Source organism: Protomyctophum bolini (assembly GCF_963924005.1).
Source record: "Protomyctophum bolini genome assembly, chromosome: 8".
Taxonomy (NCBI): domain Eukaryota; kingdom Metazoa; phylum Chordata; class Actinopteri; order Myctophiformes; family Myctophidae; genus Protomyctophum; species Protomyctophum bolini.
Genome location: NC_137869.1, coordinates 33,195,814 through 33,267,902, shown reverse-complemented (window position 1 = coordinate 33,267,902; position 72,089 = coordinate 33,195,814). Strand labels below are relative to the sequence as shown.

At 42.3% G+C, this 72,089-nt stretch overlaps 4 protein-coding genes across 12 annotated transcripts in view; 3 read left to right on the top strand and 1 right to left on the bottom strand.

Moving 5' to 3' along the window:
- dspb (desmoplakin b) overlaps nt 1-10,384 on the top strand; it is a 58,762-nt gene extending 48,378 nt beyond the window's left edge. The window contains exon 25 of the mRNA XM_080770525.1: nt 1-10,384. This exon is cut by the window's left edge and continues 5,642 nt beyond it. Coding sequence (XP_080626651.1) covers nt 1-9,638 — 9,638 coding nt within the window. The 3' untranslated portion in view covers nt 9,639-10,384.
- Nucleotides 10,385-13,148: 2,764 nt separating this feature from the next.
- On the top strand, nt 13,149-21,594 carry tbc1d7 (TBC1 domain family, member 7). The gene is made up of 8 exons (XM_080770258.1): nt 13,149-13,506; nt 15,832-15,951; nt 16,678-16,758; nt 17,698-17,888; nt 18,765-18,902; nt 19,408-19,553; nt 20,002-20,131; nt 21,060-21,594. Exons 2-8 carry the CDS (start codon nt 15,840-15,842, stop codon nt 21,144-21,146), a joined length of 885 nt encoding a protein of 294 aa, XP_080626384.1. The 5' UTR covers nt 13,149-13,506; nt 15,832-15,839; the 3' UTR covers nt 21,147-21,594.
- Nucleotides 21,595-21,778: 184 nt separating this feature from the next.
- On the bottom strand, nt 21,779-63,407 carry phactr1 (phosphatase and actin regulator 1). Of its 8 annotated transcripts, none has more exons than XM_080770254.1 (13): nt 63,216-63,407; nt 51,239-51,403; nt 37,234-37,314; nt 36,419-36,532; nt 36,112-36,309; nt 35,346-35,604; nt 31,179-31,378; nt 29,576-29,732; nt 27,866-27,921; nt 27,339-27,400; nt 24,884-25,024; nt 23,967-24,043; nt 21,779-23,849 (listed from the first exon to the last, which is right to left on the bottom strand). In XM_080770254.1, the coding sequence occupies exons 1-13, from the start codon at nt 63,325-63,327 to the stop codon at nt 23,834-23,836; spliced, it is 1,638 nt and encodes a 545-aa protein (XP_080626380.1). In that variant the 5' UTR covers nt 63,328-63,407; the 3' UTR covers nt 21,779-23,833. The 8 variants fall into 8 exon arrangements, with proteins under 8 accessions (XP_080626380.1, XP_080626382.1, XP_080626375.1 ...); XM_080770256.1 differs by having other exon boundaries at nt 31,179-31,375; XM_080770249.1 differs by lacking the exon at nt 63,216-63,407 and adding an exon at nt 53,784-54,153.
- Nucleotides 63,408-64,084: 677 nt separating this feature from the next.
- Nucleotides 64,085-70,934, top strand: sirt5 (sirtuin 5). 2 transcript variants are annotated; one of them, XM_080769312.1, is made up of 9 exons: nt 64,085-64,210; nt 65,268-65,377; nt 65,813-65,946; nt 67,067-67,292; nt 67,645-67,732; nt 68,239-68,292; nt 68,671-68,794; nt 69,067-69,182; nt 69,987-70,934. In XM_080769312.1, exons 2-9 carry the CDS (start codon nt 65,275-65,277, stop codon nt 70,057-70,059), a joined length of 918 nt encoding a protein of 305 aa, XP_080625438.1. In that variant the 5' UTR covers nt 64,085-64,210; nt 65,268-65,274; the 3' UTR covers nt 70,060-70,934. The 2 variants fall into 2 exon arrangements, with proteins under 2 accessions (XP_080625438.1, XP_080625439.1); XM_080769313.1 differs by having other exon boundaries at nt 64,125-64,198.
- The last annotated feature ends 1,155 nt before the right edge of the window (nt 70,935-72,089 follow it).

Here is a 72,089-nt window from a genome sequence, read left to right as displayed (position 1 = left end):
TTGTGGATAAAACAGATAAGGATAGGCTGCTAGCAGCTGAAGCTGCTGCTGTGGGCTTCAAGGATCCAAGGACAGCCAAGCCCCTCTCAGTGCTTGAGGCCATGAAAAAAGGAATGATTGATAGGAACACTGCAATACGTCTACTACAAGCACAGGATTCTGTGGGGGGAATTTTGGATCCCATCATCAGTGTGTTCCTCCCCAAAGACACAGCCATGAAGCGCAACCTTCTAGATGAAGACATTAGTCGTGCTCTCAAGCAGAGCCCTAAGTGCTACCTAGATCCAGACAAGGATCTCAAGTCTGATTATGCTTCTTTGAAGAAGAAATGCAAGGCAGAGCCTCAGAGTGACCTGCTGCTACTGCCCACCAAAGACGAGAAAGATCCCTCCAAAATTATCTTTGAAGGTGTACGAAAACCAGTAACAGCACAAGAACTGCTTGATTGTGGAGTACTGGATAAACCCACCTTTGATCAACTGCTAGAGGGTAAGAAGTCTATCTCAGAGATTGCTGAGGACAAGAAGGCCAATTTAAAGGGCACAGGATCAGTGGGTGGAGTAGAAGCTGGACCTCTCGGGATTATGTCCTTTACAGAGGCCAAGAAAGAGAAAATCTTGTCCACTGAATGTGCTGATCTGCTACTGGATGCTCAGGCTGCCACAGGCCACATCCTCGATCCCAAGACAAATGAAAAACTGACAGTAGAGGAGGCCTATGCTAAAGGAGTGGTGGGTAAAACGGATAAGGATCGGCTGTTAGAAGCAGAAGCAGCTGCTGCAGGCTTCAAGGATCCAAGGACAGGCCAGCTTCTCTCTGTGTTTGAGGCCATGAAAAAAGGATTCATTGACAAGAACACCACAATACGTCTACTCCAAGCACAGGATTCTGTGGGGGGAATTTTGGATCCTATTGTCAGTGTTTTTCTCCCCAAAGACACAGCTTTGAAGCGCAACCTTCTAGATGAAGAAATCAGCCGTGCTCTAAAGCAGAGCCCTAAGTGCTACGTGGATCCAGAGACTGATCTTAAGTCTGATTACGCCTCATTGAAGAAGAAATGTAGGGCAAAGCCTCAGAGTGACCTGCTGCTACTGCCCACCAAAGACGAGAAAGATCCCTCTAAATTTATCTTTGAAGGTGTAAGAAAGCCAGTAACAGCACAGCAACTACTTGATTGTGGTGTATTGGATAAACTTACCGTTGACCAACTGCTTAAGAGATATAAGTCTTTTTCAGAGGTTTCTGAGGACAAGAAGGCCAATTTAAAGGGCACAGGATCAATTGCTGGAGTAGAAGCTGGACCTCTAGGGAAAATATCATTTAAAGAGGCCAAGAAACAAGGTATCCTGTCCATTGACTCTGCCGACCTGCTACTGGATGCTCAGGCTGCTACAGGTCACATCATTGACCCAAAGACCAATCAAAAACTGACAGTAGAGGAGGCCTATGCCAAAGGAGTGGTGGATAAAACTGATATGGATCGGCTGTTAGAAGCAGAAGCTGCCGCTGTAGGCTTCCAGGATCCAAGGACAGGCAAGCCTCTCTCTGTGTTTGAGGCCATGAAAAAAGGAATCATTGACAAGAACACTACAATACGTCTACTCCAAGCCCAGATGTCTGTTGGGGGGATTTTGGACCCCACTGTCAGTGTGTTCTTCCCCAAAGACACAGCTATGAAGCGTAACCTTCTAGATGAGGAAACCGCTCTTGCTCTAAACCAGAGTCCTAAGTGTTACCTTGATCCAGAGACTAATCTTGATGTTGATTATACTTCTTTGAGGAAGAAATGCAAGACAGAGCCCTATACAGGACAATTGATTCTTTCCATCAATGACAATTCAGCGGAGGAGTGGGAAGAGATGACCGTCACTGCCCCAGATGGAACGTCACGCTTAGTCATCTTTGACAGGAAAACTGGAAAACAGTATGACATTAAACAGCTGCTGGAACACAGAGTAATTCATCAATCAGTTTATGACCAGTACCGTACAAACAGTATCACACTAACTCAGTTTGCCAATACCATCACCCACAAGACAAAAGGCACATCAACATCATTGTCAGAGCAAGAGTTGGAAGAGAGTACAATCACTGCCCCAGATGGATCCTCACGTTTAGTTATCAGGGACAGGAAAACTGGCAAACAGTATGACATTAAACAGCTGCTGGAACAGGGAGTCATTGATCGGTCAGTTTATGACCAGTACTGTACAAAGAATATGACACTCACGCAGTTTGCTGATATCACCACCTGCAAGACCAACGTCACATCATCAGTGACAAGAACATCAGAGCAGGAGTTGGAAGAGATTACCATCACTGCCCCAGATGGGTCCTCACGCTTAGTAATCATTGACAGGACAACTGGCAAACAGCATGATATAAAACAGTTGCTGGAACACGGAATAATTGATCAATCAGTTTATGACCAGTACTGTAGCCACAGAATCACGCTCACTCAGTTTTCTGATATCATCACCCGCAAGACCAAAGGCATATCAATATCATCATCAAAAACAAGAACATCAGAGCAGGAGTTGGAAGAGATTACCATAACTGCCCCAGATGGGTCCTCACGCTTAGTCATCATTGACAGGACGACTGGCAAACAGCATGATATAAAACAGTTGCTGGAACAGGGAATAATTGATCAATCAGTTTATGACCAGTACTGTAGCCACAGAATCACGCTCACTCAGTTTTCTGATATCATCACCCGCAAGACCAAAGGCACATCAATATCATCATCAAAGACAAGAACATCAGAGCAGGAGTTGGAAGAGATTACCATAACTGCCCCAGATGGGTCCTCACGCTTAGTCATCATTGACAGGACGACTGGCAAACAGCATGATATAAAACAGTTGCTGGAACACGGAATAATTGATCAATCAGTTTATGACCAGTACTGTAGCCACAGAATCACGCTCACTCAGTTTTCTGATATCATCACCCGCAAGACCAAAGGCATATCAATATCATCATCAAAGACAAGAACATCAGAGCAGGAGTTGGAAGAGATTACCATAACTGCCCCAGATGGGTCCTCAAGCTTAGTCATCATTGACAGGACGACTGGCAAACAGCATGATATAAAACAGTTGCTGGAACACGGAATAATTGATCAATCAGTTTATGACCAGTACTGTAGCCACAGAATCACGCTCACTCAGTTTTCTGATATCATCACCCGCAAGACCAAAGGCACATCAATATCATCATCAAAGACAAGAACATCAGAGCAGGAGTTGGAAGAGATTACCATAACTGCCCCAGATGGGTCCTCACGCTTAGTCATCATTGACAGGACGACTGGCAAACAGCATGATATAAAACAGTTGCTGGAACAGGGAATAATTGATCAATCAGTTTATGACCAGTACTGTAACCACAGAATCACGCTCACTCAGTTTTCTGATATCATCACCCACAAGACCAAAGTTGCATCAACATCATCATTAGAGAAATTTAAGACAGAGTCACATACAGGACAATTTCTTCTTTCCATCAAAGACAACAAAGATCCCTCTAAACAGGTTTTTGACAGTGTACGAAAGGCAGTCACAGCACAGCAGCTACATGATTATGGTTTACTGGACAAAGTCACATTTGAACAACTGATTAAGCGAGAGAAAACTGCCCAAGATGTGTCTCTGGACATGGAAGTGCATTTGAAGGGCACTGGATCAATTGCTGGAGTATTTGCTGGACCTCTGGGGATATTGTCCCTTACAGAAGCTAAGAAAAAGAACATCCTGTCTTGTGATTGTGCTAACCTGCTACTGGATGCTCAGGCTGCCACAGGCAGTATCATAGACCCAAGAACCAATCAGAAACTGACAGTGGAGGAGGCCTGTGCCAGAGGAGTGGTAGATAAGAGGGATCGGGATAGGTTGTTAGCAGCAGAAGCTGCGGCTGTGGGCTTCCGAGATCCAAGCTCAGCCAACCCTCTCTCAGTTTTTGAGGCCATGAAGAAGGGAGTTATTGATAGGAACACTGCTATACGTCTGCTGCAGGCCCAGGAGGCTGTGGGGGGTATTCTGGATCCTATCCTTAGTGTGTTCGTCCCCAAAGAAATAGCTATAAAGCATAACCTTTTAGATGAAGATCTCTATGATGCCTTAAATCAGAACCCTGATTGCTATGTAGACCCTGTTTCTCAAACACTTACCAGCTATGTCTCTCTGAAGAAAAGATGTAAGGCAGATTCTCACACAGGTCTGCTCTTCATTCCTGCTCTTCATTCCATTCCTGAGACTAAACTAGATCCCTCCAAAGTGGTCTTTGATGGTATTCATAAGACAGTTACAGCACAGCAGTTATTTGATTGTGGATTACTGGACGAGTCCACCTTTGTCCAATTAGTAACTGGCCAGAGGACTGTCTCCCAGGTGAGCGTGGAGAAGATAGTCAATTTAAAGGGGACAGGATTAATTGCTGGAGTAGCAGCTGGACCTCTAGGACAAATGTCCCTCACTGAGGCTAAGAAAGCGAACATAATTTCATATGAATGTGCAAACATGTTACTTGATGCTCAAGCAGCTGCTGGCTACATAATTGACCCTAGAACAAATCAACAGCTGACAGTGGAGGAGGCTTGTGTCCGTGGAGTGGTGGACAAAGAGGATAGAGAGAGACTGCTGGCAGCTGAGGCTGCTACATTTGGTTACATTGATCCTAACACTAACCAAGTACTGTCAGTAGGCCAAGCCATGAGGAAGGGATTCATTGACATTGATATAGCTCTGCGTCTTCTTCAGGCTCAGGAGTCTGCTGGTGGTATTGTGGACCCTATCCTCAGTGTGTACCTCCCCAAGGATGTAGCTATGAATCGTGATGTTATAGATGAGGACTTATACCAGGCCCTAAATCAGTGCCCTGCATGTTACCTAGATCCAGACACCCAGCAAAGAACTAGTTATATGGCTCTGAAAAAAAGGTGTAGGTCCAATCCAATCACAGGTCTGTTACTCCTCCCTGCCCCAGTGAGGCAATTTAGTGTCCGAGGTCTTAGAAAGCAGGTGTCAGTCACAGACCTGGTGGATGCGAAACTCCTGGGGCGCCCTGATGTAGAACTACTGAGGGAAGGCAAACTTACTAGCCAGGACATTGAAGATCGCCTGCGCTCATACCTGAGGGGCTCCACTTGCATTGCAGGGGTCTATCATGAGGCCAGCAATACGATCATTCCCATCTATAAGGCCATGAGAATGCATCTGCTTCGGCCTGGTACCACTTTAGAACTACTTGAGGCCCAAGCTGCCTCTGGCTTTATAGTTGACCCAGTCAACTGTCTTTACCTAACTGTCAGTGAAGCCTACAAAAAAAGACTAGTTGGGCCAGAATTCAAAGACAAACTACTTTCAGCAGAGAGGGCTGTGACTGGGTACAATCTTCCTGGAACTGACAAAATTATCTCCCTATTCCAGGCCATAGAGGAGGGAGTAGTGGAGAAGGGCCATGGCATTCGTCTTCTGGAGGCCCAGATTGCCAGTGGGGGCATCATCGATCCTAAACAGAGCATCCGCATTGATGTGGATGTTGCATACAAGAGGGGCTACATTGATGAAGAGATGAATCAGATCTTGACTGATGAAGGGGATGACACCAAGGGCTTCTTTGATCCTAACACACAGGAAAACCTGACATATCTGGAGCTGAAGAGACGTTGTGTCACAGATGAGCAGTCAGGCCTTGTCCTGTTGCCCATCCTAGACAAGAACCAACAGTCACAGCAGTCGACTCAGAAGAACACTCTAAGAAAGAGGAGAGTAGTAATTGTCGACCCAGATACTAATAAAGAGATGACAGTACGAGAAGCATATGAAAGGGAGCTTATTGATTATGAAACATTTCAGGAGTTGTCAGAGCATGAGTGTGAGTGGGAAGAGATTACCATCACTGCCCCAGATGGGTCTTCCCGCTTAGTTATCATTGACAGGAAAACTGGCAAACAGTATGACATTAAACAGCTGCTGGAACAGGGAGTAATTGATCAGTCAGTTTATGACCAGTACTGTAGTCAAAATATTACACTCACTCAGTTTGCAGATGTCATCACTCACAGTTCCAACGTCACATCAACATCATCATCAATGCCAAGAACTTCAGAGGAGGAGTGGGAAGAGATGACTGTCACTGCCTCGGATGGGTCCTCACGCTTAGTCATCTTTGACAGGAAAACTGGCAAACAGTATGACATTAAACAGATGCTGGAACATGGAGTAATTGATCAGTCCGTTTATGACCAGTACAATACCTGCAGTATCCCGCTCAATCAGTTTGCCAATATCATCACTCACAACATTAAAGAGATGCTGGAACAGGGAGTCATTGATCAGTCAGTTTATGACCAGTACCGTACAAACAGCGTCACGCTCACTCAGTTTGCTGATATCATCACCCACAAGACCAAAGGCACGTCAACATCGTCATCTATGACAAGGACATCAGAGCAGGAGTTGGAAGAGAGTACAATCACTGCCCCGGATGGATCCTCACGTTTAGTTTTCACTGACAGGACAACTGGCAAACAGTATGACATTAAACAGCTGCTGGAACAGGGAGTAATTGATCAGTCAGTTTATGACCAGTACTGTACAAAGAGTATGACGCTCAATCAGTTTTCTGATATCATCAGCCACAAGACCAACGTCACATCATCAGTGGAAAGAACGTCAGAGCAGGAGTTGGAAGAGGTTACCATCACTGCCCCTGATGGATCCTCACAGGTAGTCCTCATTGACAGGACTGGCAAACAGTATGACATTAAACAGCTGCTGGAACAGGGTGTAATTGATCAGGCCGTTTATGACCAATACTGTACAAAGAGTATGACGCTCACCCAGTTTGCTGATATCAGCCAAAAGACCAACATCACATCATCATCATCAAAGACAAGGACATCGGAGCAGGAGTTGGAAGAGAGTACAATCACTGCCCCAGATGGATCCTCACGCTTAGTCATCACTGACAGGACAACTGGCAAACAGTATGACATTAAACAGCTGCTGGAACAGGGTGTAATTGATCAGGCCATTTATGACCAGTACTGTACAAAGAGTATGACGCTCACCCAGTTTGCTGATATCATCAGCCACAAGACCAACGTCACATCATCAGTGGAAAGAACGTCAGAGCAGGAGTTGGAAGAGATGACCGTCACTGCCCCAGATGGATCCTCGCGTTTAGTTATCACTGATAGGACGACTGGCAAACAGCATGATATTAAACAGTTGCTGGAACAGGGAGTAATTGATCAGTCAGTTTATGACCAGTACCGTACAAACAGCATCACGCTCACTCAGTTTTCTGATATCATCACCCGCAAGACCAAAAGCACATCAACATCATCATCAAAGACAAGGACTTCAGAACAGGAGTTGGAAGAGATTACCATAACTGCCCCAGATGGATCCTCGCGTTTAGTTATCACTGATAGGACGACTGGAAAACAGTTTGATGTTAAACAGTTGCTGGAACAGGGAGTAATTGATCAGTCAGTTTATGACCAGTACCGTACCCGCAGAATCACACTCTCTCAGTTTTCTGATATCATCACCCGCAAGACCAACGTCACATCATCAGTGAAAAGTATGTCAGAGCAGAATTTGGAAGAGGTTACTATCACCACCCCTGATGGGTCCTCACGCTCAGTCATCATTGACAGGACGACTGGCAAACAGTATGATATAAAACAGCTGCTGGAACAGGGAGTAATTGATCAGTCAGTTTATGACCAGTACCGTACCCGCAGAATCACAATCTCTCAGTTTGCAGATATTGTCACCCACAAGACCAAAGGCACATCAACATCATCGTCAATGACAAGGTCAGAGCAGGAGTTAGAAGAGGTTACCATCACCGCCACAGATGGATCTTCACACGTAGTTATCTTTGACAGGAATACTGGCGAACAGTATGACATTAGACAGCTGCTGGAACAGGGAGTAATTGATCAGTCAGTTTATGACCAGTACCGTACCCGCAGAATCACACTCACTCAGTTTGCCAATATCATCACCCACAATTCTAAAGTCACATCAACATCATCTTCAACGACAAGAACTTCAGAGGAGGAGTGGGAAGAGATTACTGCCATCGCCCCGGATGGGTCCTCACGCGTAGTTATCTTTGACAGGAAAACTGGCAAACAGTATGACATTAAACAGCTGCTGGAACAGGGAGTAATTGATCAGTCAGATTATGATCAATACCGTACCCGCAGAATTACACTCATTCAGTTTGTCAATATCATCATCTACAAAACCAAAGGCACATCAGCTTCATCCTCAATGACAACAACTTCGGAGGAGTGGGAAGAGAGTACCATCACCACCCCAGATAGGTCCTCACGCTTAGTCATACTTAACAAGAAAACTGGCCAACAGTATGACATTAAACAGCTGCTGGAACAGGGAGTAATTGATCAGTCAGATTATGATCAATACCGTACCAGCAGAATTACATTCATTCAGTTTGTCAATATCATCATCTACAAAACCAAAGGCACATCAGCTTCATCCTCAATGACAACAACTTCAGAGGAGTGGGAAGAGAGTACCATCACCACCCCAGATAGGTCCTCACGCTTAGTCATACTTAACAAGAAAACTGGCCAACAGTATGACATTAAACAGCTGCTGGAACAGGGAGTAATTGATCAGTCAGTGTATGACCAGTACCGTACCCGCAGAATCACACTCATTCAGTTTGTCAATATCATCATCCACAAAACTACTTCCCATATATCCAGTGTCTCCATCACACTGGCCTCTCCTCTTGAAACAGTGGGTGAACTGGAACCTGTTGGTGCCATGTTTGACACAGAAACACTGGAAAAGATATCTATTACAGAGGCACTAAATCGTGGTCTGTTGGACTGCATCACTGCCCAGAGACTACTGGAGGCCCAGGCTTGCACTGGGGGCATTGTTAATCCAATTAATGGCAATAGGCTTGGCATCCACGAAGCATGCCGCCAAGGCATAATAGAGGACAACATGGCCTCTAGGCTCAAGCCTGCCCAAAAATCCTACATTGGATTTGAAAATGTCAAAACCAAGACGAAAATGTCTGCTGCTCAGGCCCTGAATGAGAAGTGGTTACCATATGAGGCAGGTCATAGGTTCATGGAGTTTCAGGTTGCGACAGGGGGACTGTATGACCCTGAGCTGGGTCGTAGAAGGACCATACAAGACGCATTGTCGATGGGCTGGCTGGATGGAAGATCAGCCCAGAAGCTCCAAGACACCAAACAACATGCAAAGATCCTCACATGCCCCAGGACCAAACTAAAGATCTCTTACATGGAGGCTATGAACAACAGCCTGATAGAGAACGACACCGGGGTGAGGATGCTTCAGGCTGCCTCCGTGTCCTGCAAAGGAATCAGCAGTCCCTACAATTCTGCACCAGGCTCCAGGAGTGGTTCCCGCAGTAGCTCCCGGAGGGGAAGTGTGGACCTAGGCTCCCCCTCCTCTCTAGGCTCCCTTTCCTCCCTAGGCTCCCTCTCCTCCCTAGGCTCCCTCTCCTCCCTAGCCTTCCCCTCCTCCCTAGGCCAGGCCTCATCCTCACAGCACCGCTACAGCAGCAGCAGCAGCTATAGCAAATCTTTCAGCTCCAGATCCATGTATTGATGACACTACGAATCTAAACAACGTCCGCCTTTAGGCTGTAGGAGTATTAATGTAAAATGAAAGAAAAGACAATCAGTATGGGTGGGTGTGTGAAGATAAATACAGTGCACATGTATAATGTGCATTTCTTTTTTGGGAGTAGGGATTTGTCAAATGATACAGTATACTGACAAGAAACATATATCTTAAAATATTTTGTAAAAGAAAGTGTTTGAAAATGAATTGTTTACATGAATTGGCTGAAACAAGGCCTAAAAGTTCTGGTCAATTACTTAGTATTTTCATAATCTAAATACAGAATAAGCATACATTTTACTTTATAGGTTTATTTTTTTTGTAACAGTTACATATAATTAATAGTTTTAATTTACATCTTTAATAGCTTTAATAACTACTAGTATTTGTGCAGAAAGGGATGGTGTTGTTTTAATTAATTTTCATGAGCTCAACTTTGATTTGACATTTTGTAAGGTGAATCTGCTGTTCTTTGGGGTTTGTACTTTAGTGTTTAGCACTGCTTTGTAACAAGTTTTCTTTATCTGAAAAATAAAAATAAAGTTCTTATATCCTGTCAACTGGGTCATTTATATAGCGGAATAAATTAACCCTGTTTTATCATTAAAAGCATGGTAAGGCCACAATGACATTTCTTTGGGTTTCATAATACAGGAGTAGTCAGTAGCCTATAGGCTTTCTAGCCTACAGCTAAATTAGGCAGTTCTCAATCGTTCACTAAGTATCAGGCAATATTATCCGAAAAATGTCAAATCTGTGGGGAAAAAAAGGTATAGCAACACATCTCACAATATAGGAATCTGTGACAGCTGCTGAAAGTTGGGGTACCATTAATAACCTTATGCAGGGAAAATTTACTAAATGTAATTCTGCTTTCAGTAGCATGTGAGAGGTCAAATGAGGCGTTTATCATAAATGGCTATAGACACGTTTCATGTGATGACCTGGAAAAGGTGGCCATTTTTAGCCCCTGACTAGTAGTGTAAGCAATAAGCATATACATATAACAGCAGATGTGTTCAGATGTATTCAGATGTGGAGTTTAGATTCCATCAAAACAAATTGCAAATTGCTCAAGAAGAACAACAGCATTGTCTCCCTCTCACACAGAGATCCTGCTGGTCTATAGTATATATAAGTAGGCTATATATAAATAAATAAAAAATAATAATACAAAAAATATATATACTGTATATTTGCTATAACTACATGCAGCTGATAGCTATACACCAGCACTCAAACAACACATTGTAAAAAGCTTATTACACAGTGTGTAATACACACTAGGTGGTTTATAGGTGCACACAGCATACTGTACAAATCACTCAACAGCATGCAGTGGATAGAAGCATAGAGCAAAGGATAGAGTGAGGACCGGAACAAAGCCCAAAACATAGTGTTCATTGTCATGATTTGTCACGATCCGAGTTGGCTTTGTCCGCGGCGTAACCGTCTTTAAACTTTAAGAAAAGCCTATGGGCAAAATGCATTGGGATTCATTTCCTGGGCCACTCGTCGTTCTGAAAGGGGGTGGGACTGCGACGCTCTATAGTTCTCCCCCACAGCACGTTTGATGTACATCATTTTGAATATTATTGCTATTACAGATGTTGTTATTACAAGGACGGTGTGATGGTACTAGGTGTAAGTAATCTATGAAAATAGTCAACAATGTTCCATATGGGTTAAGATATATATATTCTCCTTCTGTTACTCACTAATCACACTATCACAGGCTACATTCATGAGCTGGGCAGAAGAAATCTAGTTTTTCTCTGGACCAAATGGACACCCCAAGTCCTCTCTCTTAAAAAGAAAACACTGGGCCTTGGCCGTGGCTCAGTGGTCCAGGCACCATGGCTGGTAATCCAGTCTGGCAGTGTGCCGCGGGTTCAACTCCCGATCCCGACGGCCTTTACTGCATGTCTTCCCCCCCCCCCCATCTCTCTCCCAGTTTCCTGTCCGCCTACTGTCTGTCCCTCCATATAAAATAAAGGCGAAAGCCACAAAAAAACATTGAAAAAAAATAAAACATGTGTGAATGTATATCAACAGGACAATTTAGGAATTTAGCAGATGGTCTTACTCCAGAGTGACTTACAGTAAGCAGGTTCCATCCTGGAGGCCAATCTTTCCGGTGATAAAATGGCCACCAACGTAATCAAAAAAGTCAAACAAAGAACAAGATTCCTTTACACTACAGGATCTCCTCACTGGTAAAAAAAAAAACACATTGAAGACCTTAACAGGAGCCCTCGTACAAGGTACAATGTTTCTTTGACTATGCATGCACCTCTTGGTACCACAGCACCTCAAAAGGCCCTTAAAACAAGGCTCCAGACCTCCCAAAACAAACTGGTCAGGCTCCTACTTGGCCTCACCCCCCGAACCCACCTCAACCCTGCCCACTTTGACAGGCTGGGATGGCTTAGGGTCGACGACAGAGTACAGCATCTTGCAATGGGTCTGGTCCACAAGATTCGATACACCACCAAGATACCCATGTACCTTTCTAAATACTTCCTTAATGTAAACGAAGTACACACCCACAACACCAGAGGGAGTGCAACAAACCATGTACAACCCAGATTCGCACAAACGAGGGACTAAATTATTTTCGCTCCTATGCCACCAAAATGTGGAACGCCCTACCAACAGTCATTAAGACATGTGAATCCCTCGACTCCTTCAAAACCGCTCTCAAAGGGCACCTACAGACGGCTGCAATTCGAAACTGGCCCCCGTAAAATCTGAATCCCCCCACCGCCCCCCCCCCCCCCCCCCCCCTTTTTCCCCTCACTGTAGATGTTTCTTTTCCCTTTATGATGAATTCCTGTTCTGTTCCTGTAACTATATAGAAGTGTCTATTTGTACATATCTAAATGTTTTGATGAATTGAACAAGGTGGACCCTGTTGTAAACAAGTGTAATGCTTAATTGGGTCGTCCACTCAGTTAACAGTTTTTGTATTGAGTTTGTGCTTGAAATGTACTGTAATTCTGCAAACTGTTAATAAATATTTCAATCAATCAATCAAAAAGCAAGAACAACATACGGTAATACATAAAATACTCAAGGATCATAAGCAAGCTAAGAACCTAACATTCCGTCTAACAGACAGTAGTACAATATCTGTACGATGAAACTATGAGTACGGTATATAATAATTATATGCCATCTAAATTACATAAGTTTAGCCTTTGCATAAGGTTGTCAAGGCTATAGTGCAAGTGCTCCGGTACGCGCAGGCTCCCCAGCTTCAGTAGCACCAGGTATCGGTCTGCTTTTTGGAAGCACTGGTATGAAAGTTTATTGTAAAATGTATGTTTTTATGGGATAGGGGTGTTTCTCCTCTGTAGTGTTTTATGTTGTCTGTTTTTTACAAATAAAGTTGATTGATTATAAAGAGAACTTGCATATTACCCTAAAGCCCAAAACCATGCAATATTGTCACTTTTATTTTGAAAAACAGGAAGGAAATGCAGGACAGGAAGTCCATGCGTGCAATGAGTCTGACAGATTCTAGATTGCGAAACACAACACTAGTTACACAGTTATTATCGCACTTAGAAATATTATCGTTATAACGGTAATATTTCGGTGTTGTTGTTAGGAAGATGGCGTTCAGGTGAGGAGGATCAACGGAGTACTTTAGATTGCATGAAAGAAGCTGGCTCGCTGGCATTTGTAACGTTAGCCTGTTAGCTGGCTTGCTATACTGCCTTGATGCATGTGTACAGTCCAGTTGTCAACAAGCTACTGACAGCAACGATCTGCAGGCTGGACAGCTGATCAGCTCTTGTACTACAGACTTTGGTTGACAGTGACTGTCTGACATCCATCAGTGACAAAGGTAGGTGACACCGTGATAGCTAACTCTGGTCCATCGCATTAGATCTATGGACAAGAGCTATGTGACAGCAAAGCACATGTTCCTATGTATATCTCCACATCTCTTTTAGTCGATTACCAACATTTCTTTTTAGACAAACTGTTAATTTATTTTACTGTAATTACACAGACAATTATATTATTTTACTTCACAGCCATTACCATTACTTGAAATAACTAGATGTGTAGCTCTTCTTACAACATTGACGACACAGGTCGGTTCTTTATAAACGGGCATTTATTGGGCATTCTTCTCATCCCTCTGCTGTTCCATGCCGTGAGAACTATGTTCACACAAAAATAAACACATAAACAATCAGCAAAGCACATCACAGTACATAATATTGACCAAACAAATGATAATACAAAACATGTAGAAATGCGCGATGCGCAGGTGAACGTGTCCGTCAAACAAACAACACAACAAAGAGACTAATCTAAAATGTAGAATACCTCGTTGGCCGCTTGTCATGGAAAAGGTTCTTGAATCTTGAGTTGCAAAAATGTTCTTATAATGTCCTTTGACAGTCTGCTTTGGCTTCAGACGTCTTTCTTACTTTAAACAGTTTGTAACACTAAACTGCAATGTGCTGCTTTCTTCATGCAGATCAGAGTCTGAGGATGAGTGAGACAAAGTTTGTAGCACCTGTGTGCAATGCCATGCAATCATGCATCAATCAATCATGGTCTAGTGTTGCCACTGACAGACAGTGAACTAATATGTCCCGGAGTACCAATAGGGGGTGCTGTTGCACCACTTGCTTCAGACTGGTCTGATTTTTTAACCTCATATGAAATCAATTATGAACCACATTTTTATTGTACATCATGAAATTATTATGAATTATGCTTTATGAACTTATGACCACGAATTGTTGTATTTTAGCTATTTTTAAAGTAAGCATTTTAATAATGGCACTTACAAGATGCAATGGTGGAAGAATAACTCAGATTTTTTTTATTTAGTAAAAAGTACCGATTAAAAAGTAGAAACACTCTAAAAGCCCTGTATAACAAACATAGGTATTTAGTTTGACATACCAAAAGTAAAAGTGCTCATTATGCAGAATGTCCCATTTCACAAGTTCAGTCTATGTGAACTTGTAGCCAAAGTAGGGCCTATATAGAGTTGGCTGGTTAATGTAGTTACTAGAAGAATTGTAGTGGACAATTGAGTCCATCTACAAGCAGCACTGCCAGTCTAAGGTCCTTAGTATCATTAAAGGCTTAATCATAGTCTGGATTTTCGGTGGTGAGGTGACCACCGAACTACAACATGACGTCACGAGCCGCGGTGAAGAGCAAACCACCGCCACCACCCCAGCCCTTCTCTCTGCTTTTACTCACCACCGCTCAACGTTATTTCAGCTTCGGTGGTCACCTCACCACCGGAGCGGTGGTCACCTCACCACCGAAAATCCAGACTATGAATGAGCCTTAAGGATGCCTCCCACCCAAACAACAGACTGTTCCACCCCTCCCATTCACAAAGGCGAAAGGGCTACAGATGCCTCAAGACTTCAACCACCAGATCCAGAAACGGCTTCTTCCGGGCCTTATTCTCTTGAACTCTTTAACCAAATGATAGTCTGTCTGCCCCCCCCCTTACTGACTGTACATAAACTGTATTTTTTCAACTTTTGCACTACTATGATTGCCTTTTTGTATTGCATTTGGATTGATGCCAACAGATCCATTTCATTGTACACACTTAAAATCCATCCATCCATCCAGTAAAAAGTACAAAATTTGCCTCTGAGATGTAGTGGAGTAGAAGTAAAAGTCTTGACAATTAGAAATACTTGTGTAGCCTAAAGTAAAGGTAGACAAAAGGTAGATACATACAGAGAAGGAGAAGTCCGCACACAGTCTTTGCTCCAACAGTGTTTATTTTGTTAAAACACCATTTAACTCGGGACACAACGTTTTGGCCGTGAACGAACAGCCTTCATCAGGTGAAACGGCCGAAACGTCGTGTCCTGAGTTAAATGGTGTTTTAACAAAATAAACACTGTTGGAGCAAAGACTGTGTGTGGACTTCTCCTTCTCTAGATGACACATTTGATCAGTCCATGATCACCCTCGTTTTCAAATGTCAGAGGTCTCAGATCAATACATCGACAATTTCGACATAGTTTCCCTCTTTTTCTTTTATTCCTGAGGCTATTGGGAGACAAAGGGAGTCTTTTGCATTCTTTCTCTTTCATGTGCAATGTTATGTAACATAATCGTAAAGGAGTTTTGGTAATATTGACAGCCGTTGTCTGTGAAACAATCATTGTTTCAGGTGAAACAATGGCTGATGACCCCCAGAGGAATTTCCGTTCGGCCTATTATGAGAAAGTGGGCTTTCGTGGAGTGGAGGAGAAGAAATCACTGGAGATACTGCTCAAGGATAACCCTCTTGGTACATAACAGACATAATTGACCAATTTATCGTAGTCTTGTGCCATCTCTTCTTGGGTAGAAACCAGCTGCCGTATTCACGAGAATTAAGGTACATTACCACCTAATGGTCGATTTAGGAGAACCCGAGTCTGACTCCAGATCTGCCTTTAACCAGTGATGGAAGAAGTGGTTGATTATTATTATTACAATAATCAAAATCTACAAAGTAACTAGTAATTAAATATAATAAATAATTATAGTGGTGTAAAAAGTTAAATATCTGCCTTTGAGATGTAGTGGAGAATTATAACTGCCTTTAACAATGTCCTTAGGCAATAAGTAAAAGCTGCCATCCAGTTTTTCATTTGCAGGGCAGTGCAACATCAGGCTCTGTCAGCCATGGTTATTCTAGGCTACTAATTAAAAGGCTGTTTAAATGCATATCTGCTAATTATTTTACATTGTGCCAGTGCCAGACATTGTAAGTGGCTGACAATTAACATATAATCGACATATCAGACATATCATGTTTCATATTATTAGCCGTTAACGGGTTCAACCCCACCCTTTCTCTTAGCTCAAGATTTCTCCTCGTTCCATATTCCACAAAACATGTGAATATGGCCTCTGGTTTGCATGCATGAACTCATTGTGGGTGTGTTTCATCATTGATGGCTGGTTGAATTAATTTGTTAATTAATTAATGAATGGGAATTAATATGTGTCTTCTTTAATGGTGTAATAGATGTTGAGAAGCTGAGTACTTTCAGTCAGAGGTTCCCTCTCCCATCCATGTACAGGATTCATGTGTGGAAGGTACTGCTAGGTAAGACACATATACTGTACACACACACACACACACACACACACACACACACACACACACACACACACACGTTATACATGTATTCACAGAAGCACCCCAAAGCATGCCAACCTTCTCTCATTAAGATTTATTTTTAATTAGCTTTCCAATTAGACAACAGTCTTAAAGGACCACTTCACCACTTTTCAACCTGCTTTCATATAATTGGTCCTCACTAATGTTCACGATAAAATACTACGATTTGTCTCATAGGAGGGCTGTGTGCAGTTCAGAAACCGGTCCACCAGTGACATCATCGATGGTGAATTCAAATTAGAAACTGCAGGCTTACTATTCGTGAAAAGTTGCAATGCGATAATGGAAGCCATCATTCTCACGGAAATAAATATATATATATTTTTTTATCTTGTTTTAAAAAAATCATTTTAGATTTTTGCGTTGGATATTCAAAAATAGTAGATAAACAAGCTCACAGCGCGTCACTTCATGCCGCCTTGTGAAGTTGTACAACTGCTATTTTTGAAGGGTGCGAACTACTGTTTTAGAAGGCATTTGTAGAATCAGCCTTGGATCTTAATGGGTTAAATTGAAATATAAATTTTACAGTGACTGACAGGTAATAAAAATAAATAATGCACTATGGCCAAAACAGGACATATGTAATAATTGTATAGTCTCAAAAAAATTCAAAAACATCGATCTACAAGCTCATAACAGGCCACATTACATGTCATAATCATTACATAATTGCTTGATCGCCATTATTTGAGATAATCGCAATTGTAATCATCAGAATAGTTTCCATTCATCTGTATATTTTGAAAATAACGGAAAAAGCCGATCTACAAGCTCACAGCACATCACATTGCGATAATAAGTCCATCGTGACGATCAGGCTATTATGTACTAATTGTGACATGCCTGTCTGTCTGTCTGCAGGCATCCTGCCCCCCCACAGTGACTCTCATGCTCTGGTGGGAGCGTACAGGAAGGAACAGTACCAAGACCTTCTGGAGGCCCTGGAGGTGATGAGGTTCATGAACTCCTCCACACCCACCACCCACGTCTACCTGCGCATGTTCCAACTGGAGAACATGATGCTCCCACGACGCTCCGAGACCTTACCCTCCGTAAGGATCTTTTTGGTTATCATATATGGAATAAAATGTGTTTGGGTAGCTCGTTGATAGAGCAATTGCCTTTCGGCCGCAAGGTCATGATGAGTTTGATCCCGGGCACCGCCAACTCGGCATATGACTGCTTGACGTTGTGCGGTAAGGTAAGTGCTGGGAGCTGATGGTAGGTGTTGCGCTCCACCTCAGCAATCCATCTCCCAGAAGTCTAGCGCATTGAAACGGGGATAGACTTCCACACCCTGGCTGATACCGACAATAAGCCTCTCTGACTTACTTACATATACTTAAGTATATATATTATGGAATTGAATATAACCTGGCATCACTTCTCCATTGAACTCAATGGGCATGTTTTATGCCGTTTGTCATCTTCTTATCACCCAAAATGCATTTTACTTCCAGGCGTTAACTCTTAACTCTACAAACAATGCTGAAACACATTTATATAATTCCTTTTTCAGGGCTGAAGAAGGGTATCACACTGGAAAATGTGTATTATCTGCCAAATGCTTGGCCGATTTTTCTTTGTTTTTTAGATTGTGTGTAGATAATCCATGATTGAGGGGAACGGAACTGGTCGGAATAACGTGTTCCTTCCACGCGCTACGTCCGGCCGGGGAAACTCCCCCCTATCGGGGGAAAAGAAGCAGCTTGGACTCCTCATGCACAGAAGGAAGCATGAGGACAGTCCGCCGCCCCCCCCCCCCAGGTTGGCAGAGGAAGCCCAGGATTACATTAGATAATTGACACTGGGTGAAAAAATGGGTTGCAAAATCGTAGGATAAAGATTATAGAAAAAAAAGGAAGTTGATAGTGATTGATTCATTGTTATATGTATTAGTGCTGTAGCTTGTGATTCTTCTGTTTCAGGATGAGGAAGATGAGGACTTTCTGTCCATCAGCCGGGCCATGGAAGAAATTGTAGATGACCCTGTCGACTGCTATTGGCTTATAAAATGCTTCGTCACTCAGTTCAACACCAAGTTTGGAGACTCCATACCCCATCTGGTAAGTGCCAAGTGTGTGAAATCCTTAAGCGTGTGAAATGATAATGACTGAATGGCAAAGCCGTGAAGTCAAACTTGACGGTGTCGGAGTCGTAAAGTTATTTCTGTATGATACTCTTCAAGGACCGTAGACGATTGTTGTATACAATTATTTATACATTGTATCGTCATGTTTCTGACTTATATTTAAAGTCTAATTTACTTTGACATTTACAAAACAGGCCCAATGTATTTTTTCCATTAACTTTTTCAGTAAGACAACCACATATTTTAGAATCTGACATCTAACAGGTGTCAAATGTGTTGCAGTCATGAAACTTGCTCTGCACAAACATGGTTACGTAAACACGTAAATTAAATGTCACACTTTGCGTCGGGTCCGGGGACCAGCAGGGGTCCAAATAGACCCTTATGGGATAGGGGTTCCATTTGTACAGTCTCAGAGTTAGTTACACACCTGTAAGGGTTCCATTTGGGTTCTCACCATTCTTTGTCTTTGACTTCAGCCGAAGAGCCTGGAGCACTATCTGAGCCAGGAGGAACCTCGTCTCTTGGAGCACCTGAAGAACACCGGCACGTTGGCTCTGCTTCCCTATGGGCTGTGGTTCAAGCGCTGCTTCGCAGGCTGTCTGCCTGAGTCCAGCCTGCAGAGGTTGGTGCTGCTAACATCTGCATTTTAAATAAATCATTGATTAATAATAATACAAAAAATTGTGAAATTAGCCGATATATTATAAGCTCACAACGCGTTGCATCGCAACAAGTTTTGACATTCTTTTCATGTCAAAACATGCTTCTCAATTATTCTATTAATTTAAAAAGTGATCGATAGAATAATAATTCTATTAGATTCTAAGGAACAAATTATAAACGTTACTAAATAATGATACAATATCCAAAATGCCTTTAATGTTTTAAGCAGTGTCCGTGAGTTGGCTTACTGCCACTAAAGTTTGATATACCTTTTCTTCACAATATTAGTCCTGACTCCTGACTTATTTATTCGGCAGAGCTCCATATTAGCGGTGTTTTACTGTTTTGACAGGAACTTGCTTGGATTGGTCAGTATACTGTAGTTGTCTCTGGTCTATCTTTCTCAGAGTGTGGGACAAGGTGACCAGCGGCTCTTGTAAGATCCTGGTGTTCGTTGCTCTGGAGATCCTGCTCAGCTATAAGATTGTGCTGTTTGGCATCAGCCGGCCAGAAGGCGCTGTGAATTTCTTGTGCAATGTAAGTGAACAAACAGCAAAACACATAACAATAAAATAAATAAATGCTCCTTAGTCTCCGCACTGCCAAAGGCATGGCCGAGACTATGACTATGTTTTGCACCCTGGCCGTCTGTCTGTCCGAGCATGAACATTCCGACTAGGCCATGGAAGAAATGCCACCCTTTTTACATTGTCTTGATATAGCGCCACCAGAAGGCCTATTTCTTGCAAAACAAAATCCTTTATATTACTGCTACAGATTTTGTCCAGTCTTCATGCAAATAGGTGTATATATATGAACTCTATATTTGTGTGATCAAGACGGTCTGTCTGATTTTTCATATTACATCCTGATTGCCTACAATTGGCATCTAAAGTTTGCAGAAGTGGTTAGCTTTGAAGAAAATGCCTCGAATCATGAGCGCAGCGTCCGATTGCAGTGAAAGGCAGAGGCAGAAATGCCACCCTTCTCACATTGGCCCTTCCAGTGCTGCCAAGAGGCAGATTTTTGCATAACGCATGTTTTATATTATTCCTATAAGCAAAAGGATGCACAGCACACCGGTCCTTGTGAGGTGCCAGCCAATGGGAGAGTTAATACTGAATGAAAAAAATGTATAGCCGCACTTTCATAGCTGCCAATGCATAAGATTTAATGAGGACACAGAGAAACCAACGTTTCGGACAGATAATAGTACTGCCTTCTTCAGGGTAATATTAAATTTTGTCCAAACATGCACATCATTGCACATTGTCTATAGTCATGTGATCAAGACTAAATTCTACATAAATGATGTATAGTATTATTATATATTCCTCACTAAACATATTGTGTGCTGGGCTGCTGGCACACAACAACCTACCTGGTGGAGACTTTCTATTACTGGCACTGTATGTCTTATAACCTGTGGCCTCTCATATTATTTTCCCATTCTTTTTCCTGCCAGATACCACAGGAAAACACGGATGCCGTCGTTACCAAAGCCATCGACCTCTGGCACAAATACTGCGGTACACCCATGCATTCTGTATAGTTTCACTGAGGTCTTGATGTCACCAAAATCTGTGACCAGACAATGCACTCCATGTGATGTGCTTGGATACAACGGACACCAGTTGCTCTGCTACGGGAAAACCTGGAGAACTATTATGCACAACATCCTACAGGCTTTGAAACTAATTTGTGTATTATAAATAAGACTATGTTGGCAGGCACTGTCTCATATTGATGGCAGTCAATTCACAGCCTTGTCCAAATTAATTCTTTGAGAGAATGTGTGATATTTGGAAAAGGAGCAGGAGATGGCATGCATGGACTAATGGACAGATAATGTTGCTAATGTGCAGCAATAGATGTTCAATTAAACTAGTGAACTGTGCGTGAATGTCTGATACCTGTTGGTAATGATGGGACCTAAAGAGGATCCACATAGGATCGAAACGTTGTCTGTTTATTTCAAATAAAGACGTCTTTTACCGTAGCTAAGTGTGCAGGTTTTATCTCTCAAACGATGGGCAATCACAAATTATTTAAAACTTATGTTTAATAAGTTTCCTTCTTTAAAGAAACTGCATACATCATAGAAGACTCACAATAAGTTAACAATCACATGCAGTTTTCCATTTTACAAAACTTTAAATGTTTTAAAGTCTCACGTTTGTTGCTTCATGTATATCTAATTCTGAGGGTGACATTTGTCTTTGTTCAGAAATGTACAAGTGACAGTAATGTAACTGTAATCATCACTGACTCCTGTATGCACACACACACACACACACACACACACACACAATCATGACAATAGGGCCATTTGTCATTTGTCCAATAAGGTAGTCAAAATTGGCAATTCCTCAACTGTGTATGCATTGTAAACAATTAACATTTGGATGAAAGGTGATAGTCATTTCCATATTTTATACTACCATGGTGTTGTCCCAGTGTTCAGACAAACTACAATGCACATAAAAGGCAATACACTATGATTAATCTCAACCTGAGAGTTCAGCAACATGATGTGTCTACAGATAACTCACTATCAAATGCAACACAATTACGGTACATTTCGCAATGGTTCATAATCCCTGTGAGCACTAGTGTAGGCACAGGGACAGTGCATTGCAGAACTCTCGTTGACAAGCTAATTATGGGACACAATACAGGGTTACAACTGTTTCCAAATGGCTTTGGTCTTTAGAGCAGGTATGAAGTTGTCTGAAAAGGGCCGCATAAGTTTATCCGACATGCAACAGTCCGACAATATGCATGGCTGGTTAAGACTCATTAGTGGCTCCCGAAATGCTTTGCCGGTTAAGACACATGCGTGAGAGGTCGAGACTCACCTGCGGTTGAGTCAATAGACTCAATACTATGCGTTTGTTCTTTCTCATAATGATTTCTCATAATGATAGAATTGTCCATAAAGGAGTATATCATTTATAGGGGGGGGGGGGGGGGGGGGTGATGTATGACAACATTCCGATTCAACTACATTTTTACTAACATAACTTGCGACTATCTCTTGAACTTGAATAACCCAACTCATAATTTGTTATTTATATTGTTTTTGTCATTGGGTTTAATTTATTTTTGGTGTCCTATTGTTTACACTTGATTGAACTTGACTTTTTTGTTTGTGTCTACTCTTATTTTTTTTTTTATAGTCTTGAAGGAAAGAAATGACGATAACAGTGGGGGGAGGGATGGGGTGAGGGAGAAAATGGGAAAAAGATGGTATGTTCAAACTTCTTGAAACTTTCTACCAATAAACATATATTAAAAAAATAAAATAACTCACCTGCGGCTCCCGACATGTGTTGCCGGTTAAAACTCACCCGTGGCTTTCCTGTGAGTTTAGGGTTAGCTTAGGGTGTCGGACTAATGCCTGTCGGACTGTTAGTACGTCGGACCAAACACATGCACCGGTCTGAAATGTCCCAGGTGATTGAGTTTTTTAATACAGCCACGAATGGCTAGTGAACTAAAATGGACAATCTTGATATTACTAATTCGTTTGTTGCTGTGTATATGAATATGGACATTTTAATTTGTATTTATACTGTACTGGTTTTGTTTACAAGAATGCATTTGGATTTGATTAGCACCATGGGATCTTTTGGCTTACAGCTGCCTTCAATCGCAAATATTTTCCCTGTCTTTTACACTGGGAGACGAGATAACACGGGATGTTGCAAATCTGTGGAATGAAATTGTAATGTGCCCAATGCAAGACCTTTCCATGAGGGGAAAAAATGTCTACATGACGAATGGGGGTCAAATGACAAAAGTTAAGAAAACAACCCCCTGTCTGTTCCACGAAGAACTCCAGTTCTTGATATTCCGCATTCGCATGTACTCTGTTAGGAGTACCAAATGTAAAAAATAAAAGTGCAGCAAAGTAAACATATCAACACTTCATCATAAAAATAAAAAAAATGTCAATAAAGTCTCCACTCAGGAGAGAAACCAGTCAAGTATTTCTTTTCTCCACAGCAGTGTCTCTGTTAGAGTGTGCACTCGGCAGTCCCGTTTCCTGCAATGGTAAGTATGAGTGCACAAGGTGTACTGGACTGACTTAATGTTGTTTAGTCATCCAGTCATCAGTTCGGAGTCAATGCTAAAAAGTAGCAGTCCGCAGTTACAAGGGCAGCAGGTAGCAGTCCAGCACTTGAGGCTTGTATGTGGGAGTGTAAAGATCCTTGGTCGAGGTCTGACTGAATTTATTTATGGCCGATGAAACCTGCAATGGGGATAGACGAGAGTTGTTACATAATCGATAGAGCTTGTAGAGCTTTCACCAGCCAAGCGTAAAATAACAAGTAAAGTATGATAAAAGAAAGGAATGCAAATGCTGTACCTGGTCAGATGTCGACTCGATTCGTGCACATCCATCTCTGTGCTTTTAAATTCATTAAGTTCCTTACGTATGGCAGCCTAAACAGGACATACAGAGCTAGATATCAAACATACTGTGCATTAAAAATACCTGAATACCTGTGATCTGTGGTCTAAATATAAATACTGTAGAGCAGTGGTGTTCAACGTGGAGTCTCGGCCCGGGGACCCCCAGGGTTTCTTGAGTGGGGCCCAGGGGATCCCCAGTTAAATTATTGATATTTAGGAACCAAATATTCCGTAACAGTCCATTTGATTCAATTTGTAAACCCTCAGAGTTAAATGAACAGACAGTGTAGGTTGGTTAAAAAAACAAATCAAATGGGTGTTAAATCAAACTGGAGGTTCTTTTAAATTAAAAGGTTTGAGAACCACTGCTGTATATGTGTGTCTGTGTGTTTTACCCAGTGGTGGAAAGTAACTAAGTACAACAATGTTGGTATTTGTGCTTTACTTGAGTAGTTCCAATTTCCAATACTTTTACTTCTACTCCACTACATCTCAGATCAATATATTGCACCTTTTACTCCACTACATTTATTTGAAAACTTTAGTCATGACAACACATACATTAACCACTTCAGCCATACATTTTGGCCGTTTGAAAATAGCAGATCTACAAGCTCACAATGCATCGCAAAGTGACGGATTAGCTTGTAGATTAGATATTTTCTAATGATATTTATACATTTGAAAACTTGAAATGGGACATTCTGCATGACTACTTTCTACTTTTCGTAGTCCAAGTACATTTTGATACCAATACTTGTGTACTTTTACTCAAGTAAATGTTGAATTCTGGACTTTTACTTGTAACAAGATTATTTCTATTGAAGTACAAACTTTGAGTACTTCAAAGACCACTGACTGGTGTTTTACCTTATCCACTGCTGTTAGCCGTGTCCAGGGCTTGTCTGCCCGCCTGTCATAGTCCTGAGCCTCAGCTACCTCCACATAGTCATTGAAGCGGATCAGAATCTTTGCCTCTCTCAGCTCCTCTACAGTGGGCCTTTGGCTCAGCTAGAAGGTGAAACACAGAGGAGAGCCAATGTATCCATCAAATCATCCCAGTGCTAAACCAGCTGCATCGTGCCAGCCAATTGGCTCGCAGCACAGTGAGATGAGAACATAACACACAGCTGCTCCCATAAAGGTGGTGGGGATTTTGCTATTGGCCCCCCAAAACACTAAGGGGTCTATTTTCATCCATGCTAAACCCCTTATCCCTAAACTTTTATTATTATTTTTCTTAAAAAGTAAATCTATAACCTCACAACGTGTCGATGTAGAATTGTAGATTGTCTATTTTAACTATTCAAAATGTTTTTCAAAATAGTGAAAAAAAAAGGCAAAGAAGTTTAGGGATAATTTAGCATGGAAGAAAATAGAGCCCTAAGACTTTAATGATATTATAACATTAAAAGGTAGGCGGGTAAGTAACCATTTTTTAGATCAAAGCTCTATACTGATGTTAATCAGAGTATAATATAAAGCGTTTGTTCAGCAACAGGAGTCTCCATCTCTAAACAGAATACATTCAGGTAGGTGACACACTTTCCATCAATCAGGAGAGAGATTTATCAGCTTCACTTTAGTGTTTCAGTTCCAAATTCACTTGCTCAATCTGAGTTCTCTGTCCTGATTGGATAACATTGGTATCCTGACCTGAACACGCATTTTCTGTTTATTTAAAATGCTTGAGAAAAAAGAAGACTCCTGCTACTGAACAAACACTCACATTGAAGATCTATTTAATATTTTCAACAAATAAATTCACAGTATTCTTTGAAAACTTTCAAAGCCGGAACACAATCAATTTAAGTGAAAAGGGGTCAGGTATTTATAAGAATGTATTTTTCTTCCTGCTCCTTTTCGTCATGGGTGTATCAGATACTGTATGAAAGACAAATTAATTAAGAAAGACAAATGAATTGTTATCTATTATGATTTGTACTGTATTGTGATACACTATGTGCAAAATAAAATAAAATAAAATTAAATTGAATGACTAATAATTAAAATAAACATGCTCTGAAAGTGCTGCCCAAATGAGGAGAGGGAAGCCCTGTCGATGAGCCAGACACTTCTGCCAACCACAATTGTAGCCGCCTTAAACTAATCCCTGGTGTGAATGCATTTTAGCTATAATGAGTAACCCAGTGTGGAGCAAGGCGTAAAAACCTACCCAATATAGATAATATTGTTGCTGTGGGGCAGAAACCGCTTATCTCCATATTTTGACTTTTTGTGTTTTCTTAAATTAATGTCTTACTTGTCATGCTACAGCATCACAAAAGCATCTGCAAGCTCAAAGCTTTGTGAGCTTTTAAAAAAAGCCCTATTTTCTGTTGGCTGTAGTCACAGTTAAGCTGCCAGCTCACTTCAAAAGAAGTCCATTTCTTTTTCTGAGCTGCCGAAACCAAAGAATCTCCATGAGGATGAAACTATGCCCATGCACTGTATATAGTGCTGGAACAGTGATTCTACCACCTGCATCTCTACTATTTATTTTTATCACCCTCCAACACACTTTGACATATTAACGCCTCAGAGATTTTCTCATTTGTGGCAACAGATGTTTTCGTAAGTGGACAAAATGTGTGCTGTCTCTCTCCTTCAATTAATTGCCACCTGGCCATATTTGTAGTCCTTCAGAGAGATACTGTAACTCCTAACAAACAACCTTTCTTGGACAAACTGTCCATAGTGCGTTGTCAGCAGATTATGGAAATTAACCAAACATAAAAACCTTTAATAATAATCACTAATCTCACACACAAACACAATGTTGGCATTGGTGTCATCTGTGGTGATGTTTGGCTAGTTGTAAAATGTTGGGGGTGCAACACTGCAAGAAAGCGCTAAAAAGAACTTTGGCAAGGGAGTGCATTCATTAATTTTCACAGCAATTACATAATTTCATTCTTACGACCTCGCCAAACTTAGTTTCACATAGAGTTGGTTTGCCCCTGCAGTGTAAAAGTGGCTATTGTCACAGTGTCGCTGTCATTGGCTAATATACCATGAATTAATGTGGTATGGAGTGTGTGTGTGTGTGTGTGTGTGTGTGTGTGTGTGTGTGATCATCGCTCACACACATACGTGCAGCATTAGCGCTTGTGCCCTCGTTGCACAACCATTGCGGTGTGATATCGTAACAGGTATAATGGGATCACATTTTTCAAAGGGGCTGCCATCTGAGCAGGAGAGATACAGGTCCCCATAGCAACCACCCGTGCAGCTCCAGCTGGGCTGGTGCACTCGTTTGCCCAGAAGTGTGCAGCCTTTTCTCCTATCAAAGCCTCTCCTCCATCCACCTCCCGTGGTGCCTTACCTTTCTGGTCAGCCGCCGCTTAAGCTCCCTCATCTCCTCTTGCTCTTCCAGTTCGTTCCGTGCTGGTGGAAAAAAAGGGAGAGAAGAGATATTTATTGATTGATTGGTTTAATACTTTGTGATGAGTGACCACATTGAGATCACACTATACGTCCAGCGGTTGCCAACCTTTTCTGGATCAGGGCCCACTTAAAAACTTCAAAAGCGTTCACGCCACGGCCCTCCCATCTGACCAAACTAATAGTCAGAAGGTTGGGCGTTTTCAGAGGAATTAACGTCCTATACTTAGTTTTTCTTTACGTTATGTTTTTAATTTTATAGTAATGTTATATTAACATAATTTTTTTTAGTGTTTTGACAATTATTCATGGGCTCACTTGCAATATCCTCACAGCCCACCAGTGGGCCCTGGCACACAGGTTTGGAATCGCTGACTACTTTATAGTTGGTATGGAAGAATATAGCTGCCATAATTCAAATGAAATGGCAGTGATTTTTTCTGTGCGTGTGTATGCATGTGAACCTACGTTTGAGTATGTTCCTCTGTTCCAGTTCCTCAGCTGTTGGCCGTTGACTGAGTCGCCTGCCAACAAAACACGATACATTTCAACATTATCTAGTAGCAAGCAGCTTTTTCTGTGTGTTTGTGTTTATGTATTTCTCAGGCACCCTTTCATCAGCACAGTGCTTCACTAGGACTTGAATATGGTTCAATGGAGTGGAGTCCCTCAGGGCTCTATGCTTGTGTGTCTTTGGTTTTCTGTTATTGTGGGGAAGGCTTTTGCTGAAAATGGTTGATAATCATGTCGATCTGATATTTTCTTGCGAAAGCTTTTCCCCACAATGCGGATGCTGGAGTTTATGTGGTTAAATCTTGCACTGCCGCCCAGGCGAACCTGCTGACAGTGCACGAGATATCATTTTCTATGAGGCATTTACAGCCGCGAGGTCCTCAGATTTACATCCGACTGCACGGACTGTGATTAATGCGATAGTGGGAGAGAAGAGATTTAGCAAGCAGGCCAAGGAAAGAGGAGGGTAGAATTAAGAGCGGGCAGAGAGAGGGAAAAGGATAGGAAGTAGAGTCTCGCGAATGAGGAAAACATCCGCCTAATGAGGGAAGGAAATGAGCGAGAGTACTCTTCTCGGTGTAAGAGTACTCTTCTCAGTGTGTAAGAAAACAAAGCAAATCATCTATTTCCTTCGCCGTTTAAGATCCTTTGGTGCTAGTAGACGGATTCTTCTTTTGTTTTTCACTTCTGTTATTATGAGTGTTCTTCAGTACTGTAGTACCACCTGGTATGGATGTTTGTCTGTAGCCTTAAAGTCACAAATGCTGCAACAACCATTTCAGAGGCTCTATACATCCACGTATGATAACACCATCCTAAGGTTAGCAAGGAATATCACCTCTAATACTAGCCATGTCTTGTATGGAGAGTATAGGTTGCTGCCTTCAGGAAGGAGATATGGTGTTCCAGCATACAATAAGGTCAGACTGAAGGTCTTTTGTCCATCAATCAACTCTGAGGCTTAATCAGGATTTTGGCCAGGACTAGACTGAGCTGTGGACATTGCTCTCTGCCCTTATGTTTCTATGTATGTAACTGTATTTATTTATTTTTTGAATCCTGTGTTATGTCAAATGTGTATACAGTATGTGGTGCATACAAGGCCGCTGGGTCGCAAAACAAATTTCAGTGCAAACTGACAATAAAGTACTATATCATATCAAATCTCTTCAGCGTTAATATCTTAAGCGTTAATCTCATGCTCTCTCTCTGTATCTTGCCCTCTCTCAGCAGGGGTCTCAGCTTTGCTTCTCTCCTCCATTATGAGTCATCATCCATCAGCTGCTGTCTTAAGCAGCTTGGTCACATCTACGGTGGCTTGCGTATTCAGGGGTGGGGCACGAACACCAATCTAGTATTACAGTACATGAAGGAAAAGTTAAAGGAGAATGCTTGTTTTCGGCACGAGTGCCGCCACGCAAACATCGGAAATGCGCTGTATTGCCTATTCTCACAAGTATAGTAATACAAGTATAGTGTGCGTGACTGCGTGTGTGCGTGCGTATGTGTGTGTGTGTGTGTGTGTGTGTGTACGCATGCGCTTGTGTGTGTGCTTTTGTGTGACTACGCATAGCTTCACACAAATCACACTATGATTGGACTATTACAATTTCCGTGTGTGTGTGTGTGTGTGTGTGTGTGTGTGTGTGTGAGAGAGAGTCTCACCTTGTGAGCTTGGTGCCTATCTGCTGGCGAAACTCCAGCCTCTCCTCGTCTGTCAGCATGGGCAGGATGTTCTTGTCCTCCAACTCCCTCAAGGACGGACGGTTACCGATCTTGATGGCCAGGGAGTCCTTTCTCAACACCTTCATGGCCAGTGTGCCTGCAGCAGCACGGGACCACACAGACAGGGCAAATCAATAGGATCATAGGCCATAACCCAGTGGTGTTCTCAAACTGTTTCACATCAGGACCTCCAAATTGGATATGTTATTTGGCCGTGGAACATGTTTTGTGCCAGGGACCGGAAGAGAAGATTTGTGTACAAAACAAAATAGCGGATGGACGTGCTGTGCGTTTGTATATCTTGCTATTTTTGAATAGCAATAATGTATTAACAAATCTTTCTGGGGACCCCCTGGAACCCCACCCAAAAGACCTCTGGGGGTCTTTGCACCCCACTTTGAGAACCACTGCTATAACCCACATTGTCAACATAAGCTCAGCCGATCCAGGACTTTTAGCGAGAGAAAACAGTACAAATGTAGTGTTTTTTGTCTAATTTAACGTTGAAGAGTGTACAAATGGAATCGAATGGACCCGTAAGGGACCTTTCGGTTCCATTTGTGCAATCTTAAATCAACACTAAAGATTTTACTGTGCAGTGATTTCTTTCCCAGGACACTTCCCTTTCATTTTTATAAGAGGACGGATAAAGAGCTGAGACTGCATAAATAGTTCATATACATAATGGTGCTGAGATCAATAATTCACAGCTCTCATTATGAACGACAGCCCGAGTGCTTCTCTGGCCCTACATGCATGGTGCACGCTTGTGCAAATTAACTCCTTAAACCTCAGTGGTTCTCAATGTGGGGGAGGACCACCGTTGGTCCTTGATGGTTGACGGGGTTCCACAGGGTAATTCAGTTTAACCACCTGACATTATCCATGTGAAAATAGCCAATATACCTGTGCAAGCTCACAATGCTTCTGCTATTTTCCAAACAATCTTGAAAAACGTTTTTTTAAACATTTTGTGTTGTCTGTGACCAAATACATATTAGTTTGGCATACAAAGTTTGGGAACCAGTGCCTCTATACTCGACCAGGGTCCCCCAGGCGTCTACATCTGGTCCACTTTACAACAAATCTTATGGGACACTAGGGTTCATGTCATTAATGCATTATAACCGTGAAAACATCTGTGTCATTTTAGATTTTAACCACTTTAACCATTACTTTGGCTATTCAAAAATAGCATGTATACTTTGGCTATTTAAAAAATAGCAGATGTACAAGCAAGCTCCTAGATCTGCTGCTATTTTTGAAATTTATTTTGTGCAATTCTTCAGACTATAGGCTATCTTTTTTTTAAGCAATTTTCTTTTACTCAAATCTTAGTTTCTGGGGGTCCCTGGAACAACATATTTTGAGAAGGGGGTGGGCGGCCAAATATACATTTAATTTTGGGGGTCCTTGACATGAAAACGCGGGCAGACAGACAGACAGACACGTACTACAAACATACACACTCCATCGCTGTCTGACCTCCGGACAGACAGACAGACAGACAGACAGAAAGACAGACAGACAGACGGACACGTACTTGTAAACAGCTCCTCATCGTCTTCCTCCTCGTCCTCTTCGTCGTCATCCTCATCATCCTCATCTTCCTCGTCCTCCTCCTCTTCATCATGGTCCTTGTACATGCCGGGCATGTCCTCGTAGTCCGCCTCGCCCCCAAGGTTCTCCTTGTCGTCGTTGCATTCGATCATCACCGCAGGAACCGAGTGCATCATGGAGCTGCTTGGTAACAGGGGGCAAAGGAACAGAGTGCATCATGGAGCTGCTTGGTAACAGGGGGCAAAGGAACAGAGTGCATCATGGAGCTGCTTGGTAACAGGGGGCAAAGGAACAGAGTGCATCATGGAGCTGCTTGGTAACAGGGGGCAAAGGAACCGAGTGCATCATGGAGCTGCTTGGTAACAGGGGGGCAAAGGAACAGAGTGCATCATGGAGCTGCTTGGTAACAGGGGGCAAAGGAACCGAGTGCATCATGGAGCTGCTTGGTAACAGGGGGCAAAGGAACAGAGTGCATCATGGAGCTGCTTGGTAACAGGGGGCAAAGGAACAGAGTGCATCATGGAGCTGCTTGGTAACAGGGGGCAAAGGAACAGAGTGCATCATGGAGCTGCTTGGTAACAGGGGGGCAAAGGAACCGAGTGCATCATGGAGCTGCTTGGTAACAGGGGGGCAAAGGAACAGAGTGCATCATGGAGCTGCTTGGTAACAGGGGGGCAAAGGAACAGAGTGCATCATGGAGCTGCTTGGTAACAGGGGGGCAAAGGAACCGAGTGCATCATGGAGCTGCTTGGTAACAGGGGGGCAAAGGGAACAGAGTGCATCATGGAGCTGCTTGGTAACAGGGGGGCAAAGGAACAGAGTGCATCATGGAGCTGCTTGGTAACAGGGGGCAAAGGAACCGAGTGCATCATGGAGCTGCTTGGTAACAGGGGGCAAAGGAACAGAGTGCATCATGGAGCTGCTTGGTAACAGGGGGGCAAAGGAACAGAGTGCATCATGGAGCTGCTTGGTAACAGGGGGCAAAGGAACCGAGTGCATCATGGAGCTGCTTGGTAACAGGGGGCAAAGGAACCGAGTGCATCATGGAGCTGCTTGGTAACAGGGGGGCAAAGGTCAGCCATGTTAATTTAAGAACAGCGATTCAATTGGCAAAACACAAAGATTTTATTGAAAATATATGAAAAAAAGGAAAAGAAAAGAAAGAAAGACAAAAGAAAGTAATTTGTTCTTTAAAAAGTTGAAAAAGAAATGTCATAGTGATACCAATAAATAACACTGATCAAATAACACATTGATCCAAGCCGGAACACAATCGACTGATCGATCATTAAAATGCACACGGACATAGATTACCATACGTTGGGGTTCTTGGCATGAAAACGTTTGAGAACCTTGTAGTTGCAGCTGCAGCTAATACAATTTATAATTGATGTGTTTGATTTAGGATGTGTCAATGTGCATTGTCAATACCGACTACAGTGTCTATATGCTATTGCTCACACATTGGCACGACCATGTCTCTGGGAACATGTGCACAGTGATGGCATTACTTAGTGCCTCTCCGTCTGTACACTTCCTTAGCACAGAGCAAGACTGCTGCTCGTTTAGGCGGCCATCTCAAAACGCCACAACGCACGGACAGCCTCAAGAAACCTAACGCTGCACAGCCCTGTCCTCCAGGCTCAATGTGCCCTGCTTACAAACACCAATCATCTTAATTTAATTCATTTTCGTCAAAAACCAGTGAAATGCATGTTGGGACTCGGGAGGGACACAGATTAATGTATGGGTCAGTTTTCCATGCAACATTCTCCTTGCCTTCCCCACCGCACCGGCACCTCCCCTTTTGGTTAGAGCGTTCTAGCTGACTGTTCCTCCTGCCAGGCAGGCAGCAGAGCCACACGGAGAAACCTTCTCCCGCCACGGCGCATACTACAGTGATACAAGCGCGACACCCAAGACCGACACAGGACGTCTCTCTCTCTTTCTCTCTCTCTCTGCGTGCAGTGCAGAGTGCACAGACACAGAAATAGCCTACACAGGGCGAAATGTTTGCGAGAGCGTAGCCTATGCGCGCTACAGCAAGACAGGATCTTGATTTTACTTACATAATTCTGTCTCTCTCAGCATCAACAGAGCTGGGATTGGCCAGCCTCATCACCATGCTGTGAGATACATATGCCCATTTGGAATTTCGGATCAACACGGTCGCCTACCACTTCTTTCCTGCTTCTTTCTACCACCACCACAATCTACAAAGCCATGCCAAAGTCATTTTCAAAGTTTAAACTGCTCGAACGTCACTGGATATAACTTTTCACTACACACGGGTGACACACTCCTCTCCAAAGTTATTTGCAAAGTTTAAATTGCTCGAACGTCACTCAATATAACTTAACTACGCGGGTGTCACACTCCTCTCCTACACCACCTCCTTCGCCTTGCCAGACAAATAAAACAGGGTTTTTCGAGTCCCATTCAGCCCGGGACGGATGAATTAGCAACGTTATCCATCTATCTATCTATCTATGACAATCTATCTATCTTAGCTAATAACTTTATGTTAAAATGAATAATTTCAAGTTCAACCCAACTTCCCAAGATCATCCAATAACAATTCCCTCCCAATCAATGTGATCTATCATATTGCATTACCCACACTGTACATAATTTCCTGTTCAGAACGGGTAAGGCCGTAGTATTATATGATATATTACATTTAAAAGCAAACATTTTATAACTCAAATGTTTGCTTCTGGGGATCCCTGGAACTAAATATTTTAGGGGGGGGGGGGGTCTGTGGCCAAATACCTATAACTTTGGGGGTTCTTGAAATGAAAAGGTTTGAGCACCACTGATATAGCAACATATATTTTTCAGAAAAGTGTTGGTGGTTTGTTTGTGTTTTGTTTAGATTGGATCTTTTTTCAGGTCAGCAGAAGGTATGAAAGGTTTCTTTGTCTGCAGTATGTACATTTTGGTACAAGGACATTTAGATATTGTCTGCGATGCATATACATTCCATAGAGAAGAGTAGAAGACATACAGTAGGCCATTTCTTTCCACAGATCTTCTCACAGTGGAGACCTTTGTTTATATCCCATGGGGCAAATTCAGTTTCAGCTCCACCTAGCTGATGGCTGCTCAGATGGTCATTGGAGAGAGCTGTTAAGGGTTAAGTGTCTCTTGCTCAGGGGCCTGGTGACCGTCTGAATGATAGTAGGTTGTAGGTTGTCAAAAGGCAAAAATCACTTTGCCTGGAGCTGCTAGAGCTGAGTGGCAGGAAATTCACTCACCAGGAGACAACCAATCAGAGTGATGGATGTAGAGGTGTGGGGGTGGGCAAGAGGGCATCTGACACACATCTATTCATCAGCGATCATGGGTCAATAACGTGGCGTTTCCCATGTGTGCAGCACATCTGCGGGCACAGGACATCTGTGTGTTTGGGTGTGTGTGTGTGTGCGGCTGAATGTGCTTATTCAGTGACAGAAGCTCTCTACATGAATTTCAGCAGTGACCTTGGTAGCAGCTAAAAATAGATCCAAGACCAGACAGGCGAGCATAAAGCCATTATCGTATTGCAACTTTTCAGGAATTGAAAGCCTGCTGTTTCTATTAGCTTCGATTCTCCATTGATGATGTCACTGGTGGACGGGTGTCTGAACGGCCCACAGCCCTCCTATGAGATACAGACTGAGTAGAAATAAATTGTGGAATTTTCTCATGAACATTAGGGAGGACCAATTATATGAAGGCAGGTTGAAAAGTGGTGAAGTGGTCCTTTAATTGCGGGAGGTTGCGGGATTCGTGGGGGCCCCTGGTTTTATCTGTCGTGAGTGACTGTGTAAAAAATCGTCCATCGATCATCTGACAGCCCGGGCCCCCAAGAGGTCCAGGCCGGGGGGAGACCACCCCGCCTTCCCCCCCAGTATCTCCGCGCCTGACACTATTACATTTATTATTATTGCTATTGCTACTCTATTTCTCTCCCCCGACACGGACAAGGCAGATGGCCCAAAGTCGGGTTCTGCTTGACGTTTCTTCCTAAGGGGGAGTTTTTCGTTACCACTGTCGCAAAATTGCTTGCTCTGGGCAAAGGACTCTGTCGGTCCTCTACATGTAATGTGTCTTGAGACAACTTGATGAAATGTAATTGAATCTCCACAGGCATTTTGTTCCCCCTCACCTCTCAAACCTCTGCATGGTGAGGGCCAGGGCCTTGTTGAGCTCCTCGATGATGCGGCTGGGCGGATGCAGGGGAACGGGCAGGGTTCCATACTGTATGGAGTGGCCCCCCAGTGCCGTGTGGGGGCCCCTCTGGTATGTGAGCGTGGAGGAGGAGGTCTCCATGCCGCCCCCTGCAGGCACACAGAACATCAGCTTCTTGGGAGGTAGAGGCGGGGACATCTTCCCCGGCATGCACGGTAGCTTCACTGGGCCGCAGTCTGCCCCGCCGGAAGGATAGAATGAGCATGATGCTTATGTTTGTGCAAACATTAAAAGATAATAAACATTGAAAAAAAGACCAGTATCCCAATGTCCACCAAAATGGGTGCTGAATCAAAGACACCAGCAGAGAGATCTGCATACCAAATTACTCCCATTAAAAGGATTTTATTTAATGCAATGGCGTAACATTTTGAGCAACAGGCTCTTCTTAAGTTTCTTGCAAAGATGAAAACACGAGTAGGGGTGCAACACTCAATCAAACAAATGGATTTAATCGATTTGAATAATGTTTTTTTTTGAGGAAATTAGGTTGTGAATCTGCCATTTTTGGCAGATTTAAACACTGTTATACAAGTACAAGTATAAAAAGTGGTTCGACTATTTGATTTAGTCCATAAAAAGAAAAAGAAAGCGATAGTTGCAGCCCTAAACATGTGAATAATAGATGCGTACTATGCATGCAACTACTGTACAGGTATGTGAAGATCAACACTCACACACACCTGCGATGTGGTTGGGCAGCCTGCTGAAAGGTTTGGGCGGCAGCGCAGGAGGCTGTTTGTGAAGTGCAGGTCTGGAAAGCGTTGACTCAGCTACATCACCCAGATACACAGTGGACTTCTTAGTGGGAGGCCCCTGGCTGGACTTCTGGCTGTGGTCCTGTTGACATGCACCCTCAGCTGCCATCTGGAACTCTGGACCTGTACCATAGGGAGATTTGAAAACAAAAAAAACAATCAGAGGTCAATCGGAATGCGTTAAGGTTAAGAAAATACAGGCCAATGGGTAAGTGCGCTGTCCAGGGCCTACCGATGGACGTCGCTCCTTCCATAAACTCACTTCCTTCTGAAAGGCCAGAGCTGAGGATCGGCGAACGACCATTCTCCAAGTTCACCTCCTCTCTCATCGCTGGACAGGAGCCATCTACACACGAGGGAGAGAGATTAGAGTGATTAGACAGACGGGAGGGAATCAAATAAACAAGCAAAGCAAATAGGGACAGTCAAATCATTACATAATTTATTATAGCGTTTAACAGTGGTTTAACTTTTTATTTATTTCAAGGACCCCAATTTGGTATGCATTAGGCCACAGACCCCCATTAAGTCCATTTAGTAAACAATGGTCCATAATAACTTTGCTGGGCACCCTCAAGGACCCCTGGTGGTCCCGCCCGGACCCCACTGGATTATATAATCCCATTCCTGAATAGAGGGTTTCAAACCAGATTGACTTTATTTAGTCTCTGGGCCGCCATTTCAAATGATTCTGTCCCAGGCACCCAGATCATTTTCATTGAATTGTCTGCAATTGTACACTCATACTCGTATAATATTATAATAATTTCAAGTGAATTGAACTGTAATGAAATTAGACTACTCCTCATTTGGCTGGGGACCCTTTGGATCACTGTCAACGAACCCTTGGGGTTAACCTCCGCGTGCCATTGCACAAGAATTCCACAAGAATGCAAAATGTGAAAGAAAAGTGGGTTTCCATGAGGATACATTCTCACTGAGGGTCACAGGCAAACAGTCAAATAATAGATAAAACTAGCAGAAAGAAGTTGACAAGCAAACGATACACTATATAAATGTTCACCCCAGTTCTCCGCTGTTTCTCACCTTTGTCATAAACCTCCTTCAGCACTCCTTTTTTGATCAGATCATCTCTGCTCTGACGAGTGGACATCTTCCTCTCCAGCACTGGGGGAACACACAGAGAACAGTGATGTAAAACAAAACATTTGTTTTTTAATGGAACCACTGCTCTGTTCAACTGGCAAGTTTCATGGCAGTTCGATTTTAAGATATCTTGTGGTCGAGGAAAGGCAATGGGTGTAGTGTTCATCCACAGTGCATGAAGGTGCACAGACGTTTCCACGGCTATCCCACCAGTCATTTTTGAGACATCTTGTTTGGAACTAAACAATCAATGTAGTAAAGGGTAAATAACAGAACAGCTAGAACAGTCAGAGGTATGTTCAGAAATTTCTGAAAATTAATTTGTGCAATGGAGTCTTTAACACCAGGAAAAGCAAACACTTATGCCATATCATGATATTACAATCCCAATCTCAGATGATATCTATAGTCTCATTATATCACGATACCTATACACATAACTCCGTAAGGGAGTGGTTGTACCACTCAAAAATAAATAAAGGTTATTGAAAAAACATAGCCCCTCGTGCATTAGAATAAGCCAAGGAGCCACTATCACTCAACAGAACCAATCATGGGTGTTTTCAATTAATCTAAAATGGTTAAAATTACATTTTAAGCAATATAAGGGTTTAACATGAATATCTAAATGAATGAATATCTAAACTCATTTTAGTAGTGATCGCAAAATTGAGGATGAAATTTGCACGTATTCTGTGCTTGTGATTGGCTGGAAGGTGTTGATGGGAATATTTCCACCATTATACTTGAAAGGACTGTATTAAAATAAAGACTATGATAAATAAGGAAAGGCTTCGATAGCAGAGAGCTAGAAGCTCCGGAACACCGGAACTGTATAAATACTTTTAGAAAGTAATCTAATTACAATAAAATACTCCACCAGAATAGAAGCAGAAGGCTGGTAACTTTACAGAAATGGTTATAAAAACCTTTTGAACTATAATGAGTAAAAGTCAGAGTATAACAGAGTTAAACCAAAATACCTTGAATGAATTTGACAGACACAAGGAAGACAATTTCAGACAAGCAGAGCTAGGAGGGGGTTCAATCAGATATATTCATATTCACCATTGTATTGGGAGAGAAGAAGGCATGCAATCCGGACAGCGTTTCCACAAGGATCTCTGACCATGTCCAAATTGAACATGGTTAATATAGCATACCGTAATCAATACACCGGAAAATGTGTTGAACAACAAGGTCAATAAACATATTTGTTTACAAATGGACAGATAATGCAAGACGTCACGAATATTGCATACAGGAACTATCTCACGGGGCAGAGATAGTCCGGACATGCAATATCAGTTAGTGGAACCGGGGGACAGGGCATAACGTCATTGAGTGCAGTTTGCAGTCTGTTAGAGCGAATACTAACTTCAAGGGCAAAAACACAGAGGCTGGGTGTTATGGCAAACGGAAACAAAACAATTCTTATCTACCAACGCTAGCTAGGAGAGCAGTGTTACTATCTAAACTCTGGCGGGGCCAGAACCATACTATTTTACAGTCAGTGGGACAGCGTGACATCAAATGTCAGTCACAGGGCAATGCATAATCCATAATTTGGCAAGACCATAGGAGACACCGGGTCATAAGATTAAAAGGGCAAAGGACTCATGACCATCACCCACAAAACCACAGAAAATACCTAACAAGATCCATCGCATTTGTGGGCGAAGGGTCATGTGACCTTTGACAATACCATATCCTCAGGGGGAAAACTTACTTTTTACTATGAATCAAAATGGAACAGAATGGCAAAACCTGGAACGAAACAGGAACAATGAAAAATAAAAAACACATTAATTGACTGGGCTAGGCACAAAATCCTTATTTAGATGGTACGGTGGGCAAGAGAGAGAGAATGGTTTCCTCTCTGGATGATGTCTTCGGGGTTCGATACCCAGCAACCGGTGCAGCCTCCAGGCCGGCAACAGTGTTCGTTAGAGCTCGTCTTCGGGGTCCCCTCGGGACCCAGCAACAAATGTTCATTCTCACAATCAGCTCGTGGTCGGAACTGCTGCGAGAGTTCTTTGGACAGTCAATCAGCTCATGGTCAGAGCGAACTGTCTGCTTTAGTTCTTCTTCTGGCTCGTGGTCGGAGCCTATTCTTCGCCCCTCCCCCCCCCTGTATAGGTGACCCGACATGAACTTAGTTTCTCAATGTACAGATACAAACGGGAGAAAACTGGCTGGGTGTCCTATCAGTATCATAGTTCTTGGAGAGGGGAAATGGGGTACTGTGATGGTGAGGCGCTCCTGCGCGATGTTCAACAATGTCTTTGGGGATGTCCCTTCGTACCATATAAAGGTCAAATATAGAATCAAATGGATTCTGGTGAGATTTAATGCCTAATTCAATCAATATGATGGTAAAACCAAAATAATAAAATGGAGAAGGAGATGTTCCTATATTAAACAATTTAAGGTCAAAGGGGTGGTTCTGGGATAATAGGTTATGTTTATGGGGAAAATAAAGGTTAACTGTTTACAGGGAGAGATATTCCAATTTAGGGGAAATATGAATCAAATATGAAATTTAAAATAATCCAAATATGATGAGATGGGATAATGAATCATAATGGAATGAAATTTAGATTGACCAAAAATGGGATAATTCAGTTTAAACAATTTATGTAATGGGCTTACTATGAAATGAAATGGAATGGTTAAAACCTTTTTATTAAAAGTAATACAAAAAGTCAATTAAGTCAAATGTCACCTGTCTACCCGTCAGGATAAGCGAGCAATCAGTCAATGTCCGGTAACTATCAGTTTCCTGCTGTCAATGCTGAGGGAATAGTTGGTCATATCTGTCTACTGGTAGTAGAGGAACATGGTCTATGTTTGTCAGTCAAAATAAAATCAGTACATATTAAATCAAATCAAATCAAAATTACCTAATATTTATTTAATTGTGGGGAGAAGGGAATATTTCAACTAATATTTTATTCAATAGAGGGGAGAAGGGATGATTAATCTAATATTATTCTACTATTAGGTAGAGAGAGGTAAATATTAGGGGAACATGGCTTGGGAAGCAGAAATTAGCAAACAGAAAAGAAAAACATTTAATAAACCACATACAACAAATGTCTGGTGAAACGTGAGTGGAATAACTTTGTTCCATATGGAAATCTATGGGCAACTGATTAGGGCAGACTGTTCTGGGGGTTGGGCCTAACCATAGTGAATTCAGACGGTTCTGAGTAGGTTCGGGATCAAATGGCAAACCTTGAAGGAATGTCGACGTCCACAACCACAAATGAAGACCAGTCAGACCAGCAGAGCAATCTCCCTCGTATTTTGTGGAAGTCGAAATTCCGTGGTTTGTCCCTTGACCACGACCACGCACAGAGATCCGTATCTGAAGATAAAACATAAAAACAAAGAACAAACTGGTGAATGAAATGAAACAATAATTCTGACAACCCATTATCAAACTGGTTCATACACCTGCGCATGTACACTGGGCAGGTGAAAGGCAGAAAGAGAAAGGTATCTTAAAAATAAATATGATTTATTTCTCCTGAGCACTCTTCCCATCGCATTTAGGGCGTAGGGAGATCGCCGAAGGAGGAATAAGAATATTAAATGATAAACAAACTGGGTCTTATCAAAATAATAAATACTTAAATACTTATATACATATTTATATTTCTCCTACGCGTTCCTCAAACATGCTTTTTTATGGAGGGAGGGTATTTTAGAGAAACAGATGTTCCCCCAATCTACGCATATCACAGTTTATAGCACATTGCAGAACTACCAAGGAGAATGATACCATATCCTGAGAGAGAGAGAGAAAAAGTCAAAGAATTGTTTTAAGATCTATATATGAATGACTGATTCTATGACATGTGGACTTAAGATATATATGAACGACTGATTTCTATTCATATAGTAGTTTGCTATTCAAACCCTATGAGATGCTGGGTTTAAGATATATATATGAACGACTGATTTCTATTCATATAGTAGTTTGAACGACTGATTTCTATTCAAACCCTATGAGATGCTGGCTATAAGATATATCTATATGAACGACTGATTTCTATTCATATAGTAGTTTGAACGACTGATTTCTATTCAAACCCTATGAGATGCTGGTTTAAGATATATATATGAACGACTGATTTCTATTCATATTAGATGCATAGATTAAGATATATATATATATGAACGACTGATTTCTATTCATATAGTAGTTTGAACGACTGATTTCTATTCAAACCATATGCATACACAGCAAATGCCAGGAGAGAGAAAAGTGAGAACCACAGAGAAAATAGAAAGCCGGTTTGTCTGTGAAATCGAGTAGCGCTACAGGAATTCAACAGTCCACCAGCTAGCAAGATAGAAGTATTGGTACTTAAAACAGGATATGGTATTTTTTTATTTTTTATTTTTATTTACATAAAATAATAGAATAATAATATTTATATTTGTACTTCTCGTGACCGTTCTTTAACTGTGCGCATATCACCTTTATATGGAGGGAGGATACATATGAAGAGACACATGTACGCATATACACAGTTTATAGGGAGGGAGAGCACATCTCCGAACGACCAAGGATAAGAGAGTAAAGTACAAAAAAATAGAATAATAATCACTATTATAATAGGGAACTTGTTTTAACTAATTGAGTGAGATATCAAGACATCTGCTTTTTTGTTCTAGGTGATAAGTTGGTGTTAGTACTATGGACTATAGCACCTGAATTGTCAACATAAAGAAAAAATAAATACATTAAAATTCAAAATTTAAAATTTAAATAAAAAATAAAAATTAAATTCAAAATTAAATTCAAATTTTAAATTAAAACTTTAAATTAAAAAAATTAAAATTAAAATTAATTTAAATAAATAAATTAATAATTCTGGGAAGTTAACCTAACTTAAAAATGAAATATTAAATGTTATTTAGTTGTATTTTGGTAGAATGGAGGCTATACTTGAGAAATGGTGGAATCGGAGTCTGACAGTAATTGTCGTCACGATCCTATATTTCTTAATAATGTAATATTAAATGTAGAAATTAGTGGAGAGTTGTAACCAAATGTAAAGTGAAATGTTCCTCACTCACGCACACATGCAAACACAGAGAGAGAGAGAGAGACCCAAAACAGGCCAATACAGACACAAACATACATGAAGCGAGATGGAGGTTCTCTGTTGAAATAGGATAAAGTGAAATTTGTACTAAGGCCATTAAAAATGTATGAAATGCAGTAAAAACTGTAAAAATACCAAAATTTAAATTTGCGTTTAGGCTCCCTGACTATCATTTGGAAATATGAAAAATGTACTCTTTGGCTCCATGACTAAAAGTCAGGATATTAGATTGGCTTTACCTAAAACACTTCTAAAGTTATGAAACAAGATGGCGTTGCACACAGTCACGAAGGAAAGCTCGTATGAGCCAGGCTCACAGACAGAGTGAGAGGATTCCTCTCACACACACGCACACACACACACCTTAACACTACCGGGAGTGAAATGGGAGATTCGTAAATCAAAACATACAGCAGGGGTGGATTCACACACACACACGTGCACACACACGCACGCACACTAAGACTGTATTTGGGATACATAACAAAGTAAGCACGCACGCACATGCACACACAAACATTAGGGACATTCAAAAATGGAGAAATGTTTTGAACTGTATTCTAAAAAGTTTATCTGGGAAAGAAATATAACGTCTCAGCGTCAATGATATCGGGATGAGAGAAATAATTTGAACCTAATTATTACAGGATGAAAGTATTGAATGGTCAACGGTCGTATGATAAGTTAAAAATCCCTGTTGGTGTTCAGTAGGGAAAGCTCGTATGAGACAGGACCAGACATAGACGAACAGGAGCAGGACAGAGAGTGAGAGGGAAAACTCTTATGAGACAAGGCCGCATAGCGTGTACACGCTCACACAGAGGAGAGGAGTCAGAGTCTCTCCCACACAAATACCACTGATAAGAGCACCCTCTAAAATAGAGAGTGTCTTAGACCAAGTGAAAGTGAATAGCAGGGAAAAAGTCAAAATGTATCTTGAAAAATGGGAATTAAATAGTCAAATCTAATAATGGCATCATTAATCTTATATTGTTTTGGGATGTTAAAAAATTGAATGAATTAATTAGTGCTAAGCACTGGGAAAAGCGTGTGAATGAACGCCAGTCAGTTTATGGACCGTTATAAGGTATAAAATTAACCCTTGCTTTGCTTGCTCCGTGTCGACTCAGAGTAGAAAGCAAGAATAAATAAAATAATACATATATACATTTCCCGCACACAATGAAGCGATCGTTCTAAACCGAGTGCTGGAAAGTCTATATATGTAGTTATGGTCCACAAACTGACAATTCTAAAAACTATTTATGACATGAGACAGAAAGAACTGAAAATAATTCCGCTACTTTGTCTGAAGTTGATAAACAACTAAAAATGAATGCCTCGCTTCTCGAGGTGTTATCAGGGTAAGAATTATAATGACAGTATAATCTATTTAAGCTAAAGGTAGACAGAGAAAGACATCAAGCATTGATTTACTTAACTTGTATAGAAACCGGAGCAGACAATCATTGTCCGTAGGAAGAAGGACCCAGCAGCAGAGAGACAGCCGGGGTTGTTGCAGGTTTGGGTCTGTGGAGGATCGTCCAACCATGGACAAGCCGAGCTTGTCAAGCCCCATGGGTCGATCGCTCGTCCACAGATCCGTGGAGAGGTCCATGAAGTGTTCACTACTGTTGAGACGTGAGCCGTTCATGGACCCCAAAATAAAAAATCGCTTGTCCGTCGAAATCTGATGACATACCATTCCGATACAATGGCGAACACTGATCAAAAGGAAACCCCATGCTCTAAAAAAATTGCTTGTCTGTGGTCTTCCGTGTGTGAGTCAATGTCAGAGAGGAAAATTTAGGGAGTGAATCTACAGGACTGAGTTTTGTTTTCTTTATCAGAGCAGCTAATATAAAGGAACTGATTCTTTGCCTTAGTATGAGTATAAGCTTAATCAAATAAATTAGGCTTTATACTCGTTAAAGGACGGCAAGATTGGACCAAATTTGATGGGAATATTTCCACCATTATACTTGAAAGGACTGTATTAAAATAAAGACTATGATAAATAAGGAAAGGCTTCGATAGCAGAGAGCTAGAAGCTCCGGAACACCGGAACTGTATAAATACTTTTAGAAAGTAATCTAATTACAATAAAATACTCCACCAGAATAGAAGCAGAAGGCTGGTAACTTTACAGAAATGGTTATAAAAACCTTTTGAACTATAATGAGTAAAAGTCAGAGTATAACAGAGTTAAACCAAAATACCTTGAATGAATTTGACAGACACAAGGAAGACAATTTCAGACAAGCAGAGCTAGGAGGGGGTTCAATCAGATATATTCATATTCACCATTGTATTGGGAGAGAAGAAGGCATGCAATCCGGACAGCGTTTCCACAAGGATCTCTGACCATGTCCAAATTGAACATGGTTAATATAGCATACCGTAATCAATACACCGGAAAATGTGTTGAACAACAAGGTCAATAAACATATTTGTTTACAAATGGACAGATAATGCAAGACGTCACGAATATTGCATACAGGAACTATCTCACGGGGCAGAGATAGTCCGGACATGCAATATCAGTTAGTGGAACCGGGGGACAGGGCATAACGTCATTGAGTGCAGTTTGCAGTCTGTTAGAGCGAATACTAACTTCAAGGGCAAAAACACAGAGGCTGGGTGTTATGGCAAACGGAAACAAAACAATTCTTATCTACCAACGCTAGCTAGGAGAGCAGTGTTACTATCTAAACTCTGGCGGGGCCAGAACCATACTATTTTACAGTCAGTGGGACAGCGTGACATCAAATGTCAGTCACAGGGCAATGCATAATCCATAATTTGGCAAGACCATAGGAGACACCGGGTCATAAGATTAAAAGGGCAAAGGACTCATGACCATCACCCACAAAACCACAGAAAATACCTAACAGGTGTGTCATTCTATGCTGTGACTGGCTTTTTTTCTCTACCTTCAGACTAATATTAATACAGAAATGCTTAATAAAGATATGCTTAATCTATTAATAATAGTCAGTTTAGTCATCTATATTTCAGTACTTTGACATTTACAAACTTGTATTTATAATTGTAATCGCTACCTTTGCTTATGCAGGTTTACCATGGCAGAGAGCATGCTTGTCACAATAATGTACTGGTGTGATCCCAAAAGCAGGACAGCCTGGCAAGAAGTATTCAACACGGCCATGATTGGGCGTTAATACAACATGATGGATGTTTTTTGTGAGGGTACCTGCCCTAGGGGATTTTCCTCTGACAGACAACGGACACGTTTCTGCCTGATGGGCCTTCCTCAGAGTTGAGGAAGGCCAGTGATGCCTCTACTTGGACTCCAAAGTATGGTACTGTATGATAGCTGGGGTTATGGTAGCTAATAGCTAATAAAAAACAGGGAAAGGCCGTGAGAAGGTAGATCCATCATCCACGCAAGTCCTGCATAAAACATGTCCAGTTTTGTGCTTGCTGATGATGTAGTGGATGCCATGCATGGGGGACCATATGCAAAGCTGACCAAGGAGTGAACCCTGCCTTCTCTCTTGTGCCTCCCCCCAACACTGTCCCTCTAAGCACATTTTCTTCTGCACACCGCTTAACACCAGCACGTCGAAGCGGTCCATCTGACCGATTTTGCGATTTCTAAGTGGATTTTCTTTGCCGATGAAGTTCTGAGACTTTAGACTTTTTCTAAATATTCGATTCAAATCATCTCTGGGTTTTTTTTTCATCTGAAACGTTTTGTAAATGATTTTAGGCATACTTATACCTAGTAGGTCTAGTCTACACTACAGTAACAGGCTATCTCATTTTATTTTATTTTTCTATTATTATTTCTACAGTAGGTGAACTTGAGGGCTTCCCATGGGACTTTACAGAATGCTAGTATGTGTAACTTCTGAGCCAGCTGTACAACAGGCGTTTTTGTGCACTCACTCTCCGGTTTATAAGGGCGCTTTCACACCGGACATGTTTGGTTCGTTTAAAACGAACCATGGTCCGCTTACCCCTTTGGTTCGGTTGGTGTGAACGTGCATCCGAACTCTGGTGCGGATCAAAGAAACGAACCATGGTCCGCTAAAAAAGGCTGGACTCGGTTCGCTTCCAAACGAACCACGGTGCGGTTCGTTACTGGTGTGAATGCATTCGGACTTTATAGAGGACCAAATACAGTACGATAGCCAAAATAGCTGTCGGGCGTCGGCAGTTGTGAGGCTGCATTAATAATTAGTTATAAAAGCATGTATTTTTTTACGGGGATCACTATTGATATGACAGCTGACAGTCTGATTTTAATAGTAGACACATGCAGTATATGTCGAGGCGCAGCGCAAATGTACAAGTTATCGACATGGAATGATGTATATTATGGTACACGATGTAAGCTTGTAGATCTGTTTATTTTAAGCATGCGCCGCCGCCACGCAAAGTTATGACAAAGCATGCGATGCATGAGCCTTATGCGAGAGTTTCTCTTTCAACTCGTGTCCCCTCCTTTTTTCTGTGTGTGCGTGTGTGTGTGTGTGTGTGTGTGTGTGTGGGCTGCACACATGAGGGGGAGAGACCCATATATTTATATGGGAGAGACGCAGAGACAGAGAAATATTTAAAATCATCCATGTCGCGCAGGCCGCACGTATAGAGAAAAAGCCAATGTTAAATAAGCTATACACAGGTGGTCCCAAATGATTCATTGATTGCATCACTATAGCAAAAGACGTAAAACTAGGTCAACTCAATTAGCTGCAGCGGAGCTGTTCTGACTTGAAGCTCAATAACCTACTAACTGACTACCTTCAAGTTTAAACCATAAGATGACATGGAAATGCCCGCCGATTTGATGCGCAGAAATAACATATATCTAATCGGGTCAAGGTGCACACATGGAAGAAAAGTCCTTTTTATCGGGGATACCTTGTTGTGTAGGCTATACTCCGTGAATTGTATGCATCAGCAGCAAGCACATTATTGTTCAAACACCTGCTCCTCTGTTCATCTGTTGCTCTTATTTGGCTATTATGGCTAATAAAATAATTAATAAGGATGATGAATGCAATAGCAAGTTGTTGCTGTTAGCTTCTCTCTCTGTGTGACTGAAGTTTGCCCCCCCTCATGTTCTTTTCCCCCTCACTATTTGGTTCGCTTAACATGTCCACGTGTCATTTGTTTACATATTTGGTACGCTTTACAAAGTCCAGTGTGAACACCAAACGGACCAAAATCAAAATGCTAATATTTGGTCCTTGGTCCTTGATACGGACCTTCTAAGCGAACTTTGGGTGTGAAAGCGCCCTAAATCATACAGCTTTTTGGTTTTAGTTTTTTCGGTCTCCCTGTCGAACTCTCAAGACAAAGGCACGTTCACTTTCACTGGATCTACTTACATGATGAATAGATTGTTTTATTGAATGCATCATCATAACTGAATAGAGGCAAGGGTCCAACAATAACATATGGCCACACTACATGTGTGGTGTCACTGGGGAGGGAGGGACCGTGAATGATCCTATCTGTGTGTGTTTGTGCAGTGCGTGTAATTTAGACTTTGACAGCTGGGGGACCAGCGTGAGCTGAAAAATACTCTCCTCGCTTCACTGCTGTGTTAGAGTGTGTCTCAAGAGGCAGGAAGATTATACTATAATAACTAGCCATGAGAATGCGGCTTAAAACTACTAGCCCAATTCTAAAAACGCCTTCTAAATCCTGAACTAAGTTTTCAGAAAATGTTCAAATATTAAATCAAAAATCACACCTGTGTGAAGTGAGGGGTGCTCTTATCATCGTACATCATCATGAGGTAAAATAGACACTATGCCTATTTGCTCAGACACTATGACTTAAAATTCTCCACTCATTGTCAATGGGAATTTAATGTTTGTTTGTGGACGATAACCAAAAGCTGGATGTAGGAGGGGCTAGCACCCCTCAAAAATTAAAAAAAAATGTATGCTGTTAATATATTGTACATTCTACATAGCAACAAGAACTCCAAAATGGGTTAATGTATCCACAATTCCACACATTTTGTTTTTCTTCCCATTTTTCACCAGTAGTGGTGAAAAGTAACTACTATTTAAGTACTTGTACTTAAAGCTGCACTACGTAACTTTCCTCTTCTACCCCCCATTGTGCTGACATTTCTTATCATTGAGCTAATAGAGCCTGCAGTTTTGCTCAGGTGATCAAGACAACTGAATCTCAGCTATGACATGATCTAAATGAAGACCTGTGCAAAGAAGCTTGTTACAGAAACATGAAAAAGGGAAAGGATGGTCTTCCAGCTAGAGGAGGGGTGCCAAAAAGGTAGATTGACAAGATTGTGATCTACTAGTAGATCACAAAGCCTACAAAATATATATATATATAATTTTAATATACAAAAAAAGGTATCTGCCACTATTAAGGTGGCTTGTTTGACATCAAAAGGGCAAGTCAGCTCAAACAAAGAGTGTTGCGCACAAGCGTCAATTGCCACTAGTCACTATTACTATTATTATTAAGTTAAAAAAAACCCTACCAATTCCATTTCCAATTTCATGTGTGTTTGTCTTATATGGAACGCCCCGCTCAGGTACTGTTTAAACTATTTTCAGCAATGGAATAATAATCTTTTTTTGCTGGGTACACGATAAATACACAATGCAGTAACCGAAAATGATTCTACTTGATCAACTCATTTTCTTGTTTCCCGAGGCGACTGTGCTGCAGCTGGGCAGAGCGACTACTTTCAAATCATTACCGTAAGCAAGGAAATATCTCGTTTTGTTGTTACTTTTGGGTCAATTTATTAATAAAGTAGCCGTGTAATAAGCAGGATAATGTAAGACGCGAGGTTGTTTAAAAATAATGCCCTTAGGATGATTAAACACGTCGACTTTTCCATTTCTTCAGAAGGCATGGGCCTTTACACAATATATTGTACAATACTTTGACAGCTTTAGTTAATAAGTGTAGTTATGTTGTTCATACAAAACATACATTAACTGATAAATGATGATGTATTATATAGGTTAAGCCGTTAGGCTACCCAGCAGCACATGAGATAATTAAATTCAGTAATAGATGACCACCATTTTGCATAATGAGTAATTTGGTACTTTTAATGCATTTACTACAAAGTATTTCTACACTGTGGTTTGCTACATTTATTAAAGTAAAAAAATCAGAGTATTTATTCCACCACTGCAGGCTACACAGAGCAACCTTGTATTCCCACTCAGAAGACACCTTACATAATCACATACACACACATGACCTCCTACTGGCTCAAACATCCCTTCAGAGAACAATCTAATTAATTATCACCATAACGAGCAGGCACCCAGGCAGGCACAGTGATAAACTGATGACTACTAAAACCCATCTGAATCGGCTGTGATTTTCAATTATCAACTCTTCCACAGCTGTTGCATCTGCATTTTCGATGATCAATGCCATAATTTATGTAACAAAGCCTTTTTGAACTGAGTGCAGATTATAATTTGTTTCCATCTAACAAGAAACTCTGGACTGTCACAGTTAAACTGATTCCTGGCACATCGACCATGCAGATTTTATAAAAAGAAAAACACAAACACATACTACTACTCACAGGACAAATAGGACGACAGCGTCAAAAGACTCAAAACGAAGTCGGATTACAGAGAAAGTATCCTGATTTTGCCAGTCGCTCACCACATTGAAGTTAAAAGTTAAAACACAAACCTTGTATTTGTGAGTCAAACAGGAGCTACTCGGAACCTCAAGCAATCCCCCCACCCTCAAAAAATAATCCTTTATGTTAAACAATAGGCTGTTTGGTTGGAATGCGGCTTTGCTGTGGTGATCTGTGGGTTAAAACAGCAGAAGCTGACCCATGGGGCCCCATGGCGCTGACCTTCCCTTACATAACCACCATTATCATTATCATCATCATCATCATCATCATCATCATCATGCATCAACCTATACCAGACCCCCCACCACCACCCATTCTGCAATTGGTCGATATAGCCTCATTGTACAGCATATGCCTATAGGAGCAGGGATCATTTCATCTACTGTCAGGTGAAGCATACTACTCATGGGAAAGATGTGAGAGTAGGGGTCTTAAGGGATAATCATACTCCAGTTTTAGGTGATAGAGAAACTGGAGTATGAATACGCCTTTATGGTACGGTTACAGTAGGCGCCGGGCGGTCAAGTAGGGGAGTTACGGTATGGGTAAGCTACAGTAGGTAAGAGGAAGTAAGAGTTGAGGTAGGTAGTAATGTACGCTGATGTAGGTGAGCGGGTAGAGTGGGTAGAGGCTGTCTGGGAATCGGAAGGTTCAACCATTGGCTCTACCAAACTTTCAGTGCTTGTACTGTACCAGTGCTTGTACCAGTCCATGTGTCGAGAGTCCCTGAGTGAGGCACTTAAACTCAATCCACATTTCGCTGCGTCCATACCAGTGAGTGACAAATAAACCCACTTGACTATGTTATGTCTTACCTGCCCTGATGACGACTCCTGTGAGTCGAAACATGTTGGCTGTTTTTAATTTTTCTAAATAAAGTACTTTGATTTTTATCCACCCTCTCATCATTTTTAAACCATTTTGAGTGCTCGGATCGCCGCCTTTTTTCCTACTTGACTATGTGTTGAAAAACAAAACACTTGCCCTTTAACTGCCTCCCCGGGTGTAGCATCCACTGCTCCTTATAGTTTGGGTAAATGCAGAGGATAAATTCCAGTTATGTGAAAATGTACTTGGCAACAGCAAGTAAAGGGGATACAATTATTATTGTTATGGTAGGATTTAAAGTAGAGGAGTGAAGGGTGGGGAGCCACGGTAGGTATGGTTAAAAGTGGTGCCATTTGGCTCTTACCAGCAGAGGTCTGTTTGAACTTGTCACTCTTCTTCTTCCTCCATTTCCATGGCTTAAACAGACGCCCCAGGGTGGCGAATTTGCTCCGCCTGCGAATCGGTGGTGTGTGTGTGCCCGGGACCAGCGAATCAGAGCGCATCGCTGCCAACCGCTCTACCTCTTCAGCTGGAAACAAGACAGAGATTGACCACTTAACTTAACAGCAAGTTCAAATGCTGGTGGTATGAATGATGTAATAGGTACTAGCTAGTTCATAGATGTTAACCCCCACTGAACTGCACGTCCGTCCTGTTAAAGGGAGTTAAGACAAGAATCAGTAAAAATGGGTCAATGGCCACAATATAAAGTATAATGTATAGATTATTTTCCAGAGAAAAAAATGTTTACAATCTAGAATCATGCACTTCTTCCTCAGTCTTCTTCTCTGTTTCTAAACTGTGCTTCACTCTCCACTGGAGAGTGTGTGTTCTAATGTAATGTAATCACAATGCAGGCTGTTCTATTTAACCCACTCTGCTTTTCCATTTAAACTCCCCTTTTCCCATTACGCACCATCCAGCTCCAACAGTGTGTTTGGAAAAAGTACTTGTGTGCCAGAGGCAATGAAAACAGACAGGCATGGATGTGCAGTGCACACATGCACACTACAGACAAATTACATATACACAAGTAGTGAACGCATTATGTATGGATTGTTGTTACCTCATGATGGGGGCTATACTTTCTTCCCATTGTGTTTATCTGGTTTCAGGCTTTCTTCAAAAGTTATGATCAGGTTTGCATGAACATTTTGTGGAAACTTTGACCAAGGGGCATATGGAAAAACGGATTAACTTCTAACATTTGCACGAAGGGACTGTGCAGTGGGCATGACTTCTCACAAAAATGCAAATATTGTAGCAGTTGCGTGCGAATGAATAAATAATGAAAAGCTATCTATAACTAACCAAACAAAAACAATGAAGCCAAAGGCGTAGGACAAAACAAATTGTATAAAATATCAGTACATCATCAACTGCAGATTCTGTAAGAGGTGGCAGTAAGCAAATGTTGAAGAAGCAGGCTTGTGACCAAAAAGCCACTTGGTTTGGTTTGAGGCTTGAGCAATTTCCCATCCATCGGCCATGGAAGCAACAAGAACATGTTGCTGTGGTTGTATTGAGTACTAGCGAGTAGCGACCAGGCGGGACGTTACCATGTCTATGCTCGGACGTAGAAAGAAATCACGCCTAGCGACCATGGGTCAATGTGAATCAGGGTGCCGCTAAAATCAAACCATGTGAGCAGCACAAATCTGATGAAAACTGATTTTCCCTATGGGAGAAAATAACTATCTATCTAACTATAATAGGCAAACTTTCGACCATCGGTGTCATTAGTAATGGAAGCGCTCTGACCAAACCCATGCCTAAACTTAACCATACTAACTGTGACTATAAAATCATGTCTAATATCATGCTGAATATTCTGGTGAAAAAAAATGAGTAAATAAAAAAGTAGGGTTCGGTTGGTTTTACAGCTCACGTCTGGGAGTATGGCTACCAATCTGTTTATCATTCTGTCAACAACCACTACTACTACTACCATAGTGGATTATCCAGTGGTGTAAAGTAACTAAGTACATTCACTTAAGTACTGTACTTAAGTACAATTTTGAGGAATTTGTACTTTACTTGAGTGTTTACAACTTCCAATAGGCTACTTTTACTTCTACTCCACTACATCTCAGACAGATATTGTACTCCACTACATGTATTTGAAAACTTTAGTTACTAGTTACTTTGTAGATTGTGATTATTATTACAAAACATTATTAACCACTTCAGACATACATTTCGGACATTTAACAATTCAATTAAATGAAAACTGTACTTTTTCCACCACTGGGATTATCTCATCTAGGCTAACCCCTGCTGACAGATATTAAGAGCTCTGAAATAAACAGCTGAAGCTCACACAGTGAGTGAGGCTACATTCTTTCACTCAGACCCATGTGCCCATCTTGCTGCAACGCATCTCACAACAAATAAGACTAAAGAAAGTAACCTTACAGCCATGATGAAAGAGATTGGATTTGATATTGGACTGAGGGAACGTATCTAATCGGGGCTATAGGTATGATGGTGCACAGGTTTAAGCACAATGATGCATAAACATTATAGATCAAAATGGCTTATTGCTTTGAAAGTAAACCCAGTGGTTACTTTAGCTTACAATGGAAATGGAAAACAAGTAAAGCAATAATGTAGACCTGGCTAAACAATCCTCAGTGTTATTACTATCCATGTATTTGTAACTGTAGCTGAGTGTGTACAAATGTAACCAAATGGACCGTTAGATATTTGTACACATGTCAGACAGAGCTATTACGGTATTTTATTAGATTATTACAAACAACACATGAGATGAAACTGGCCCTGCACGGATGGAACGCACATTTCCTCAGGCAGGCAGAAGCATCGGGTAAAGGGAGCGGTTATGACCGCTTCGTTTCCCAACGTCTCTCGTCTCGGCGCTCATACAAACGCAACTTTATTCCTCTCACCTTCCAGCGGGTCCGCTCCACGACAGTTGGTGCATATGTGTTTGATCTCTTTGCCTATCTGACAGTGGATTGTAAACGGCATGTTGTTGTTATTGTTGCTTGCAGCAGGTTGTTGCTGTCCTGGTTGCTGCTGCTGCTTGCTGTTATGGTTACGGTGCTTCATCCGAACCAGACAGAAGGCTCTCCTCCTCTTCCTCGGCTTCTCCTCTTCCTCGGACGCAGGAGCGGGAGCTGCTTGGGGAGCGTGGTGGTGGTGGTGGTTGTCGTTCGGAGTCGGACATCTAGATTCGTACCATGGGCGCAACACTTCGCCTCCACAACCCGCCATATTAGCGGTAATAGGCTAATAGCGGATTTTCTATCCACCTCCTCCTCTCGCAGACTCGCCCTCTGCTTTGAAATGGTTTAAAACACACACACACACACACACACACACACACACACGTCGGACGTCGGAACTCGCCAATCCTGCGCATGGAGGGTACGACGTCAGCCAATGAGTTTGAAGCGAGGAGGCGTGTGCGTGTGTGCATGCGTGCGTGCGTGTGTGAGTGAGAAACGGTTTAAGATAAATTAATCTAAATACTAATGCCCACTTAAACCAATATCACATTATGGCCTGCGAACATGTCCCCATGTGCTATAGGCTATAGTATAGGGCAGGCTACAGTAGGTACGCTTAAGGTATTCGTTACCATAAAGTCTCCAGAGCAAGCCATGCACAGAGACTGAAAAGTGTCATGCAGCTCTACTGCCCCCCTATGGTTTGGTCTGAAACGCACAACCCACAACAGTCTTTTGCAACACTTCTCAAACCCACAATTGCATATTTTAAAACTTCATCACAAATGAGCAAAATTAACACAGATAGCCCTTCCGTTTAGACGCTGAATAGCTGCTTAATGGTCGCTATCACCATGCCACGATAAGCTAAAAGCAATCGGTTTTGAAACACATCACATCAGTGAGCTGGATGCAGGCCTATCTGGACAGGCATTCCACAAGGAAGCATACTAGGAGCTTTTACTGTTCCTAATATAATTATGTTAAAGACATAACATCAGCTTGTAAAAAAAATGCATGGCTGACTGGAAACTAAAGTAATCAACCAAAGAACAAGATGTTTGTACAGGATCTCCTCACTGGTCAGTAAGAATACATTGAGAACTCTTGTAGGAGCACTCATTCAATGTCACTTATTAGACTATGCATGCACCTCATGTTACCACAGCACAAGGCTTCAGACATCCCAAAACATTAACAAACTGGTACAGGCTACTTCTTGGCCTTCCATCTAGAACCCAATTTAACCTCTGCTCATTTTGTTAGGGTGGGGTGGCCCAGGGTAGAAGACAAAGTACAACAGCAACTTGCAATGGGCCTGGTCTACAAGATACACCACACCTCATTGATACCCATGTACTGTATCTGTCTAACTACTTCAAAAACATCAATCAAGTCCACAATCACAACACCAGATGTGGCACGAACAACGGTTTAAAATTGTTCTCCTGCTATGCCACCAAAATGTGCAATGCCCTATAATACCAACAGCTATAAAGAAGTGTGAGTGAGTGCGTGCGCACGTGCGTGTGTGCAGTACACGCATGTGTTAGATGTGTGTGTCCGTGTATCTCTGTGTGCGATGACAACAATGTGATGTTTTTATTTTAGTTACAATAGTTTCCTACACTGTGTATGGGTTGCAAAATAGGTTTATTTAGGCTCTTTATATACAGGCATTTTATGTAACAGCAGGGGAAAAAAGATACACAGTTCCCTTTCATGCTGACTGAAGTGGGTGATGATTCATGGGGGCTTTCACATTCAAAGCACACGGCTGTGTGTCACTACACCATCAAATCCTAAGTGGGAATTTTACTCTAAGAGTGTACAAATGGAACCAATGGACTCATTGGACTCAGCAGTGGTCCTGTATGTGGGACCTTGCTGACTGTGTGCTCTGCCCTTTCATTTCAGGCATGCTATAATCAAAGTCTTAATTAGCAGTGTGTATTAGCCAGGGTCCTCAGGGCAAGAGATGAAAACCACTGTCTCAGATGACCATATACCGCTAGTCAAATGTATATGTCATCATACGACTGAATATTTTATTCTAGGCGAGTGACATAGTCGTAAAACAACATATAAATCAGGTCTGCACGTATAGGCTACCCGTATACTTAGTTGACCAATGTCCCCCAGGCCCTGTGCTCTATAGTTGGTCCACAAAATCTCTTTGTCAAAAATTGTTATCTGCAAACTCACGTTTCGTCTCGTTGTAGATCTGCTATTTCCGCTGAATGTTCACCCCAGAATAGGGCCACTAGAGTTCATACGTGTGGTTAAGATTTTAGGATAACACACATCAGAGTACTATAGTTTGTTTATAAAGACCACCAGAGTCACAACCAATATTTTTGCAATCTGTAAGAGCAGGGGAAGATCCACAGTGCCAAAACCTTTTGATAAATCAATAAACAGAGCTGCTATACACAGCATCTTCTTATCCACTGCGGACAAAATGTCATTTAAAACCAAGGATGCTACAGAGATGTACGTGATTAGCCCTAAAGCTAGATTGATGAGGGCTCAACACTGAATGCCTGGATAAATATTATTGAGTTGACACAAACACAGCTGCAAGAATTGTGAATTGTTGCGATATAATAAAAGGTTAATACTGAGTAGACATACTGCACATGACAAGGCACATGATGTAACCAGAGCTGATACCTTTAAACAAGGCTTTTTTGTATTCTATTTAAATCTATCTAGTCTTGATAAAAAATGCTATTTGTCCCACAGTGACTGTCAAAGATTGCTGCTATTTGTTTCAAAAAAGCTTTATACCCTGTATGTATAACATATAACAACGCAATGTGACATAGCTCTGTTTACAATGCTGTACCCCCTCCAACTGTCTATATTTTCCCCATTTTCAACAGTTTTTTATATTTTGCCCATTGCTTTGGCAATGTAAAATTCTCATGCCAATAAAGCTCCTTTGATTTGAATTGATATTTCTTTAGAAATCGACTCTACTTCATCTCCTGCCTCCACCCACGCACGCACGCACGCACGGTTTGGAAATGTTCTTGTTCTCTATGCACTGCTAAGAACAAATGGACCTCATGCTTCAAAGTGTCAAGTCTGAGGTTTAGGACATTCACAGCAGATATAGTTGTACACATGCAGTCATGCACGAAACAGCACACGGACACACATGCACCCACATATCAGAGAGGCACATTTGGAGAGTCGGAGAGTCAGGCAGGCAGGCAGGCAGAGATAAAGACTGAGAGACAGACAAGCATCGAATTGCTTTGCACTGCATTATTTAACTAGGTCTTCTTATTAACAATGACAAAGAAAGCCTAGGACTGCACTCCAAATTGACATTTTAACTGCCATGATTTGTGACAATAAATTTACATTATTTACTACTTTAAGGATCCAGCACCCTGTTTTTATGGTTGCATGTTCTTCCAATCTTATTTTCTTCTTAAAAGAAAATAAGTAAAATCCTTAGAGCTATATCTTGCCCAGAGTCCCTTACCCCTAAACTTATTTGCCAATTTCAAGACGCCAATTGTGATTGTCATTGACATTTGTGATGATTTCATTGGCTGATCACGGAATGTGATGTGTGACTGTATATGATGATGTATGATAACAATTTGGTTGAGAGATCGCAGGTGTATTTATACTGTGGTGATTGCACCGGGGATTGGCCGGGTGATAATGAAAGGCAGGTGAGTTTGATAAGGAGGAAGATGTGGTTGATAAGGAGGGAGGAGTGGTTAAGGTCGAGCGGAAGGAGGTCTCTTCTCCCGAAACTGCATTGTATAAATACAACTTCCCTTAGGCTTGTTTTGACTGTATTTGTGAATTGTAACCTCGGCTATACATTGAAAATGAGGGCTTGCCCTCAACTGTATTTCTGAGTATAAATAAAGGTGATGATGAACGTGCTGTAGTGCTTTTCATTTTTGGACCTGAAAGGAGCGAGTGTCCAGTGTCATAGTGCAGGTGTCATTAAAAATGGAAAAGGGCTCCTCGGCACTGAGTGCACAATTTACATCGGATTTACATACATACAAAACAAGGCGCTGGCGAGTCGCGACTAAACTCAGAACTCCTGAGCAAGGGATTCATGTGGTGAACAGGACAGGAAGGTGGTCTGAGCGTACAGTAGATGCTATACAGATTTAATTTACAAAGACCTATATATCTTTTAATACCTCAAAAAAGAAAGTAAGAAAAGAAAAAAGACCGTTACTGCATAAAAATTTGTCAATAAACTATACTATAAAAATTGTCAAATCATATAAGAAAGAGGCAAAAATTGCGTTGTGAGGCTTTGTGTCGTTTGTGAGCTTGTATCAACTATTTTCACGTCAATATTTATCTGTCAAACCGAGTCAAACTAAATGTACAGTATATGCCTCAACTCCTACAATTCCAAGTGCTTGTCAGGGTGGGGGGGTTGTGGCCTGAAAAGGTTGAGAACCACTGCATTATGCGACACAATATTATGTGACATCACATATTTAACACACATACCTTGTAGTGAAAGCAAGCAGAATAGTCCTTTCCTGTTCTTTCCACTGGTCTCATCATGCTCATCTATTTCTGATGACCATCCATTATCCCACATATTCTCATTAATCTCAGTCGTTCCCATGTCATAGTTCACATGAGCATAATGTCATCCTCAACGGTGATACTAATTTAGGCAGTGAAGCACTAGCAGGACCCGGACAATAGATTGTATATGCAAAATTAATATGCTGCTCCACCACCACTAAGACAGATAGGTACAGTAGAGCTGCTGCTCAAAGCCTAAAACAGACTCAGGCTGCCATTTAACATCCCACCCCCCATCCCCCTGCACCCTCTCCCACCAGCTCCATCTTTCTGTCAGTTCATTTTCCATCCAATAATGTACCTCATTACAATGCTGACTATACTGTAGTGCCGTGAAAGCATCACCAATGTTATCCAAGACAATATACACCAGCAGTTCCCAACCTTTTTTGGATCTGGGCCTGCGTGAAAATGTTTGAAAGCATCAGCTGCCGTGTCAAGTGGTTGTGTCCATTTATGCAACCAATGTAGTATAATTGAAGTTCTAATTTATTAGTATCACTTTGAAACAAACACATTTGCCAAGGTTTTCAATAAATTATTTTATACTAGTCCATACACGTTTGGGGAGAGGATGATATTCTTTATTTCCTTCTTTTTCTGAATGTGGCAAATTTGGTTGAGTGCATTGTGAGTACATTACACCCATGTGAACGAGGGTCTGGGCTCTATCCTCTATCGTAAAACCTACATGTTAATAGATACATTAACCTACTTACACATTTCGGCACCAATTCCGTCCTCAAATTTTGAGCACGGAATATCATATAAAAGGTGTCCCATGTGGCTCATCCGTTATGCGATGCTCAGCCAATCACAGTGCAGAATGGCACACCTTTCAGCCAATCACAACAGACAATCACGGTGCCAATGTCGGCGCCATACATGGTAATGTTGATAAGTGGTCCTTTGTTACTAACGCCTATTATAAGATGGTTCTATTCGTCTACTTGCTCTGCATCTCAGAGGTGGGCTATGAATAATCTATGAGGATGATGTTGGAAAAAGTGAAATGTTCCATGGTTAGAGATACACATGTTTGGTAAACAGACGGACATGAGAGCCAGCTGTGACAGAAAGGCTGATGGCTGCAGGTGACCCCAAAGGGACTCCAAACAAAAGTGCAAGCCCTCCAAGACAGAAGGAACTAGAAAAGGTGCCCCTCGGGGCACAGACACACACACACACACACACACACACACACACACACACACACACACACACACACAGACAGAGTGCAAAACATATTCTCCCTATGCCTTCGGCTGGTGGAGACAAATAAGGACATGAGGTGAACATTTACTGTATGCGTGAATAATCTATAGACACTCTGTACATTCTTGCAGAATCTGTCTCACACCGTCCCACAACAAATGCACTTTACAAACTCTTGTAAGTGTCAAACAAACATATTTCCCTGTAAATGTCCCTCCCATCCTTCGTTCCCCTCTATCTTCCTCCATCTCCCCCTCTAGCTGGACTTTCTATGTTGTGAATTAATACAAAGTGACAAGAGAGCCTGTGGGACTGTACGTTGATGTTTGTAAGTGTGAACATGAGACTTGACACATCATACGGCCATGAGTCACACTATCTTCCTGTTCCCTCGTCATCCTCTCTCTCTCTCTCTCTCTCTCTCTCTCTCTCTCTCTCTCTCTCTCAGTTCTGCTGACATGTGTTCCAATAGGCGGAAGACTCAGCTGTGACAGTTCACATAAGCCCTGCTCCTCAGCCATGACATCAAGTCAGTGGAGAGCCAAAACGTGAGATGAGAACAGAGGAGACCTCCAAATTATCTTGAGAGGTGACTTGAGTTGGAGCCACAGGCCTCTTCCCTGGCACAGGTTTGCCATCTTGCTAACAAAGGCTGGCTTGTTCATAAGCTCAATGCCAAGACCCCAACTGCCAGTGCCAACTGAGTGAGGTCTTTTGTATGGCTGGGTTCTACGGCGCCACAAGCCTGTCTTGAGACAGCCTCTCTCTGCTCTTGTATTCTGCACAGGTAATTCCAGCAAATTCAGCCTGAGGTCAGACTAATGTGCGCAGCAGTTCTCAGAACAGTAGTGTGCGCACGTGTGTGTGTGCCTACGTGCGTGCCTACGTGCGTGCCTATGTGCGTACCTACGTACGTGCCTATACGTGCGTGCCTACGTGCATGCCTACGTGTGTGCCTACGTGCGTGCGAGTGAGTGAAAAGGGATGGGCATAGATAGAGATATGGCAGAGATATTCACGCAGCTGACCTGGATTTCCAGACCCGTGCTGGAGAGCCAGTCTGGTGGCAGACTGGCACAGGGGAGGGGGGTAGTGGGGTGGGGGTGGGCCAGTGATTCAAAGGATTCATACACCCATGACTCCATAAGTCATGGGTGTACAAGAGTTACAGACCTGTATACCGGTCCATTTGGAACCCTGTCAAGGCACCCTTGCACTTTGAGAACCACTGTCCACTGGGGTAGGGGTTGTGTGTGGTACCGGAACGCAGGCGGAACCCTTGTGTGTGAACAACCACAGCCTCTAGAATTGACCAGGCCTAAACAGGGGAACAGAATTATCTTCATGCCCATATTTGATTCACTCAAGAAATGCAAATCCCTCTCTCTAACGATATCACTCCTGCAGGTCTGAGCACACACTAAAATCCTCAGTAGTATAGTTTAAATTAAACTCTGAGAGTGTAAACGTGGACCAAAATGTACCCTTGTGGGTGAAATCATGTTTTTGAGAAGAACTCTGCCGTGAGCAGCTGGAGAAAGGTCAGGTTCATCAGAGCAACATGGTGAAAGCTGCACTGCCAGCTGTGTTGTGCACTGAAACTAGCAGAACTACCAGCTCACGTTGCACCCAACATGCAACTATAAATCTGACATCCCCGGACCCCAATTTGAGTACCACTGCATCATACTCACACACAGCAGTCATGATCATGCGGATTATATTTTCAATTTGTATCTCTACTTTTGTTTTCTACCCTAGGAGAATGGAAGGCTAGTATGTAACGGAGGTAGATATAATTATGCTTTTTGGTTTTTCTCTTCCAAGAAAAGGGGGAATCAGAAGGTGGATGAGGAAATTGTTGATCAAATATTCTTATTTTATGTCCTATATGTCATTCATGTCGAATGTCATGTTTTGATGTTCTGTGTGGACCCCAGGAAGATTAAGTGCTGCTATGCACCAGCTAATGGGGATCCTAATAAAACTCTAAAACTAAAAAACTAAATAAAAAAAATACACATTGTGGTGAAATAATCTACTTTCTTTGAGCCATATGTCAGTAGGTCTAAAAGATGGGGATATTATAAAGCCCACATTTACAGTCATTCTGGCTACTATATGTATCACTGACTGACAGCTCTTCTATCAATCCTTAATGGCCTTTAAGTAAATATATCAGAGAACAGTGAGTCGTGGGTGAGTCATTAGGGTATGTAAAGAAAGCAATAGTGCTGTTGGAATGTCATAGGGAAATCTAATTTCAGATCAGCCGCCTTTCAGATCGACTGCCGTCTGGTCTGTATAGCTTTGCTGAGCAAGCCATTGTGTGCAACAGAGCAACTGTTAAGATTAAGGAGAGAATGCAGGCAAAGCAGAACAATAGCCTGGCTGGGGAAGAGTTGGCCTCTGTCCGGAATGGAAAACATAGGCTAGACACTAGCCAAGCCTACAGCAGGCTTTACACATGTGACTGGGATTTGTCATAATCGGTCGGGGGCGGGGGTCGAATGAAAGCTGAATTTGGATGCGTTACCTCAACAAAGAGGAGGTGGACGGTAGTTCACCTGCATGCAAAAACGCCGGTTCCTACAAATTATGTCAGGGTCTGTTAGTAGCGTAGAGACTATATGCTGATTCTGCTTGATGACCGTTTCAGCACCGGTAAATAGTGGACAGTTCCACACGTGACGCTGTATTTAGCAGTAGCTATAGAAATAAAGGGGATTAATGTGGGTTTAGTCGTTTTAATCTCGGTGAAAAGCAACACTAGTCATATTAAAATCAAAATGTTTAGGGAAACTGACAGGCTAAAGCCATACTCACATTGTGCAGACTGCAGAGCTGCAGGCACGCATCTTCAGTAGCCTATATAATACAACGTGGTGTCCATGGCAACAACGGGAACAATTACTCATGCATATTTCCAGTTTAAGACGATATGACATTTGGCAAGGATGGTGCATGTCTCAATGAACTGTCACACATGACCCTCTGCGGGAACATAGGAATGAAGACAGGAACAAGTCCAACTGCATTTGTGCCAGACAGTGCGGTGAATCCAGTTCGTATAGCAGCCTATGTACAACATGGCAACGCTGGCATTTTCCAATGTGGAACTATAGTCTGTATGAAATCGGGGATGCTCGTATATCGTATGTGTCCCGGAAAATAATTAAAAATTTCTCGTCTTGACTATCCCCTGACCGCAGCCATGTCATGATCATTGTCTGGTGGTTGACTTGTTTCCATGATGAAGCCGATTTCTCATGAGCTCAGCTCACACAATGCATGAGTCACGCTGTAGTCACTCAGTCACCACCATGCATGCACGCCATGCACGGCGCACCCGCGACCGAGGAGCAGCTCAGCACCATGGATAACGTAAGACCAGCATATTCTGTTCTGTCCCCAAGTCACGCTTGATTTGTGACAGCTATAGCTGTAGTTTCAGCCACGATAATGTACATTCCCCGCAAATATTTTGCCAGATAGCCAGGCTACAGCCACTTCATGGTGACATTTGTCTGTGTTCGAATAGAGCGCGTGGTGCTACAGCCTTCCTACCTGTCTCCAGGTGCAGTGAGATCCTCGCCTCGTTGATATAAGGCGTGTCGCTCTTGGACCGGACTCTCCGAATCGGCCGACGGTCTACCACGTCCTCCGGAGCCGCCGCCATATTCCGCCAGGCCGGCAGCGTCCACACGGGCGACCGACCGGCGAGACTGCGAGAGGCTCGGCGCCGCCGCCACACACATGCACCCGATGCAGACGGAGGGGCGGTTATGATGATGGTGGTGAAGATGATGAGAGAGAAAGAGAGAGAGAGAGAGAGAGAGAGAGAGAGAGAGAGAGAGTGTGTGTGTGTGTGTGTGTGTGTGTGTGTGTGTGTGCGTGCGTGTGCGTGCGTGCGTGTGTGTGTGTGGGGGGGGGGGGGGGGGGGGGAGAGAGAGAGGGGTGCGTGAGAGACTTGTAATGATGATCAAACGTTTGCAGTTAATTTATGTTAATTGTTAAGTGAGCGCCACCTGCATGCACAAAGCTATTTTACAGTACACTATAGGCCTATAGGCTGAGCGGCTTCAGCTGCTATGCCCTCAGTCAGTGCATTGCAAAACCATTGGTTTCCTCCTTGGCTCCTGCAGTCCTGTTGGGCTCACTCTAATTCCAAACGATTATATAGCCTCTATACGATATCCTGGTGAAGAATGGGATTAAAGCTATATAATATTAACAATGTATTACATATTTTATGTAAAATAATGACTTCACTATAGCCTATGTTCAGTTCAATGGACATGAACATACTACTGGAGTGGAATATATATAGTAGCCTATTTCTGAAGAGAACAGGACTAACAGACTGGATGTAGGATTTAAATCACTCCACAAGGTGGCAGACGATGCAACATAACGATGCAAGCTTCCCTTAAACGCCAAAGAAGAAGTAGTCTATAGTTCCTTCCTATTTAGTCATAATAATGTAATAGCTCTAGCCTAGGTTCATTTTATAATAGTGCAGACAGTTGACAGCTGCCTGTGTGGACGAGGTCATTCTAAAGGTAGTTCATATGAGTTGACACATTATTCAGTTTCGTAACTGAAACAATAATATTAACCCACGGTGCTTAACATTTTACGGACATCCAAAGCTGTTAACACTGCTAGCTCTAGCCCAAATTTTTAGATTCCCGTAGAGGTTTTTTTCGATTAAAAAACCTCTACGAGAATCTAAAAATTTGGGCTATGCTAGCTCCAGCTTGATAATGTTAGCTAGTCTATGGTTAGCTCTCAGAATTCACCTTCCAAATGTGCTATTGTCTGTCTGTGCTGTGGCACTGACGTTACTTCACAGCGAGGTCTAGTTGGAGTGATTCTCCTACGCAGTAGACAGAAAATACCGGTAGTAAAGAAGTTGTCCTAGACAGTGGAGCAGTTGAAATGAACGTACGCCTACCATGTAATTCTGTAGCAATTCTCTCTGTCTGATGCTGGCTGCTGTGTGTGGTCCACATTGCCTGATTACTGCACCTGTGAGGTCACAGGTGCTAGACTAGAGTGACAGTGACTGTATAGGCCATACAGTCACTCTGTCACTCTAGTCTAAAGCCTACCAGCCACCACCATATGACCCATCTATCATTATGACTATCACACAAGTGGTTCTCAAACATTTCATTGGCCCCCATAACTCTTTTCTTGAGACACACGTACACTTGGTTATACAGACCTGTTAGCAAGCAGTGTTCATTTTTTCCCCGCAATATTTTGATTTAGTATTTTGAATAACACACCATTTAGTCATAGTCGTATTTAGTCTTCTGAACCTTAGTCGACTTACCGTAGTCTTTAGTCTTAATGCAATGTTAATTTCGCCAGAAAATATGTCTTAGTCTTTTGAATAACACACCAATTAGTCTGACTCTTAGTCCTATTTAGTCTCCTGAAAAGCCTTAGTCGAAGTATTTTGTCTTAGTCAACAAAATTAACACTGCTGTAAGAAGGGTCCATTCTGAACCCCCTCAATGACACCTGGGAGGGCTGAGGGTCCCTGAACCCCACTTTGACAACCACTGGTTCACAGTACTGATCGCTATACTGTATTCTCCCCTGACCCAGAACCCTGATGATCTTAAAACAGCTCGCCAGTAGAGTCACAATATCCTCTCAGTTGTGTGCCTGCCTGAGAAACCCCTGGAATATACAAGACATGAGCCGGCCCAGTTCAGGTACAGTATCTGTGCATACAGCGTGACTTCACTTGCTATCATATCATTCACTGTATGATCCATGCATGCAGTTGAATCAGTAGCATGTAACAGAACTATGGACAGTACAGAGTACACTGATGTCATACTGTATAACTATGTAATGATGCTAGTAGTAGTGACGTAGGGCAATTCTCAAACGTTTCCGGCCGAGACCCCCCAAAAGAATCAAATTCCACAGATAAATATTGTGGAAAATAGTAGATCGACAAGCTTGTACATCGACTGTTTTCATTTTAGCCCCTTTCTTATATTTTTTCTGTCATCTGGGGACCCCCCAAAAATCATATGGGGACCCACAGGTTGAGAACCACTGATGTAGAGAACCCATCTGGTGTTTTTAAGTATGTGTATATCTTTGTGTGTGCTTGCGTCTACTCTTCTGTATGTGTCTAGATGTGGCAGCATTCAGGGAGATCTTTTCCAAGTCCAAGCACATAGCCATTCTGACTGGATCAGGGGTGAGTGCAGAGAGCGGGGTCCCCACCTTCAGAGGAGAGGGGGGATACTGGAGGAAATGGCAAGCACAGGTAAGGCAAGGCAAGTTTATTTGTATAGCAGCACATTTCAGCAAAGATGAATACAGTAAAAAGGAAGACGGAAACAAGAAATTAAATGCTCATCTCCTTAATAGGCGATAAGAAGTGTTGACCACTCACTAAACTGTTCAGCTGATCTGTCAGGGCTGGTATGGTAGAATTTAAGGAAACACTTATTAAGGACACAATATAAAAAGACAATATAGCCAAAGTAAAAATAAATCGCTATAAACAGAGGAAGTACAGTGCAGAAGAATAATTAAACAAATCTCCAAAGGCAGGACGAGGTCGCTTCTCGCCCTCAGGCGTCTTACCGTCTTACCGCCCAACAGCACCACCCCTCTGTCTTCTATCGTCTTTCCCCTGTCAGTAAAACCTACTTGAGTAGGTTAATAAAAAGGTTCATTAACCTACTTACACATTTTGGTGCCAATACTGTGCCACACCCGTTATGCTCAGCTCAGCTCAATCACAGTGCAGAATGGCATACCTTCCAGACAATCACAACCGCCAATCACAGCGCCAATTTCAGCGCCATTCATGGTAATTTTTCCATCCAATCACAGGCTCAGCAGCAATTTCCGTCCCTAATTTTCCGTCCTCATTACTAAAATGATTAGTTATTAGATAGATAGAACAGTGAAGACACTGTTACTGTTGAGAATGATGGTCAGCACTTCTGGTCAGCACTTCTACTTGCCGAGTAGAAACCTTATCTACTCGGCAAGCCTCAGTCAAGACTACGCTCCTATCGAAGTTAGGAGTTACATCTGGTCAGCACTTCCACTCTTGTGACCGCGGATCATTCTCAACCCTTACAGCTTAATTTGTCAAATAATGATTCTGGCAAGAAGCCTTATAAAAGGAGGAAATGACGTAATGTAGCGTAACTTGGACACTCATGCATGAAGGAAGCATGAGTTCAAGTCCGTTGCTCTCCCCAGGTTGGTGGAGTGTGTATAGAGCCCAGGATCACATTAGATAATTGACACGGGTGAAAAATGGGTTACAAAAAAAAAAACGTACGTGACCCTTATCTACTAATTCCTTCAATGTACCTTTCTTGTATCTGCATCTCTGTCTCTATCTCTCACTCTCTCCACTCTGCTAGGAATTGGCTACTATGGAGGCCTTCTCCAGGAACCCGTCCCGTGTGTGGGAATTTTACCACTATCGTCGCGAGGTCATGTTGAGCAAGAATCCTAATCCCGGCCACTTGGCCATTGCAGAGTGTGAGGAGCGACTGGCCAAACAAGGCCGGAAGGTCACCGTCATCACACAGAACATTGACCAGCTCCACCACCGTGCCGGGTCCAAAAATGTCCTGGAGCTCCACGGTAAGTAGCAGAGTTATGAAACATTATTGTTCAATACCAGTATCTGATCAATTGAAATACGCTCTGCCGATACCAACTGATTCTTCCATCCATTTCCGTTTCACCTCCAAATTGATAGTATGGCATTTGAGGTTTGTTTTGGGTACAAGTAGGCTATCTACGGCTGCATCATTCTGCATACTAATGACGTAAGCCTATTAAGCAGAAAAGTCCCGTCACTACTAGTGGTTTGGATGCACATGGACTGTAACTGCTGGATGTCTGAACACTGTACTTCACTTCAGCTTATTTTCTGTCAATTGTCTTTGCCTTCCCCTCCTATATCTTCACATGTTGGTCTTGGGGAATCCAGGCAGTCTCTTTAGGACGCGCTGTATGAGCTGCGGCCATGAAACAGCCAATCACAAAAGCCCGATCTGTGCTGCCCTGGATGGCAAAGGGTAAGGTCTTCAGTTGCAAGAGGTTTGTTGCCTCTGTAGACATTTCCTCCAAATGTATGGCTAGAAAAATAACTTAACATTGACCATGTTCAGTACATTTTTTGTACTAGTATTTTAATCTTGTGTCTATGCTCTAGTCTATGGCATGGGATTCAGATTCAGATTCCTTTATTTGCCATTGTGTAAAACACATAGGAATTTGTTTTGACATTAGTGTGTGTGCATTCCTTATTCCTTTTTTCACATATAACAAATAAACGAACAACACAAATACAACACCGTGCAATAAGTATAAATATAAAGTGCAGAGTTATGGAACATAGTGCACACATGTCCGTTGTCCGGTGTCATAGTGCCGGTGACACTCCCTAGGGGGCGGGGGTGGGAGGGAGTTTGACACATTTAAGTACATCTACAGCTACACTGACAATAACTACACATGCAATTTACAGCTATAGGCCTACATGTAATTGTAAATCAACAAACGTATCTAAATATCTCCCCAGTGCTCCAGACCCAAACACCAGTGATGCCCGTATCCCAGTACAGGACCTGCCCAGGTGAGATACACACCCAAGTTGTTTTCGGATTAAATCTGGTAGCTATGAGTAGAGAAAAAGAGACAAACAGTTGCTCACCGGAGACGTACAAGTCAAAAAAGTTAAAATAGTAAAAGGTGCTCCTGGATCAGACGGGATAAAATGTCAGATAAAAAAGAGGAGGTTCGGGCACTTTATTTAAACCAACATGTTTTGAACTAAACAGTCTTCATCAGGGCTAAATGAATACAAAATAACAACTATCATTATGGGCTGGAAGGATGTGAGACCAGCCCGGTAATTAAACACTTAACAAATGCACAGAGCCTATTCTGGTTTTATAATAAATTATTTCACACATATGTACCATGTGTGTCCTTCTGATTTCATGTGAGCCAGGTGCGAACAGGAGGGCTGTCATGGTCTCCTCAGACCTGCCGTGGTTTGGTTTGGAGAGACGCTGGACTCGGACATCCTGAGCCACGCAGAGAAAGAGCTTGAAAACTGTGACCTCTGCCTTGTGGTAGGTCTGTGTCCAAGTAAATCATTTTTCCTGGGCCATTCAAATAGACTACCCTGAAGACACCCCCTGCATTAAACGTGTCTTACTTTGAAGCAGCAATTTGAAGCGCCCAGATAAAATGTTTTACTGAGCAAATTGCCCCTGGACCACAGTGGTGTTTTCTCACTGTAACCCACTTGGCCATTTGACCTATTGTATCATTATTCTATACATAGACGCTTTGAATTTGTTTAATCATCTACACACAAATCCTGCTCTCTTGACGGCTGCAGGTCGGCACATCGTCCATTGTGTACCCAGCAGCCATGTTTGCTCCACAAGTGGCAGCCAGAGGGGTCCCTGTGGCTGAGTTCAACATGGAAGATACTCCAGTCACCATGCGCTTCAAGTCAGTGACTCACTCACTCATTTTTCCATTTTCCAAATGGTTCCCTTGACTCCCTCCCTACTCGCACTTCACTATAAGGTGTCCACATGAACTATAAAGTGTCCACTACTCCACATGAAGTAACACTCTCAGCTCCAGAGGGCTTATTCTAAATCACTGGTTTTCCACCTGTACCGCAAAGGTATTGCAAGTGAACCCCAAAATAATTGACAAAGCACTATGATTTTAGACGGCAGCCGATGTGGCCAGATGGGTGGGCTGCGAATGCTTTCAAGATTCAAGTGGGCCCTGGAGGACTCCGCTCAACTAAATATATAGGGTTTAAAGGGGCGTACTGTAGGTCAGGCTTGCTACTCTTCACCGGCAGAAAGAATCAGTTGTCAGTCACCATGGTTAATAGGAGTGGACAGCATAAGGATGTATATACAGGTAGTGTCTGGAATGAGACTGAGCCACTCGGTCACTCTCCCTCTCTCAATCTCTGCATTTGACTCTCTTGCACACATACATCTACAGTAAGTGTGACAGCTTAGCTAATAACACTGTAGACAGTGTATAGAGCTCAAGACCCTGATGTTAGAAAGGAGAGTGAAGAGGGCAACAATTCAGGAGTCCCGAGTTGGTGTTGGCTAGACCGCACTCTCACATCACACATGCACGCACGCATGCACGCACACGCACACCCACACACACACACACACACACACACACACACACTTCGTTCAGATTAATTAATTCATATTACATTTACACTCTAGGGAGCACTCTGACATCTGTATTTGTGTGCGTATGTGTGGGTTTTAGGTTCCACTTCCATGGCCCCGCTGGTATCAACCTGCCCCCAGCACTCGCTCGCCACGAGGCCGAGTGCAAATGAGGAAGAGTCCTGGAGTCTGACTCATCTCTTCAGGCACGAGACACTTTATATACTGTAGTTCAGACTGTCTGATGCTGAGAGGCTTTATTGGAACATAATCCAATTCTCTGCCTGTCGCGGTCCAAACAAGAAAAGCTGCTCCCTTGTATATACCCTTTGTCTGGTGTCGAATCCACTGGGAATATTTTCTCCAATCCGTATCTCACATACAGTAAATATAGACTCGATGGCGACAGCCAACGGCACCAATATGGAAATCAACGATGGTGGCTTGCCTGACTTGAATGCAATGACATCTCATTTCGAGATTTGCATACAATTAAAACCAGAACAGCATAATGGGCTTTCAAGACCTTTCTACAGGGCGATGTAATCGCCCTCCTGCCTGCCTGATTGGTTTTTTAACCCAATCCAATCGTGTTGTGACTCATGGCAATAATTGTGATAGTTCTGTTGAATGTATACTTCTGACCCTCATTATTGATGACATGAAAATGTTTTTAATTAGTACAGCATGACGGCAGACTAATATGGTTGTAGGATAGACTCCAGGCAAGATTAAGAAAGTATATGACAAAGCACACTATACTACTCTGTGGTAACTGCCAGAATATAGCCAACTTACTATGGTCTAAAATAATAATTAATTAAATAAATACCCTTTGTTGTTTTTACAAGCAGGATTTATTAACAAGGTGGTTGTAGAAAATAATTGCCATTTGTTAAATAAACACCATATAACATTATTGTAACCTTTACTGCTACAATTAGTTATGACAGCAGGGGGCAGTGTTTAGTTGCCAGTGCTCCAGAGGAAACCCCTGATTCACTCCAAATGAACTGGTTTGTATCCTAATAATATTAGGATACAAACCAGTTCATTTGGAGTGAATCAGGTGACTGGAGAGTTGGCAACACTGCCCATACAGTATATTATACTGTAGTATGGGTTAATTTGTGATAAAAGGCTCAATTGCTATTGCAATTGGTAATGTAATGGCTTGATCTGCTTTGGTTAGAGCGGTAATGTTAACTCAGAGAGGATTTTGGTGTGTCTTACTAAGTTACTATAAGTGTTTTGCATTTGTCATTTTTCTGAATATTGTTGGAACAAAATGAGATAAAGCTGTATTCCGACTCACTGACGAAACTCTGAATTCATTGGTTCCTTAGATTGTGGTAATTTTATTGATTACTTTAAGTTCAGATGGAAATCTATATGGCAGCCTGAACCACCATGATTTTGGTGAGAGAGAGAGAGAGAGAGAGAGAGAGAGAGAGAGAGAGAGAGTGTGTGTGTGTGTGTGTGTGTGTGTGTGTGTGTGTGTGTGTGTGTGTGTGTGTGTGTGTGTGTGTGTGTGTGTGTGTACCTTTTATTCCCCACTCCTTTGGGGTATTTGTATCACTGTACATCTGCACATAATGTATGTCAAATTAGTTACTTAGAGCTATTAATACAGCGCCCAGGTAGCCAAATGTCTTGCTAAGGGACACATTGACACACAGGCAGGGGGTGAACTTAATTGGGACCTTCTGATTACCAGATGGCCTCTTTACCCACTCAGCTATGGCCACTCAGGGGTGTGTGTGTGTGTGTGTGTGTGTGTGTGTGTGTGTGTGTGTGTGTGTGTGTGTGTGTGTGCGCGCGCGCGCGCAGGCACATGCATGCGTGTGTGTGTGTGTGTGTGTGTGTGTGTGTGTGTGTGTGTGTGTGTGTGCAGTGCGTGTGCCTTTCTGCCGTTGGTGATATTCCACTCTGGGTAAAGATGGGATTGTGTTTGTCACCTCCTGCTTTTCCCATGTCCCCTCTTCCATCATTTCAGACTAAACACACACACACACACACACACACAGGCCCAGTCCTGTCTCTTCTTGTGACTTGCTTCCTTCTCTGACTGAGGCGGCTGTGTGTAGACACTCATTTGCAGTGTGGAGGAGGGACTGTTCTATGTCAAAAGAGTCAAAAGCCACCCCTCCCCCCAGCCTTTTAATGGAAACACTCAAGTCCCTACTACTGCTGAGGTTATACT

Coding starts and splice junctions, on each gene's coding strand:
- tbc1d7 (XM_080770258.1), top strand. CDS start 15,840: ATGGCTGATGACCCCCAGAGGAATTTCCGTTCGGCCTATTATGAGAAA. Junction 17,889..18,764: donor GCTCCGAGACCTTACCCTCC/GTAAGGATCTTT, acceptor CTTCTGTTTCAG/GATGAGGAAGATGAGGACTT. Junction 20,132..21,059: donor CTGTGAATTTCTTGTGCAAT/GTAAGTGAACAA, acceptor TTTTCCTGCCAG/ATACCACAGGAAAACACGGA.
- phactr1 (XM_080770249.1), bottom strand. CDS start 54,111: ATGGCGGGTTGTGGAGGCGAAGTGTTGCGCCCATGGTACGAATCTAGA. Junction 36,533..37,233: donor GAAGGAGGTTTATGACAAAG/GTGAGAAACAGC, acceptor CCTCGTGTGTAG/ATGGCTCCTGTCCAGCGATG. Junction 27,922..29,575: donor ATAGGCACCAAGCTCACAAG/GTGAGACTCTCT, acceptor TTTTGTTGGCAG/GCGACTCAGTCAACGGCCAA.
- sirt5 (XM_080769312.1), top strand. CDS start 65,275: ATGATCTTAAAACAGCTCGCCAGTAGAGTCACAATATCCTCTCAGTTG. Junction 67,733..68,238: donor GCTGCCCTGGATGGCAAAGG/GTAAGGTCTTCA, acceptor ATATCTCCCCAG/TGCTCCAGACCCAAACACCA. Junction 68,293..68,670: donor CCAGTACAGGACCTGCCCAG/GTGAGATACACA, acceptor CATGTGAGCCAG/GTGCGAACAGGAGGGCTGTC.